General features: G+C 34.9%; 6 protein-coding genes across 9 annotated transcripts; 5 read left to right on the top strand and 1 right to left on the bottom strand.

Annotated features, from left to right (window-relative positions):
* Positions 1-3878: 3878 nt before the first annotated feature.
* On the bottom strand, positions 3879-17071 carry LOC120332600 (cytosolic phospholipase A2-like). 4 transcript variants are annotated; one of them, XM_039399882.2, is made up of 21 exons: positions 16598-16752; positions 15756-15840; positions 15351-15532; positions 14638-14745; positions 14118-14158; positions 13064-13199; positions 12705-12841; positions 12408-12548; positions 12001-12094; positions 11463-11577; positions 11086-11313; positions 10634-10692; positions 10277-10472; positions 9480-9578; positions 8915-9026; positions 8008-8138; positions 7828-7884; positions 7446-7558; positions 7041-7260; positions 6441-6586; positions 3879-6356 (listed from the first exon to the last, which is right to left on the bottom strand). In XM_039399882.2, exons 1-21 carry the CDS (start codon positions 16628-16630, stop codon positions 6297-6299), a joined length of 2493 nt encoding a protein of 830 aa, XP_039255816.2. In that variant the 5' UTR covers positions 16631-16752; the 3' UTR covers positions 3879-6296. The 4 variants fall into 4 exon arrangements, with proteins under 4 accessions (XP_039255816.2, XP_039255822.2, XP_039255847.2 ...); XM_039399888.2 differs by lacking the exon at positions 16598-16752 and adding an exon at positions 16302-16463; XM_039399913.2 differs by lacking the exons at positions 15756-15840; positions 16598-16752 and adding an exon at positions 16763-17071.
* A 4849-nt stretch (positions 17072-21920) lies between these two features.
* Positions 21921-25094, top strand: LOC120332575 (Fanconi anemia core complex-associated protein 24-like). Its single transcript, XM_039399853.2, has one exon. The coding sequence runs from the start codon at positions 22466-22468 to the stop codon at positions 23111-23113; it is 648 nt and encodes a 215-aa protein (XP_039255787.1). The 5' UTR covers positions 21921-22465; the 3' UTR covers positions 23114-25094.
* LOC120332567 (uncharacterized) lies at positions 23578-25094 on the top strand. Its single transcript, XM_039399839.2, has 2 exons — positions 23578-24046; positions 24588-25094. Exons 1-2 carry the CDS (start codon positions 23578-23580, stop codon positions 24803-24805), a joined length of 687 nt encoding a protein of 228 aa, XP_039255773.2. The 3' UTR covers positions 24806-25094.
* Positions 25067-31164, top strand: LOC120332579 (low molecular weight phosphotyrosine protein phosphatase-like). The gene is made up of 6 exons (XM_039399860.2): positions 25067-25203; positions 25665-25738; positions 26295-26417; positions 26764-26825; positions 27123-27231; positions 30787-31164. Exons 1-6 carry the CDS (start codon positions 25164-25166, stop codon positions 30862-30864), a joined length of 486 nt encoding a protein of 161 aa, XP_039255794.1. The 5' UTR covers positions 25067-25163; the 3' UTR covers positions 30865-31164.
* Positions 31165-51993: 20829 nt separating this feature from the next.
* On the top strand, positions 51994-59779 carry LOC120345965 (uncharacterized). The gene is made up of 4 exons (XM_039415586.2): positions 51994-57912; positions 57987-58094; positions 59044-59318; positions 59530-59779. The coding sequence occupies exons 1-4, from the start codon at positions 54805-54807 to the stop codon at positions 59612-59614; spliced, it is 3576 nt and encodes a 1191-aa protein (XP_039271520.2). The 5' UTR covers positions 51994-54804; the 3' UTR covers positions 59615-59779.
* A 2548-nt stretch (positions 59780-62327) lies between these two features.
* Positions 62328-64554, top strand: LOC120332557 (uncharacterized). Its single transcript, XM_039399827.2, has 2 exons — positions 62328-62598; positions 62770-64554. The coding sequence occupies exons 1-2, from the start codon at positions 62434-62436 to the stop codon at positions 64372-64374; spliced, it is 1770 nt and encodes a 589-aa protein (XP_039255761.2). The 5' UTR covers positions 62328-62433; the 3' UTR covers positions 64375-64554.
* Positions 64555-66432: the final 1878 nt, after the last annotated feature.

Genomic DNA, 66432 nt, shown 5'->3' on the forward strand with positions numbered 1-66432 from the left:
ACACCATGCCTTAACATAAAACGCATGCATACATAAATGATATAAAAACCACATCCAATTACAATGACCCACAGCAAATTAAAATCTGAAGGGGAGAATCCAACATAGCTCTACTGCTCGCCTAGTTGCAATAATTAGTAACCTTGCAGGAACAATATTGTACTATCTACAACCCTTATACCACCACTCAGACATAGGACCAAGCGTGTATGATAAGGACATCACAGCTAGAAAAAGATAAAAACACGAGCGTGAAGTGATAGAATGTGTGCAGTTATTTAAAGAAAATATCATCCGGGTACGTTAGCTACCTATATATTTAAATATATATATATATATACTCATGCATGTCACAATACCATTTCTTTGGTGCTGGACTAGTTCTGGCCAAGTCGTGGCAAGATATAATAATATTATTACAGCTGTTCAACATTTTCATTAAAACAATAATGTGCAAGTGTGGAGTGTCCCAAGTTTTTGTCATCGAATACCACCAGTAGTAATTTTTAATATTTAATATTTGGAAACTAAATGAGACTTGACTTGTTTTTGAAAAGATTTTTTGGACTTTAACGTCTTCAAATTTAAGGGAAGAGAATTCCAAAGTTTGGGTCCAGTAAAAGACAAGGAATGCTGACTCACGGATTTACTCATGAAAGGTACGAATAAATCAGAACTACTTCTTCGGTTGGAGGTATTTTTGACAAGTATGTCATTAAAGCAATTGGGCAGCGCATTATTATGGAAGTCGTGAGCTAGAGATAATATTTCAAATTTCATCATATCTTCAACCTTAAGTATATTTAGTGATTTGAGGTAAGATTCTACACTTTCACGTTTTCTTTTACCAAAAACTATTCTTAAAAAATTATTACAAATACTCTGCAGTTTTGAGACAAGTGTTTTATTACCATGAAGCCAGACTGAACAACAATATCGAATATGGCTAAGTGGTAATGATTGAAACATTGCTAGTAGAGCTGATTGATCAACACACTGGGATACTTTGGCAGAAACTGCTAGGTTTCTTTTTGTTTTACCAATAACATGCATTATTTGTGATTTCCATGACAGATTTTCATCAAAGATAACTCCTAGAAATTTCATTTCTTTCACTCTTTCAATTTCATTGCCATTGAGCAGTAGTTTTTTTGAACAACTCACACTTTTATGCTTGCTTGGATGGAATAATACAAATTTAGTTTTGTTAGCATTCAGAGATAATTTATTAACTAACATCCAGCTATGAATGTTGGTTAGTTCTTGGTTTGCAACTGTGAATAGATCTTCAAGGTTTTCCCCATGAAGAATCAAGTTAGTGTCATCAGCAAACATGATCGACTCAGAGGATTTCAGACACCTGGACATGTCATTAATGTAAGCTAGAAAAAATAATGGGCCAAGTAAAGATCCTTGTGGAACTCCGTGCTTCATGACACAAATATTTGTAGAGAATGAGTTGTCATATTGCACAATTTGCTTCCTGTCTTGAAGGTAGCTCTTGATCCAATTGAATGGAACGCCTCTAATTCCATAGTGATAGAGCTTACTTAAGAGGATGGAATGGTCAATGGTGTCAAAAGCTTTTGAGATATCAAGAAATATTCCAATTGCATGTTGTTTGCCTTCAAACGCATTGGTCAATTTGTGTACCAAAACATTAGCAGCCATAGCAGTGGAGTGATGCTTGCGGAAGCCAAATTGATGCGAGTGGAAAACATTGTTAGTTTCAAAGTAGTTTGACATTCTACTATACATTATTTTTTCAAGAATCTTAGAAAATGATGGTAAAAGACTAATAGGTCTATAGTTTCCAGGATCTGAAACACTACCCTTTATAAAGAGAAGAAGAACTTTGGATGTCTTGAAGCTTTCAATGAATAATCCACTAGATAGTGAAAGATTAAATATATATGTCAGGATATCAATAATATGTTCTGGAACATATTTCAATATTTTAAATGGAATACCATCGATTCCAAAACTTGACTTGGGCTTCATATCGCGTATAATATTTTTTATTTCTAATGATGTAGCTGGCCTTAAGAACATGGATGAGGATTCTTGCTTCCCAAGATATGAAATGTAATTTTTGTCACAGCCAGCTGGTTGTGGCATACAGTCAAGCAGGCTTTGTGCCACTTGGGAAAAGTGTTCATTAAACTTATTTGCAGTTTGTGTATTACTGCAATCAAGTCCAATCAAAGGACAAGAATTTGTTTTATTTTTACCAATAAGTTCATTAATTGTTTTCCACACTGCCTTGATGTTGCCTTTGTGAGAAGCAAATTTAGATTTGTAATAATTTGATTTCTTTTTGTGGAGCAATCGAGTATAAAGGTTCCTGCATTCATTGAACTGTAATTTGTGCTTGTCATTTATGTTTTTATTGTTTATTAATTTCTTATAAAGTTTTTGTTTGACTTTGTTGAGTTTGCGTAATTCAGTATCATACCAAGGTTTGTTTGATCTGTTTGTCTGTTTTTTGTAAGGAAAAGATTGAGAGTAAGCAGTGGAGAATTTTTCAAAAAAATTTTCAAAGCAAGTGTTGGGATCCTGGATGCTGCTGAAATCATCAATATCAATAGAATTCAGTTCATTCATAAAAGTATTCAAGGTCGACGAAGTAAACTGGCGATAAAGCGTTTCAATTCTGGTCTGAATTTGCTTTTCTAGAAGAGAGCATTGTACAATCGGCAGATGATCAGAAACACATTCTGCTAAAACAGCACTGTTAATTTTTTTATCATATACGTTTGTCCAGATGTGGTCTATACAGGTAGCAGAACTTGGAGTTATCCTGGTGGGGCAGTTTATCAGAAAATAATAGGCCAGGTTGTGCATAATATCAACAAATAGGCTGGTATTGATATTGGACTCATCAATAAGATTATAGTTGAAGTCACCCATTATATAATTATAATTCAACCTGTTCATCTTTGAGAGAACTTGGGACAAGAGATTCCGAGAGTTAGCATTGTTCAATTCATCAGTTAGTGGTGATCTATAAATAGTACCGCAGGTTATTGTTTTATTTTCCAATGATATGTCAATGAATATAGATTCAAAAACCTTTTCGCACATTATAGTAATATCTTTGCGGACAATGTATTTCAAATCATTTCGAATGAAGAGACCAACACCACCACCTCGGTGATGAGATCTACTATTAGAGATAAAAACATAGCCATCCAGTGCATTAAAATGGCCATTTGTACCAGATACAATCCATGTTTCATTTACAGCAATTACATGAGGCTTACAATTCAGTGAATTAACTAGTGCTTCAAATTTTGTGAAGTTTTTGAAAGAGGCTAAAGATCTGATATTGATGGAGAGAGTCATGAAACCACATGAAACACTTCACATGTCATGTGAAGCATGCACACGCGTAGTATCACAATGTCCCAAATTATTGATAAACCAAAATTTTTAGATCCAATAGCGGCTCCGAATCTGAGATAGCTCGTCATAAACAGTATCTGGGAATCAAAAAATAATTGTAACAATATGGTATTCGCGCTTCTACATCTCCTAACAGACAAGCATAGACTTTTCCTGTGGATGGTTCAAATGAGGGAATGTTTTCGGATACCAGATCCAGGAATTAGATATATCTAGGTCTGGATTTAACATTAAGCAAAACGTGCTTAGGGCACCAAGGACATTTTCCTATGCAAAATGTCAATGATGCCCCATGTTTATTGAACTTATTTGAGTTGGTCAGACGACACAGATCTAAATATTGACCCAGCAGAAATAAATTCTTGCTCATTTTAAACCCCCGTATGAAAATTTGTAGAAATATCAACTATGCCTCCTCCCCCACCACGCAAAAATCGTGCAAATTAGGCGTTTCCTTCATGACATTTGTTTGCAACCAAAATTGGCCATCAATTAGCAATAAATAATGAAACTTACTTATTCATTTCCAGATAACATGGCACACAACTTCCAATATTATTATGTTGTAGATATGGCGCAGCAAAGTCTTAGCTTTGAGCATCTAAAGGGCATGATCTGGCCCTGACCATATAAGTAAGGTACCAACTATGGGTTGAAGTTTCTTTTTTTGTGGATAAGGGATGAAAATGTACCGGTAATTTTTTGATATAAATAATGCCGCTCGGAAAACAAAATTTTATAAACTCAAATACTGCAGAAATAAATATGGAACAGATTGGTAGTCAATGAACTGCAATAGCTCTGTGTTGGTAGTGACTTCGATGAGATTTAAAGACGATGGAAAAATATATTGCTCACGGGGGGAATTTGTTCTCAGCTTTTTCCGAGATTTGCTGTCGCGTTATAATTGTTTTTCAGCAATTTATATGCATTTGGGACCCTGTTTTGAGCATTTATTCCATGAAATGGAGCTCTATAAATTCTCTTAGTACTGATATAAATGCTTTATGTGTGAAGCATAAACTAAATAAACAATACTAACCAAGAGCTAAGACTTGCAAAAAAGGTGCAACAGCAAATTTATCATTGATGCAGACATCGATCAAATATGTGATCCACATTTTTTTTGGCTTAAAATGCATTTTAAAAGATTCGCCATCCCTGGTTTGTAGCCCACTGCATGCGGAACGCTTCTAATTCATGTAGGCATGCGACATAGTTTTGACCAAAGTGATTTAGTTTTGACAGAGCCGTTTGACGGACAGTCATCACGAGAGAGAGAGAGAGATTTATTATTTTTCAACCAAAAAAAACTTAAATAGGATGATAATAATAACAAGAACAACAACATAATATTGAAACGATCGTTATGTCCACTGACATGTCCAATAAATATAAAGCAGTAGGAATAAAGTTTCTTCGGTATAGACTGGTTGGAGCGATACGACCAATGCGTCATCAGAGTCAACTCCCACAATGTTTGCATCAATTGAAATAAGTCCACAGTAAAATATTTCTTATTATAAAGCGGTTATAAACTCTAGAATTCTTCTTCTAGAAAAAAGGAAATATCGAACGAGAACGAGTTTAGCCTGTTCTTTAAATAAGAAATGTTCATTTGGAATTCGGGTACAATAGTTGACAATATTTGCCCACATTTAATAGATTTAATACAAAAGCAAATTATGATTTAAAAATATTTGGTCCTATCAGAAGATTATATTTAATCCCATGTATTATGAGGTGAAAACTACGCATCTTTATCAGATAATTGTATTTTCAGGGCATCCCTCAATGCCACATTTGTTTGGACTAAAGTTTGCATAGTCAAGTGACACTAGCAATAAACTATAAAACAGTGATTATGAGAATGACTGCTATGAATGATGATTTCAGTTACATAAACAAAATAAAAAATGCATTTTAATACAAACAATTGAACGATTATCATTAATAACAGTAGCCGAACACCCAAGTTTTCGGTTTTCTTAGTTGTGAGACAATAGCAGAACGAAATAATTGTTTGTTTCCCCACTCTAAAAATATCGACGCTGCCAGTTTTATAACTTTCAAATATGGTAACGTCAATAAGTGGATTGAGAATGTGAAAATTCGAAGTTCAGTTTAATTTTCCAGTAAAATGCATACAGACAAAACATACGACATGAATAATGAAAAAAATTAAAATAATTAATAGAACATGTATAATTTGATACTAAACAATTGAGAGAGCGTGCGCTTATTGGACAAAAGTGTACATATGGATCGTCCTGTGTACCGATGCAAAGCTATCGAAACAAACAGACGTTTAATCTATTGACAAAAATAATCGAGAAACAGTATATATATCGTAATATTGATAATATTAAAAGACAGTAATAAAAAGCAAAATGTCAATTGAGGGGAAAATTAAACTACAGTATAAAATACAAAAATGTGACTAATCACAGTCAATACTGCGATTTGCGACATAAAATAAAAAAATTCATCACGTAAGGCTCTATTCATGGGGAAATGCGGTAGTAGATAAAATTCATAGATTAATTTATTTTCTTTTGCACGCTCACATTTATATATATATATATTTATTTATTATCGTACACTCGGACGTGAATGTGGTGGTTGTTTAATATGGGAAAAAGGATGGCCGCCTTTGAGTGTATTGCTTTTTGTTAAATTTTAGTGATTTATCCGAGACTCTTTTAATTTTGGACTTCAAACTGGCCGGCCATGTAGTGGTATGACTAAATTATTTTAACAATCCCAAATTTGAAGGAATGACAATTGTTTAAGCCCGTCGAATAAAATAAATGCATCACAAACTTGCATTATATGTAAAATATGCGCAAATATGATATACAAACACACGATACATGTAAATAAAATTGATATTATGCTTCGGATTTTTTCATCTTTTGCAACACTTTTTTTGTAATTTGCTTTTTTATTATCTGTATGAAGAAAACATTATATATGTGATATAATAACAATATTTTAGCCAATTTGAGAATTATATAAAGTATGAAGTAACTAACCTCGATATTACTTGAAATGTTATGCTTCATCATTTCCTTTAATCTATCAAATTGCAGTGGAGTATATCTAGTGTTTAATGTTGTATAACATGATTTAGGTCCATAAACAGGAAATTCGTTGAATTTTTCATCCATCGGTACTTTGTCTGCAATAATAAACAAGAATGTTAGCCTGCGTGTAATCTACAATAGCAGTTGGGATAATTGTAACATTTTGCGGTAAATGTTGAACACCAACTGAAACTTGTGGATCGCTCATATTTGTGTAAATCTTAACATTCAAGCGCATAATTGTCCATTATTTGTAATACACACGAGATAATAGGCAGAGCAAATTGAAAAATTGTGATTATCGTTTACGAATATTACATTTACAAAAGCGTCATCTGTGTGGTGGGGTCTCAATTTTAGCTCCAAGAGTAACATAATAGCATGGTTTTTTCACAAGATTTAGTCGCACTTCCATTGGTGCTTGCTCCCAGTTATAATTATTCGCGTCAGTAAAGTATAAAATAGTATTATTGATGTTCAACACGAAGAGAGGAAATGTAGTAAAAAAATTTTGAACCAGTTGTTAATATTCTCAGTTTATTCACTAACATGCTTCATCCAACCATCTTCTTGGAGGTTTTCGAACATTTTTGAGTGATTTATATTTTTTGTTGGAAAGGGTGAACCATATTACTATGGGACAATCTGGGTCATCTTCATCTTCAAATACATGGATGACGCCGCGTGGGTTATCTTTCAACTTTGTTGGATTGATTTTTGGAAATTTGATTCCTTGTTGCCTTGCTAATCTTTCAGCAATAAACAGTTCCTAAAAGTAAAAAATAATATATGCATAAAAGAATAATAAATTTACGTTTGTATCAAGACCCTAATTCTTGGCGAATTTGCTATTTATGATTGTTAGGGTAAAAGATAACAGCAACTCTGCAAATAAATATTACTGATCCAGAAATGAAAATTTTTTCTTAGCATAGAACACTGATTGAACATTACCAAATAATCAATATCGGTGTCCGATTTATATTCTGTTGCATCGCACACTATCAATATATCCGTGTTTCTTTGTGGTCTCAACAAACAACTGGTAGGAGTGTTACATATCACAGCTGAAAAATATAAATAGACATTCATTTCTGATATTGAACTGAAATGTAAATTGATATATATGGATCAATTTTTCAAATTATGAAATCAACAGTTTTATGTTGGGACATATATCTTCTAGACTTTGAATTTTACTTGCAAGCAAAGCCTTCTCTTCACAATGGTATATTAAATTCTGCCAATTACTGCCAAAATGCTATATTAATTCGTGCATTTACTGATTGTTTCATAACTCATATATTAAGCTGGAAGATACAAATGTAGGTCATACCTGGATCTATGAATGTTACGACATCATCATCTTTTGAAAGACGCATTGAGTTAGCATCTAAAAATAATCACACAATGGAATTACTATATGTATACTACTATTTGATAACAGCAAGTTAAACTAAAATGTATATATAATATATAGATAGATATTGTTATATTAACAAAATGAGAATTTAACCGTTTATTGAAAAGCCTCTGAACTCTGGATTCAGTGGATAGTGTCGAATACTAGAAAGTCCTCGACCGAAGTTCAACACTTTTGCTGTCCGGTCAATCACAGCTTCCCTATCTGTGAAGAGCGGATGTTGACTGAAAAACAGAGTTTACAACATAACGTTTAGATTTACAAAAAGCGCAGTGTCGAGAAAAATGATAAAAACTTGATATAGTATATGTAATTTTAATATATGTACTACAAATGTAGAATGACCTCCCCAAAACAGATTTGCTTGATTACTTATATATATGAAAATGAAGTAAATCATTTGATTTCCTTTAAACTCGAACTTATGTTTGTGTTCGACCGTACATAAGTTTCAGAAATCTAGGACATTTTGCACTAAAGTTATGTCCTCTCTACAATATGTTCTAAAATTATCTCTTGGCGTTGGAGACAGACTTGCATCCATTGCGCAAAATTGTCAATCACTCGCACGCACTCCTCTATAGGGATTTTTCTGATTGTCGCTGCAATTGAGTTTACTACTTGTTTGAGGATTGTTCTGATACACATTGTCACTTCCCCAGCACTATACCAGATAACGTTCCGTATTTGCTGTTTAATCTTTTCAATTTTCGTCTCTAAACCAATACGGACCGATTACGCCATGTTTGGAAATGCCTACACATGACCTGCTTCTTTGTTTGGCAACTGTTTCTGTAAGACATCCTTCGGTAGTGTTGTGCCCCAGTCACATTCTTTTGGCTATTGACATGTCCTGATAGCAAAAAGTTACAGCTCCAGCAGAAAACCTGGATTTCTGAAACTTTTTGGTATAATCATACATAATCAGAAGTTACTACTACTAAATTACGTCTAGAATTTTTATAGAATTATCAGGATAACATTTTACGGAACGAAATACCTTATTTTTTTGATTATCTTCTTTAAATACGCATGGTGTTTCGGCTGAGACTTGTTTTCGTCTTTTATGCCAACTACTAGCGACAACGTTTCGCGACGTTCTGGTTGTGATTCTAAGAGGATAAAATCAATTATTATATCATTTTGTACACACAATACAGCGTAACTATGATGTGCATGTCAATGAGCGCATAATATTCATAATCGTATTTGAAAATGAAAATATTTCAGTTGATCGTGGGTTCATTTTCCATCGTCCTGATTAATTTTAAAGTTGTGAGCTTGTGACAAAGTTGTGAGTTTGGTCATTTAAAGGTACCGATTCTTAACAACAAGTGGCAACACTATTGATGCAAATTTGACGTATCCCTTGGCGAGATAAAAGTATTCAAGTTTTTTCTGGTGACGATTTTGTCAATACCGCAATAATCTTACATATATATTTTAAGTGAGTTTGTGAAACATTTTTAAAATTCATATTTTATTTTTGAAATTAATTTAGATTCTGCCTTTGAAATTCGATCAGGACATGACTGACAACAAAGCAATGGTCGGCAGAATTATACCTGGTACAGGAAGAAGAGTTCTGTTTTGAATCCTTGTTGAAAATGTTCTTTTGAAAGCGGAATCATCTTCGTCAGCTGTGTGGTATATCTCAGAAGTATCTGTCGTACAAACAAACTATGTTATTTGTGGGATATAAAACTACAATGCAATATGATTAAGCTCCCCAGTCCCCAAAGCCAGTCGTCGGAAGTGTGGATAGGGAGAGGATTTACAGAAAAATGTTTACGGGATATGTCGACGTGCAAATCAGTTGGATTTATTGAGGAAATATTTCCTGAACCATAAACAGACTCTGTCTGTTTTCTGGTACTAAAATCGGTAGTCCTGAAGTATGCGCACCAAGATGTCGCATAACCTGAACCCTAACCCGGTACACAACCTGACTTCAGGTTGTGCGCCATCTTGGTGCGCATACTTCAGGAAGTCCCTAAAATCTTCCTTTTCTTAAAACTGTGGAATGTGGGCGTTGCTAATTCTTTTTTGAGTTTTGAGTTTTCGTTGTTGTTTTTTACATTTGGGAATACGTTAAAATTGATTGTAAATATGAGGATTTCCATACTCACCCCGAAAGAGAGGAAAGGTGATAAGACGGCTTAATCATACATGACCAACCACGGCCGGTTGCCAGACCATGTCGGACTTGGGAATAGTTACTATAGAATATTCCTAACGCTTAGCACGATGTGCCAACCGGCGAATCATGTCCAGATAAGATAAGATGGCATTTCGTCTAAATAGCGGGCGATAGCAACAACAGCTATACTAATGAAATTCTTTAAAATGATAACAAATTTACTCGAAAAAGTTCTTCCCAATTCCAGTCTCATTCCATCAGTGAAGGACATTCTAGCATCATAAAAATCTTCGTCACTAGATTGCGAGAATTCACTACTCTTCCTTGTAATTGATCTTCTCCTTTGTTTGTGTATAGGATCCTGGTTACAGTCTGACGACGAAGATATTTTGTTTCGCTGCCTGCGCCGAGCTATATACTGATTTAACAAGAAACATTATTGATTGATTGAGTAATATAAAAAGTTTCACTAAATACACCACCGAATTTTCCACCGAAATGAAAAAGTAATGTAAACAGGTTCTGGTTTGAGTTACTAGATTAAAGACTGATCCAACAAAAACAACAATCGCAACTTACTTTTTCTTTCGAACTCAATCGAAATATTTTTGTATTGTGTCTTCCAAATTCGTGGCTTCCTGTCATACAATAAGCATACAAGTGGAGAATATAAAATAGCTGATTGAAATAAATAACGCTGCCACGTCCACATTTTCAAAGTCCGGGTTGTTGGACAAGTTGTGAACTACATATAATCTGATTTTAGAGAATCAAAAAAAAATGAATTTAAGCTCCTCTAATGCCCGAATGCCCGTTTCCGTATTCAAACACCGACTGACAGAAGTTTTTTGAATGAACGAAAATTTCGAAAATTCATTTTATTCGACTGAAGGATTTAGTGACCTCTAAACGCACGGTCATTTTTTCGTCAGAGTGGTGCGCACATCTCCCTGTATGTACCAGCCTCATGGAAAAAACTGTTAGAATTGAAATGGTTCAAAATACACAACTAGAAAAAACTAATAACTTACTGATATCTTCTATAAATGATGAATCTGTTTCTGTAGTTTCTCCACCAAGATAATATTTTAATAAAATTCCAAAAGCACTTGATGACATTCCGATAAAAAAATGTATAGGTAATTCTGGACACGGTCTAACCATGCTTCCTTTGTACCATTCGGATCCAAAGGTTTCTGTACTCAGATTCATTGCATAATTCGGCATAGAGACTTCCCATGGTGTAATTTCAAGATTGGCTGCAATTCAATTATATGTTATTCTACTGATCATTCTTACTGTATCATGTTATAATGTTTTCGGCATAATCAAAGTGGTTAAAAACAAAATATGAGTTTTGTAAAACCAAATTTGAATTCTGAACTTGACTTAGAAATACAAACACTACCATGAAATTGTGCAGACGATTCTTTCGCACGAACATGAAGCGCTGAAACAATTGGTATAGGAACTTCTCCACTTCCGACATAATCTCTCAAATCTGAAAGTTTCATACCCATTTTCTGGAAGCATAATTGAACATTGTACAGTATATTAGTCACTTGGATCTGATATAAATACTCGACGTGTAGTTTGAATAATAGGCTATTTTGTGGCCCATTATTAAACCATCGTTGCATGTATCGGATAAATTGATTACTGGGGCAGATATATATGTTGATTTAATAAAATAATTCTTCTAAAATTTTAGTATGTGGAGCATCATAACGCCTCTGATTTAGTCCAAAAGACGTACATATATACGAAAATTCTTGTCTTAGCGAATCCCACGAAGCAAAATCGAGCTCATAATTCTGGTGGCTCATACGAATAGGACCCGTTGCATAACGATTAAACATTTCTTTTTGATGATTTTGCCGCTGGGTGTAACGTTGAAAGTGTCTATCACTGTGGTCTCATAGCATTGTAAAGAAACGTAATCTTACCTCGTATCCTAAAAATGATTTTCCGAGAGTGAAACTATAAAAATCAGCAAATGTAACTGGTTGCCCTTCTGACTCCTTCATTTGCGCAAACTTTCTGTAAAACAAGTTGATGGTTTGTTGAAAAGTGAAATCCAGTAAATTGTAATTCAGATGTTGCTATTTCTCGATTATTAATCAATAATTCGCGACCATGCCAGATGGGATGGGATAAATTGGATGAGTATGGAAATCGAAACCTGTTTTTTTTAGCATTACTTGTTGAGATTACACTTTTGATAAATACCAAAAAGAATGATATCTGGCTATCGGGACGTAATTAGTCCATATCTAAAATACCGGTAGGATAAAACTGGGTATGCCAATATCAAACGATTATGCATATAAGGTTTATACATCAAAGAACAAACCTATATTTTAGAAAATGAGAAAAATCAACTAGTGTGTCAACAACCATGCTTGATTTCACTGAAGCTTTTAGTTCGGAATGAAAATCTTTGAGATCTTCTATGCTGTTCAGAACTTCTTTTGCATATGCAGGTAAAACGTACCTGCGTGAATATAGTACAAGCATATCAAAATTCAACTACCATGAAATCTGTGTTAATATTTTTTTATACAAGAAGATTATTGAATATATCACCAAAAAAACATGATATCAATAACTTTACTGTGAACATCATAAAAATGCGAACCGATTTACGTACCAGGCACCACCAGAAAGGCCACTCATATAAGATATCATATCAAAAACTCCTGTCTCCATTAACGCCTCCAATACGCCGCAAAATTGTATGGTTGAGCGATAACCTCCTCCAGAACATGCTATTGATATTGTAGGCACCTTTTTAAAAACACAGACAAGTTAATTGTGATTTGTGAGGCAATAGATTGAGCCAATGCACCATAAAAACTGCAACAAGTTGAAAAAACCTTCGAAACGTCAAATAAACGGTAGCGATGTGTCATCGACTATGACTGCTTGACTGTTCTATTTAATACAAATCACCTGTTATTAATTAAATATCGCAATCAGGCGTATAAAAACTTAAGTTCAGAATAGTACCTGGTCAATAGTTTTCGGCCTCCCATGCACAGGAAGTAAATGTTGCATGCTCTCAAAGATATTCTTCTTCCTTCTTCTCAAAGTTTCGGTTTCACTCTCGCAAAGATTAAAAGAAAATCGAAAGTCCGGATTTGTCCTTTATTATTTAAATGCATATACAAATTAAAATATTTACATAAGCCGCTCATTGCCAATTTGAAGTTTGAAATGGAGGAGGTGAAGAATCGTCTTAAGATTACTATTCGAAAGTCATAGTGGACGTCACAGGTGTTTTGATAAAGCCACGGCGCTTATTTTGTTTGTCTTATATAATTTCAGTCATTTTCTTCTAATCTAAAACCCATTGCCGAGTTGGTCAGTCCGTCGCACTAATTCCTATATTAGTTTATTATTCATGTTTTGTCTGTGTTTCGTTCGGCGCGTTGTCAGTTACTGACATTGATTCCAGTTTTTATTTATATGAAATTAAGGTACTCCCGTTGTATGTGAACCAAGATGGCGGACACCGGAACGTAGTATAGTATGTGTACCTGGTTAGGGTTAGGCCTTAATTCCAGGTACAAATACTACGGGAGTCACTTGGCTAGTCCCCGAACTCGTAATAGAACTAAAGAAGAGAAAATTTGAATAATACTATGGCCTAACCCTAACTTGGTACTACACACACTATACGTTCCGGTGTCCGCCATCTTGGTTCACATACTACGGGAGTACCAAAAATTATACATACGCCAGAACACGCCACTTGCCGATCAACTAGTAATAACGTTGAGTTCTATTTCGTTGAGGGGCAGGCACAGTTAGACAAGCCAAACCTTTTCTATTTATATTTTTTTCTTATTTTTAGTTCAAATCCTATTTTGTATTTATTTTCATGAATACTTGTTATTGCCCTCCCATTTGATGGAGAACAGTTTACTGACTAGTGTACCAAATTCCAGATAAAAATACATAACGCCGATAAATATCTATGAGTCAAAATTATTATTGCGCCCTAACGCAAACGTTCTGTTCTGCATAATGGAGTTTTCAGGCATTATAAAAAGTTACTTACACTGGTATTTTTTGAATGTCGATGTCAAGTTTGATTACATCCTAAATGTAAATATAATGTTTTCGGTTATAAAACATTTCCCACATTCCATACACCTCAAACTAATTACCACATAATTATTCCCCAAATCTTGTCAGTAACTTTTTTGTTTGTACGGAGCAAAACGCACAGAATTATCAGTTTATTTCCATGACACAAACAAATATTCTAATTGTGACAAAGGAACATATTGAAAACAATTCCAGGTTGTTATATGATCTATATCACAAATTGATGGCAAGAGATGATAAAAATCAATGCAATGAAGGTTATGCAATCAGCCACACGGAATACAGTACAATAAATCAATTTTTGAATGATGAATCAAAACATCCTGGGTTGATATTTGTTTCCTAGAAAACGCTGAATTCGTGAGATTGCAAAATATTTAATTCATAATCTCTGCAACTTTTAAAAGCCTTCCAATGATAATATATTAAACTCGACCAAATTATTTATACAAATGAAAACAGGACATCACCTGATCATTTACAAATTTAATCGTCATCGAGTAAGTTTTTCTTAATTTGTAGTAAGAAGCATCAACGAAATCGCAATAAAACTTTTTGTTACCCTGGTAAACTCTAATCTGTAATTCAAATATATAATAGAAGTACGGATATGTACTGAATCAAACATTGGTCTCAAAGATCGGTTCAAGATATGTTTAGCAATCAATATGCATTATGTTGATTTAAAACCAGCACATCGAATATCACGAAGATAAAGAATCGAAAATATAGCAAGTAGCAACATAAATCTGAACATATATTTTGCAGTCGCTCGACATATTTATGAAATATTTATTTTGTTCTAATAATATTTTAACTATTTTAATAATTTTACACATTTTAATTATATTGTATTTCCAAAAATAGATACAATACAGTATTTCAAATTGAGGAGTACTTCCTAAGCAATTTTTTTATCATCTGGCCGTTTTTAAAACTTGACATAAAATGTTAATTCCTGCTAACTTTAACATTGAGAGGCAAGTGCGACTGGCTGTCTCTATTGCACATGCAGTCGTGTTGTGATCGTTAGTCTGCACAAAAACAAGATTACGTGTCACATCGATTAAATTTGCATATATCAAAAAATTCACCGTAATTTGTAATACAGAAAGTAAATGTGTCGCAAGTCTTATAAGTTTAGGAACCTCTCCTGTAGACTATTACAGTAATATTAACTTACCTTGATTTTTATTGGATCAGATAAATCTTGGTCACATACTGCATATCTATTTGGGAGCACAAATGAGAAAACCTCATCAAGTATAACATCTTTCTGTCTTCTGAATGGCTTTGTGTAAAATTCCGTTGGCCCCTCTGATTCGTCACAGCATAGTTGTATAAAATATTCTTGACATCCCCACACTAAACAAATAGATAAATCGGCACTAATACTTTTGAATGAATTTCAGTATGTTATGTTAAATATATATATGGGGGTCGTTAAAACTGATCGATGTGTTGAGCTTTAGTTTAAAAATCTTTAATTTGTCCAACCAACCAACCATAGGATACATTGGATGTACCAAACAGAGTTGCCTGACTTGTAGTCGCTTATATATTCATTCGGAAATAATAATAAATTTACGTTTTTCCCAAAAACTTGTAGTTATGGTTGATCTGCATTTATGTATTCTGATTTGTAGGAGAAGGTGAGGATCAATGAAAGGTGGCTGCAAAAATAATAACGAGTTTGGCAATGCTTTACGAATAACGAACTAGTTGTATAAAGTTGATACGATGCATTGGACCCTTAAATGCAATATATATATGACACTAAAACGTAAAACAAAATGAACCTTAGTTCAATAGTGATGTACAAAGTATGGCAAGGCAGCGCAACTCGTATTTGAAATCAAATTAGTTTCCATGCGTCGTCATGTTTTTCAGTGGCCATATTACTGCTCTCTTTCTAATGTATACATCTGGAGCAAGCCTGGTTGAAATTATTACAAACACTATAATTCCGAAATTCAAAATCTAAGTGTTTCAGCCGAAGCCAGCGTGGGCGCCTCTAAGGGAGTGGAACTTTAAGGGTTGACACGAAATTAATAACGAAATAAATAATTAATTGCTCGAGAAAATAGGTAGATACTATGTCCTGCTAATAGTAGTTAATACCAATACCACTTACAGAATGCGTGTCCATCTTCGTGGAAATACCTGATCCACGAATTAATGGTATATATATAAGTATTATTACTGCTACACTATTCTGAAAACATCAAATTTACTGAAGTTTATACGCAAGACCGTATAGTTGAACTAAACCTATTTGCCATAGGAAAACCTGGCTTAGATTCCACTCGAGTTAATTAAGCAATAAAACATTTCAATCGCCAACCTTGAATCTCCCAAATCATATTCGTTCGTTACCATCAATATGGTTGCCGGTCTTACACACATGTATTTAGTACTGACAGAACTTACTGCGTTGCTAATTATCTCCATTGATTGTCGCATTTTGAAGAAAGCAAACCAAATTAAAAGAAGTCAGACCAGTGGCTGCAGTTTTTATTGACAGTCAATGAACAGAAATAATGCAAAGCTGCATACAACCCTTTGAAACCGATATATATATTCAGTCACCCATACCTGCTTCTTATAATGTTTTTGTTAAAAACACTACAACTTGTACCATCTTTTGTGAGTCATTTACCGTTGCTCAGCCTTCAAATACGTGACGCAATATCCTCCAGCTGCAGTTCGTCATCGATACACTCATTAAACGATCAATTTTTCGTGAGTTCGACAATGAAATTAATATGTTCAGTACTTTTCCCACATATGTACTTTCCATATACGGTTGGGCTTATCAGATGTTGACAAATATATATCCTGATATTTCTTCGACATCGACGCACCAAAATGGGTCCTGAGCAATTTTGTAATAGTTGTAATGTAAATCACTTGTTACTCACAGTAGTGTTTTTAATAACTTTAATTAATGGTGGTTATTCAAAAAGACACATTTTATTTTCGCTCACTCCAACATTAGACCCGTAAAAATACACATTGATGAGTTTATCTGATTGATTTGAGCTACTACAAAACAAAGATTAACATTAATATAGATGAAATATGATTTTACTACACAGCATCAAAGTCTAGCGAGTCGCATTTAAAACTATTTCATATCTCTTGGTATCTTCCCATGTCATCTAAAATTCAAATTCTAAACTCTAAAGGTCGCAAGGAGCGTTTCTGTATATAATAATATTATTCCTGTGCTGTATCCATTTTTGAGATTTTGCCAGGCGAATTTGCTCAAAGCTATGTAGATTACTCAAAATGGGGCATATATAATAGAGACGTATTAGTATCGGCAATTTTAAAGATATCGGTATCGGCAAAATTATACTTTGCTTGGAAGGGATCACGTAGGCGACATTCACTGAATTGTGAGGCTTTTGACGACTGGCGTTATCAGCGAAATGAGGGATTTCGCCAAATGCATTCTGGTTGATACAGCACTACTATTTACCCATTCGCCCGTGTTTAGTTTTCATGCATTTGACCAACATAGCATCGAACCTCGCTATTAATTTTACCATGTATAATAGAACGCCCATCAAGAGATTTTTAATCGGGCACCAGGATTTCTGGCAGTTGAACCCAACTCAACAATTGCATGATATTCTATATATATTTTATAATTTACTGCGAGCGTTGACCTTGCGTTGCGTAAGTCCATATTATATACCGTATAATAGACTATACGGTGCACATAATGGAGTGACATGCATCTATGTATATGTAAACACAAATATATATTTTCGATTGTCTGTTGAAAGGAGGCTTTGATGTAATTTAGCGTGAACGTGCTGGTGTTATACCTGGACAACACTAAAAGGCTGAAGGAAGAAACGGATGAAGTGGAGGGAAAACGGAAGTTGAAGTGTTCCCAAAGGCGAAAAATTAAAAAACACTAAAAGGCTGAACACTAAAAGTAAGAAGTGGATGAAATTTTTTCCGACGGGTAGTTAGGTGGCTGAAGTCACTAAAAAGCTGAACACTAAAAGGAAAAGGTGGATGAAATTTTTTCCGACGAATAATGAGGTGGTTGAAGTCACTAAAAAGCTGATGGAATTTTTTCCGACGAATAATGAGGTGGTTGAAGTCACTAAAAAGCTGAACACTAAAAGTAAGAAGTGGATGAAATTTCTTCCGACGAATAATGAGGTGGTTGAAGTCACTAAAAAGCTGAACACTAAAAGGAAGAAGTGGATGAACTTTCTTCCGGCGAATAATGAGGTGGTTGAAGTCACTAAAAAGCTGGACACTAAAAGGAAGAAGTGGATGGAATTTCTTCCGGCGAATAATGAGGTGGTTGAAGTCACTAAAAAGCTGAACACTAAAAGGAAGAAGTGGATGAAATTTCTTCCGGCGAATAATGAGGTGGTTGAAGTCACTAAAACGCTGAACACTAAAAGGAAGAAGTGGATGAAATTTCTTCCGGCGAATAATGAGGTGGTTGAAGTCACTAAAACGCTGAACACTAAAAGGAAGAAATGGATGAAATTTCTTCCGGCGAATAATGAGGTGATCGAAGTCACGAAAAAGCTGAACACTAAAAGGAAGAAGTGGATGAAATTTATTCCGACGAATAATGAGGTGGTTGAAGTCACTGAAAAGATGAACACTGAAAGGAAGAAGGGGATGAAATTTTTTCCGACGAATAATGAGATGGTTGAAGTCGCTGAAAAGATGAACACTAAAAGGAAGAAGTAGATGAAATTTCTTCCGACGAATAATGAGGTGATTGAAGTCACTAGAAAGCTGAACACTAAAAGGGAGAAGTGGATAAAAAAATTTCCGACGAATAATGAGGTGTTTGAAGTCACTAAAAACTGTATACTAAAAGGAAGAAGTGAATGAAGTTTCTTCCGACGAATAATGAGGTGTTTGAAGTCACTAAAAAGATGAACAGTAAAAAGATGAAGTGGATGAAATTTCTTCCGACGAATAATGAGGTGTTTGAAGTCACTAAAAAGCTGAACAGTAAAAGGAAGAAGTGGATGAAATTTCTTCCGACGGATAGTGAGGAATACTTGAAAATTTAATATATTAGGAATTGGGTAATTTAATGTTTGTTCTGTTCGTATTTATGAGACAATGTCCTCGTGGATTCGTTTTTTGATTACTTTTTATATGTTATGCTCAGTTCGAGCCTGGCGAATATTGAAGGCCATGACATTCTCGTTATATTCTTTTTAATTTTGATGTAATGTGCAAACAAATTACTATATATATATTCATATCTAGCTGTTCCTGCCGTATAATGGGTATGTTGCGCCACAATGGGTGGGTTACGGCGAGGCATGTTTTGCAAATAGATATCTTGTTTTTCATGACGCGTGAAGCTGATTTTGTTATCAAATCAATTTTTCCAATCAACAAACCTTGTAATTTATAATATGTTTGTGGCCCACCTCAAAATGCCTCTGAGGCTTACCAGTGGCCCATGGCCCATTGGTTGAAAACCAGTGGTCTAACAGGACTTCGATTTGACTAATACATCATTATTCAAAGTCTTCGTGCGTGAACTGCTTGCAAAATTTATAAAAACAGATATTAAGTTCAAGGAATGAAAAACGGAATCAAAAATTAATTATATTCGGGCACAATACCACGGCAATCTATGTACATAGATGTGTGGTCAACTTCGCGATTATTATTAATTTTTGATTCCTATTTTCGTATTTACAAAATACAACGGCGATCCATGGCGGCAACGTTCTGGACCTGCTGCGTATAAAAAATATTCGGTATTGGACTATTCGGTATTTGTTAAGAATATTCGAATTATTTGATTCGAAAAAAATATTCGATTTTGCCCACCCTTTTCTTGGCCGCCATAAGAGTATAAAAACACGAAAAATTGAGAGTCATCGAGAAAGAGTTTGTCTCTCTCAATTAAATTCCAGACAGAATAAAATATTGAAACTTTTCAAAACAGGCCCAGATATTACATTAAAATACCATTTCTGTTCCTAGCTCCGAATCGGAATATGTGTAACGTCTTTTCTTTGACAAGCTATTATTAATTTCGTTAATTTATTTTATTTCGAAATGATCGATGTCAGTTAATTGCATAATATAGTTTATTTCCAAAAATCTCATTTGTTGTTCCGTCACAATTTTAGAATAAAAAAAGTGTTCCGCGATACAAAAAAGGTTGAAAATCACTGGTGTACGAGGTTAGGGATCAGGTTGTGCGACATCTTGGTGCGCGTACTTCAGAGTAGTACCAATATTTCAATTTCAAAGTTTAAATTGAATTTCAATCAAAATTAAATGTTTTCTAGAAGTCGGTATCTGATCGTTTATCAATTCATGTCAAGGCGTATCATTACTTAGTCGCAGAGAAGATGTGCTGTTGCATATTTTTAACAAAATTGCAACGAACTTTCGGGTATACGATCCATTTAAATTTGCGTGTGATAGAAACTTAGATCATTCAGTGGAATACTCAACTGACAGATTGAAGGAAATTAATTACCCACACAGCACGTCAGCATCTCGAGTGATGATCAGGGTGTGTTGCGCGGAACATGAAAATGAATGAAGACAGATCAATAAAAGTAAATAACGAAAAATTTATTTACATTCCCGTCTGGCAATTGGTGTTATTTGGAGCGTTTGTTTTTCTTCGCTAAACGGCTCTCTTTCTTTCGAATCGCGTAAATCAGGTTCGAAAAAAATGCGATTTGAATCGATTTAATTCATAAATCTAAAAGTGGCATGCCTACTCATCAGTCCGCTTTCAGGGTCTTCATCCAATCTCACTTCCGTCGGGATATGTTTTGGCTATTTAACTCTTCTAATGTTCGGTATTTTAGTGATTTCAACCGCCTCAAAATCGATAGGACAAAATATCATCTAACCCTAACGTACTTCTTCCTTATAGTGTTTAGCTTTTTAGTGACCTCAGCCACCTCACCACCCGTCGGAAGGAATTCCATCCACTTCTTTCTGTTAGTGTTCAGCTTTTCAGTGACCTACGCCACCTCATTATTCGTCGGAAAAAATTTCTTCCTTCTAGTGTTCAGCTTTTTAGTGACTTCAACCACCTCATTATTCGTCGGAAGAAATTTCATCCACTTCTTCCTTTTAGTGTTCATCTTTTTAGTGACTTCAACCACCTCATTATTCGTCGGATAAAATTTTATCCACTTCTTCCTTTTGGTGTTCATCTTTTTAGTGACTTCAACCACCTCATTATTCGTCGGAAGAAATTTCATCCACTCCTTCCTTTTAGTGTTCATCTTTTTAGTGACTTCAACCACCTCATTATTCGTCGGAAGAAATTTCATCCACTTCTTCCTTTTAGTGTTCATCTTTTTAGTGACGTCAACCACCTCATTATTCGTCGGAAGAAATTTCATCCACTTCTTCCTTTTAGTGTTCATCTTTTTAGTGACTTCAACCACCTCATTATTCGTCGGAAGAAATTTCATCCACTTCTTCCTTTCAGTGTTCATCTTTTTAGTGACTTCAACCACCTCATTATTCGTCGGAAGAAATTTCAACCATTTCTTCCTTTTAGTGTTCAGCTTTTTAGTGACTTCAACTACCCCATTATCCGTCGGAAAAAATTTCATCAACTTCTTCCTTTTAGTGTTCAGCTTTTTAGTGACTTCAACCACCTCATTATTCGTGGGAATAAATTTCATCCACTTCTTCCTTTTAGTGTTCAGACTTTTAGTGTTTTCAATTTTTCACCATTGGGAACACTTCAACTTCCGTTTTTCCTCCACTTCATCCGTTTCTTCCTTCAGCCTTTTAGTGTTGTCCCTCCATGGACAACACGTACCGACTTCTTCGTATACCATTATACTGGAAGGATGCTGTAGCTGGAATAAACATGACTATTCTATCCAATTAAAGATTCCAGCTGCACGCTAGCACAAATGTATTTCTGTAACGTTTCGTCCAACTTCCTCAAACAAGCAGTACAGCAGTAGTAAGCGTTGTCTATTGATACCGGTATCATGCTTTTATTATTTTTATGCACTACCCGGAGGAAGCTTGTGGTTTACCATTAGATCGTTTCGACCTTTATTCCTCTCCTGGATTTTGAATAAGTATAAAAATATAGGTCTGATGAAGTGAACAGATGAATAACCTGTGCAAACTTTTATGCATTTAGTCAATTGAGATTTGCATATGGCTGTATGGGCATATTTGGCAATGCAGAACTATTTATGTGATAATAATTATCATAGATTTATTTGCATACCAGAATGTTATTTCATTTAAATCTTCAACTCTTGGAATACACTTGAAATTTCAAATATGCAAAAGACACCTGTACAAGCTGGACTTTCAATTCCAGCTGGTCATATCATGGTTAATAACAGATGGAGAAATACTGATTTGCTTAAACTTCTACAAAGCAAAGTTAGTGTGTTATTTATGGACTCTACTGAAAGTGTGATAGACTTTTATCCTTCCAGTCATAGCGGGATTATATATTTGACTGAAAGTGACATATTATCAGTTAGTGATGCTAAACGGCGAGTTGCGAAATTAAGGAAATCAAGACAGATAGCATTTCACAGGGTGCTATTTTCAAAAACTGCCATGACACAACAATATTTTGCACAATTTCAAAAAATGGTTGTTATTGACTGTGGTATGGAAATATTTCCTTTGATGAATCACAGAGAAGCTGGTGATCTTATAATCAGAATGATTCATCAAGATATTCGAACACCTTCAAGAAATCCTTTCAAGTCCAGAGGAATTGTCCAATCTTCGCCAATAGACTCAGCAATTTTGCAATTAGTAATACTTTTTCCAAAAATTGGAGAAACAAAAGCAAAGGCTTTGCTGGAAAAATTCAAAAACATTAATGCGATAACGAAGGCATCAACTGAAGAACTTAGTTCAGTAGTTGGGTCTTCATCTGCCCAACATTTGAGAAAATTTTTTGAAACTTAACAAAGTCGTATTTTTTAAACCTAGAACACTTTTCTGACTCTGAGATGTGGAAGATAAAAGCATTTGTTTATGTCACTCACAAGTATGCAAAATATGCCTCAATGGGATGCGTGTTTACCACTGTTTCAGCATGTGTTCAGACAAGTCCTACCTCAATATATTTGAATAGTGAAGCTCAAGCTTGGTGATCTTCTCCAATTTCGGATTGCCTCAAATAATTTGAGTTTATCAAATGTATATATTTATCTTTGACCTCATTCATTCTCTGAAGAAGTGTCCTACTTATTTCTTTATGAAAGACTAGCTTGAAAATCTTTGAGTTGATACATTTTTTGTCAGATTTTGTCAATTTCTTCATATCTATGTGAAATGGCTGATCTCCTACTGGCCATTTATATAATCATTTTGCATTTTTTTTCTTTCGAATATTTTAATTTTTAGTCAGTAAAAGAATAAAAACAAGTATGAGACATTCTCATGATCTGGAGGATGTCTTTGATTATACTTCAGTAGTTAACAAAAGTAAATCCTATCTACTTAAATCTGCAACATTGTTGAGTAGTGATACTGAGCTATCGAGAGAACTGTCTCATTGTTTACTGGATAGTACTACTGGACTGTCCAATTCTGTTTTCCATAACTGTTGTCGAAAATGTGGGGTAGTACAAACTGCGACAAACAGAACTTTTAGGCTAAAACCAAAGCAGAAATGTGGCAAAAACATTCAAAAAGCATTGAAAAGTCAAAAACGATACATGTCGCAATCTAAAAGGACCAAGAAAACTTTGAGAAAATTTGTTCAATCGAGAGCCAAATTTATTATGAAATGTAAAAACTGTGGATTTTATGACAAAATTACTTCATGCAACAGAAGTGAGATTTGTGCTATAAAAAAGGAACGACAGAAAAATTCAAGATGCAATGCCAAAAAAAGTTAGTCTTATACCATGCTTTTATTAATATAATATGAGCAATTATTTCTGTTCTATATTGAATATTTTTACTGTGATTTTGTGACAGTTATGGGTAATATTGTCTCTTCGTTAAACAAAACATACAATCAATAAACTTTGTATTTTATTAATAAGTAACAATAATTGATACATCCAATATCCCCATCATTTGTGTCTCTTTCTGAAGATGTACACCGTTTTTGAGAAAAGATGAAATGTTTTTAGTAAAATAATTGTTGGCATAATCGATTCAAGATTGCATAAAATATGCAAATGGTATCTGATTCAATCTCATGAAATTTATGCAGTGTTATTTGAGGGTGGTAAAAATTTGTTAGTCATTGTATTAGAGGCATGGAATTGCATATAAATTGATACAACTAGTATCAAAAATGTTTTAATTACAAATACCGGTAGTTATTATCCATTTTTTCACTTCCAACTTATACCTATTATGTCGTCACAGTAGGAAGGTAAAACCTACATTTTTAAATTATTGATTCATGGTTTAAAATTGTTAGATACGGATTCTCCCGCATCACTGAAAAATACACCTACATCCAAACGTTCAAGTATTGAGAGTTTCATCAATACCTCTTTCAACGAAGAAAGAAAATCAAGTCCATTTATGAATCCTAGAAACAAGAAAAAACGTTTATCACAGTTGTCTCAACTTCTTGCCAATGAAGCTTCACAATCTCCGTCATCAAGTCTTTCTGATTTTTTGCAAAGCTTATAGCAGAAATCAAACAATTGCAACTATTCCCATTTGATTTACACCACCCTATTACAATCACTAAGGATGTAAGGCTATCGATCATGATACTATTTTCAATATTGTACCATTTTAGTATAACAATTTTTTGTAGAAATTTATTTCTTGAAATAAATTTTGAAGACAACTTCGGAGCTCATGTTGAGATATCTTCATATTTATGGTCTAGGCAAACAGTGTTACTGTATTTTATTATTTTGCAATTGTTTCATTTATGAAACTATGCTTCAAATTATTCAATATCTTCAGAAAAGTTTTCATAACAGTACATAGGCTACACTTCACCGTTGTGTGCGTTTCCGGATGCTTCCAAATTTGAAGAATGTCTGTCGTGCCAAGATCAGCTTTATTTGTTTGTCTTGGTAAGTTTGAAGAGTGGGAGCCCAATGAATACCGGTCATACTTTTTAATGTGATAAATGAAATGATATTAGGTTTTCAAACTTTGTTTTAAAAATGTAATTTTATTATATTTGCAAAAGATGTAATCTCAGTGATGGCATCTAGCATGAACAAGTTTGCTCAGCTTATCACAATGCTAAACCTTTGTTACAAGTTTGATTGAAATCTCAAATCTTTTCATATATTATATTTGCTTTGCATGATTTTGCCAACAAAATCAGCTATAAGTTATCATGGGCATAGCTCAGGTTCAATTTGCCCAGATATTAGAATTTATGTTTGAGGAGAGCTGTAAAGATTACTTTTCAATATCATTCACTTGCATTCACGTATATAACTTTTCAAACTTATATCAGTGGAATAAGTGGATATTGACTTCTTGCGTTATATTTTGTTAATTCCAATTTTGTTCTGCTCTATAGGAAATATTTGTAGATCTCCTATTGCGGAAGCAACATTCAAACATCTTGTATCTGAAAGAGGTCAAGCTAACGATGTGAGTAGACTCTTTGTTGTAATTACCCTGCCCCCTGTCCTGCATTTATTATAGAAATGACAAAGGTAATAATTATAATGTCCACAGTACTAACCGGCTCAGTTTGATGGAAATTGCGAAGGTTGAATGATATTGACCATCTTGGTGATGTCAAAGCAATGGCAAAGAGTGATCTATGTAGTGAAATTCTACACTGGACTTTCAATGCTTTATTTTTGGTACTCCCAAAGTATGTGAACCAAGGTGGCGAACATGAGAACGTAGTATGTGTACCAGGTTGGGGTTAGGCCATAACTTCAGGTACAAATACTACGGGAGTCACTTGGATAGTCCCAGAACTCGTAATAGAACTAAAATATGGAAAATTGCAATAAAATTATGGCATAACCCTAACCTGGTACACATGCTACGTTCCGGTCTCCGCCATCTTGGTTCACATACTTCGGGAGTACCATATTTTTTATACGCGTTTTCATGTCTTCACCTTATACAAGGTTTTGTACATAATGCCACTGATGCATATACTTGTTTCACCAGTATTAATTGTAACTTTTAGTGGGATGTTGACAGCGCAGCAACATCAAGATATGAAATCGGTAATCCCCCAGATCCAAGAGGTCAAGCATGTATGAAAAGGCATGATATTTTCAAGCATGTTGAAAAGCACAGAGCGAGACAAGTTAGTCATTGTTTGGTATTATTATTAATGTGTCGCTTATGTTTGAGTTCTTGACATAAGTCTCGGTAAAGTTTTCCAATCTTCAACTTTGTAAATACTTTTATTTGTTTCACTAATCTTGCTTTTTGTTCACAGTGTCCCTAGTAGTTCAGAGCCAACTTAATTTCAATATTAGAAGTTGTCAAGACAGATTTGTATAACAGATTGAGAAATTACTCTTAACATTATGCTGATGGGTTAGAAAAATTCTTGTGATGAGTATTGACGATTTAAAACACTGGGAATAGCTACAGATCATCAGTATTATTTTTTCTTTGCAGGTAAACTTGTCTGCATTAATTTTCAGATTACTAAAGATGATTATAACAAATTTGATTATATTTTTGGAATGGATGATAGTAACATGAGGTAAGAAATAAAGGTTACTATGGGATATGTAGTTTTTTGTATTGTCAATATTTTTATTAGTTTTTGGTTGACATCAATGAAACTTTACACAAAAGAGAATACAAAAAATCTTGCAATGTAATTATAGACTTTCATCTTTTTTGGTTTGGTTGATTTGAACGTTAAAATAAAGATCGATTTGATTCTATTGTATTTTCAGTCACTCCGATATGCGTCATGTCCTTTCTCCACATATGATAGATTTTAATTTGTTGGTAATGCATATTGAATATTTTATTGTTTGTTGATGAATTACAGCGATTTAAAGCGAATGGCTCCAAGTGGTGGTCATAAAGCAAAATTGTTTAAACTTGGAGAATTTGATAGTGATAAAAGCTGTGAAAGCACCATAGAGGATCCATATTATGTGAGTATCATTATTTATTTTGGAAGATATCAAACAACATACACAAATGCTGCTGTACATGCATATGTGAGTTTCATATGTATATATCAGGGTGGCCCAAAGTCAAACCCAGGCCTGCAGCTCCATTATCTGTGGCCTGCGTCGCATTCGGAGACTAATCAAGAAAAGTGCATTTGGTGTTGTTTCATCATAAAATAACCAGGAGAATCCATTGACTAGTGTTATAGTGTTAAACATGAGTTTGAAAAGAAAGTTGACAAATTCAAACAGATTTTTGAATGGATGTGGAAGGTAAAACCACAATGCTTGCTTGATATGTCGGCAAGTTGTATCGGTGACAAAAGAATATACCATATTTACCGGCTAATAAGTCGCTTTCCAGACCCAATTATTTCCGCCTGATTTTGGGAAGACCGTCTTATTCGGTAGGTATGTTTATTTTATTTTTCTGTGGTCCGCTTATTTTTCGCAGGAGTCGTCGTCTCAAACATGATTTGTGTTAACCCTATAGTTGGTTTGATATATTCTATCATGTACTCGATGACGCCAAAGGGTCTGCCAATCATGATATTTAATTGAATTTGTACTGGCAGCTGTCATTTGTCATATTATTTTTAAAAACTCCCTCGTAATTATAACTGGCTGGTGTCATGAAGCACTTCCTATTTATGCCCGCCGGTTATCGGTACTTTAAAGAGAAAACAGGGCCACCGATAGTTAGAAGTTTATTCATCATCCAGTCATTAGCCAACAAATCAAACAAAAAACACAAATAACAACATTCAATAAGTAGGATATTCGACTAACAACGGAATTGATGGGAGGTTGGAAGGACCATACGGTCACTAAATCACAACAACTCTCCTGGCATAAAAAAAAAAAGGTTGACAGATTGCATTTTATATTATACCAATAATAAAACATTTTAACTTGTTGTAACTAATAATCATGCAACAAGAGTAATGTGACGCATATGAGACAGATTCGACGGAAAACGACACAGACAGGAAAACACATCTGTTAATTAACAAACCCATGGACATACAGTATACAGTGTAGTATGTATCACTCCGTATTCAATAGTTATTTCAACGTTCGGGTAAATAAGTTGTTCAAAATGATTGCCGCTTTATAACTTAAAATTACCGCGTCATTATTAAAAATAGGTAATTATGTGAGTATGATTCTACCAAATAAACATAATATGGTTCTAACCGTATAAAATAATTAGCGCATATTTAGTGTTTAACTGACCAACAGAGAAGCTGTTTTTATAACCCGTCTCAATATAGGGCGATGTGGAAAAACCCTCTTTTTTAGTGCTAAAAATAGACCTCGCCTATTTTGCGGGAAAGACTTATTAGCCGGGAAATACGGTAATTTGAAATGGCATTTTAGAATCGCGTGAGCAATGAGCATTTTCCAAAGTCAAGATTTTGCTTTGAAAATATTTATCGAAGCTCGAAAGCACTTACATTTGCGGAAGCACTTTTTCCGTTAGGAAGGGTTTGGAATCTTAACACTAAATGTAGATATAGATAGGCTTTTCCCGATTTCGTTTAGTTTTTGGGTGGTTTGTGCATGTTTCAGCTTGATAAATGACAAATAAATGTGTTTGTCAGTGGTGGCGCGTCAATAGGGCCAACCGGGGCAAGTCAAAATTGATAGCTCAAACTTATGACGGCGCGGCAGTCATAAGTGGGTCGAAACATGGTGTTCAAGTTTATATAAAAGAAGATTTTCCTCATGTGCATTTTTTACATTGTTATGCACACCAATTTAACCTCGTTATTAAAAATATGTGTCTTGATACCCCTCTCGTCCGTATATTTTTTGCAAATGTTTCGGGGTTTTCTTCATTTTTTTCCGTTTCGCCGAAGCGCTCTGACCTCCTTCGCCAGATATGTAGCCTCCGTCTCCCAGCTTGTGCATGGCGTGTCCGAAATTAGGTCTGAGCTCATTGAGTGTTTCAATGGCATTCAGAGCTCTGTGAGGGAGGCGGCAGGTCTAAAGCGTCTGCTAGAAGATGGTGAGTTTTCATTTTTTCTCGCTTTTTTCTCCACAATATTCTATCACGTGGATGTATTATACGGCGCATTGCAGCCAAGGCTAATGGATGGAGCGTCTGTGCAGTCGTGTATTTCAGACTTCCGCGATGCTGTATCTCGTATCCGGGAAACAATGAAATACGACGACACATGTAGTGCTTCTTTACGCCGCGGGCAAACCACGCAGCGTTTGATTTTGTCTGCAAAGGAATGCTGTGACATTCTGGTGAATCAAATAGGCGATCGTCTGCGCACTGAACATCTTGCCGCGTTCTCTTTGATGAACCCCAAAAATTTTTCAAAATTTGCACGTCAATTTCCCATCCATTTGTTGGCTACTGTCTCCAAATTTTACCCCATGATAAACGTGGGTAAATTGGAAAATGAATTGCGATGTATATACACCAATCAAACTTTTTTGAACATCACATCAACTTGCGCGCTCTATGGGTTCCTCATAGATAACACTCTAGTGACTACCTTTGCGGCGTCTGCAAAATTTCTGGACATCATTTTGACGACGCCTATTTCTTCCGCCGACGCAGAGCGAACATTCAGCACGCTGAAGCGTATGTATCTCAGAAATGAAGCAAGATAGACTAAATTCCTTGGCTGTTTTATCCATTCACAGAGACGTTATTTCTGGGATGCATGACTTTAATCAGCGCGTTATTGAGCATTTTGCTTCCAAGAAACCGCGGCGTGTTGCATAAATGTTCAAGCAGTAGAAGTCTAGCAGCATATATATCTATGAGTGAGCGACGCATGTCCTTATCTTTGCATTAACTTTCCTTTCCTTATAGTAACGTTTTAAACCTTATTTTAGGTTTTGTCTGCTTTCCCGAAGTTTCTGTTAATATGTCATTGTATTTATCTGGGTAAATATTGCCTTTCCTTTTGAAAAGGTTTCAAAATAAACTATGTCTATATTTATTAATCCCTTGACTTGGACCGGTTTTAAAGACACTTTCTTATCGTTAAAAATTGTCGCTTTTGCCGATTGGTTGTTACCGATGGAATGGTTTTTATACTCATAAAATAATGGGAGAACTTACAGCGCTCATCCTGTCCCCGTAGATAGGGGTGACTTGGTCCCGCAGTAGCTTGCCCCGGTTGTCAAAATGACCACGCGCAGCCACTGGTGTTTGTACAATAAAAGTGTTTGTTTTGTATTGTACTGTTTACCTATTATTGGCACTATTGTGGCCGTGAACAAAGCAAAAATAATTTTGTGGCCCTCTGAGCCGACAACATTGGACCACGCTGGTATATATGTTACTGACGATATAAAATTCATTAAACAAAAACTCAGTGGCCTTGCCACAGCATGAAGGCCATGTTTTGAAAATATGATATAATTTATTCTACAGCATATGCAAACATTTTTGCTACTACTATGTCAATCATCAGGATGAGTAAAAAAATGCTAATCTCAGATTTTATGTTATTTTTGTATATTATTTACATTTACTTTGCAGTTTCAAATTTTATGCAATACTTTCAACAGGCAACTGGCGATAAAGAGTTTGAAGAGGTATATGAACAGGTCAAAAGGTCGTGTTCTGGCTTTTTGGATTCTCTTTGACACTTATTGATCCATATTTTCATGAGTTCAGATCCTATGCCGTTCACAGCTTCTTCCTATCACATTTAATTCTTGTTTCGTTTTTATGAATATGTTGCTAATTGAATTAGTTTCAACTGTGTGTATTTGTGGCCCGAATTTAGTTGGGTTAATGCGCGACTGGAATATATGCATAATTTATTCATAGAATCAAATTGTTTCTTACATGCTAATATGAAAGAGGCCAACAGCTAGAAAATCGATTCATTTCATTCTCATTTACCTATACTAAAAATTCAATATAAACACATTGGGAAAATATGTATTGTGTCGAAGAGTATATCAAATAGTCCAAGAAATCTATGTGACGCAACAAAATAATGGAAGATTTTATAAGGTCGGATTTGCTTTTATGATTACAATCAGGAGACATTTATGATCTAGGACAGTGGTTCTTAAAGTATGGGTCGCGGAAGGTTTAAAAATGGGTCGCGACAAGGTCGTCAATGCAAGTGAAATCTAAGAGAAGGAAGAATTTTCAGCTTTCCCAATGTTTCAATTTAGCTTCTAAACTCTGGTATTTAAAAACAAGAGAGCTACGCACAAATATATGGACACGTTAGACCAGAGCGAATCAGTCCTTACCGGTACCTTTGACGCTACCGTTACCCTCAAAAAAGTTCTGAATTTCCAGTAGCAAGAATTTTGCAGAATCATGACACTGACTAAAATCCATGTTCCCATGGATAAAAAATAGTACAGCAAAATTTTAGACGAAATATCAAATTTCATAGAATTCACGCAAAATTTTGAAATAAATAAAAGTAATAGCCTTCTAGCAAAAAAATTAATCTTTAACCACTGAAAATTTCAAAGCAATTGGTCCAGTATTCGAAGAGAAAAGCGACTTTTTAAAAACGTGTCAAAGAACAACAACAACAACAGAATATTGAAACGATCGTTATGTCCACTACGTGTCCAATAATGAAATATATAATTTCATTCACAGAAAGAACTGTTTTGAGCTAATTGTTACATCACAATTCTGATATGCCAGTCACGTGTATTATTTTTATGGTATCGGTAACCATGCACGTCGCTTGTCGTTGTGTCGACCGCGTGGAATGTCGTCTTAGTGGATTAAAACAAGAGAGCTATGCTCAAATATATGGACACGTAGAGTCACATAATTTTGATGACGTCATAGCGAAAAAAAAAGTAATAGCCTTCTGGAGAAAATTTTTATCTTTAACCACTAAAAATTTCAAAGCAATTGGTCCAGTATTCGAAGAGAAAAGCGACTTTTTAAAAACGTGTCAAGCGGTACTGAGTTAGCAGTCAGGCAGCATCTTACCTGTACACTGTAGGCCATATACGGTAATTGATCACAGAACAGTTGTTCCCTTGCAAATTTTATGTTGTTTACACTTTAGGACAGATAATTGATCCCAGAACAATTCTTCCCTTTCAAATTTTATGTTGTTTCCAGTAGACTCTCATCAAAATAAACAAATATAGTAGGCTACAAGTGCTACAACGTATGCATTACTGCACTGGTAGGACCGTGAAAGAATAAGTTACGGTAATTTCATTGTGGTAAGACACCGGTACCGGCACCAGTACCAGTATCGTACTTACGTACTGAGCTACCAGTACCGGTTAGCAGTCAGCCAGCATCTTACCTGTACACTGTAGGCCATATACGGTAATTGATCACAGAACAGTTGTTCCCTTGCAAATTTTATGTTGTTTACACTTTAGGTCAGATAATTGATCACAGAACAATTCTTCCCTTTCAAATTTTATGTTGTTTCCAGTAGACTCTCATCAAAATAAACAAATATAGTAGGCTACAAGTGCTACAACGCTTGCATTACTGCACTGGTAGGACCGTGAAAGAATAAGTTACGGTAATTTCATTGTGGTAAGACACCGGTACCGGCACCAGTATCGTACTTACGTACTGAGCTACCAGTACCGGTACCGAACCTGTAGGTCTGATATTCCGTTCCGCATACGATAGGCTATAAAACTTGCATTGCAGCATTAGTAATACCGCGGAAGGAATAAGTCAATTTCACTGCGTTACGGTACCTGTAACCACTGTGAAGTGACTCTCACGGTGACCTTTGTGTGCAACCAAGCGAAAAGTTCAAATATCATATCAGAATCGGAGGCGGGACTAAATTTCCATACGCAATTAGGAAGCGAATGAATATAAAAATACAAAAATAAAGTTATATACGTTATTTCTGTAAATTGGAACAATGAGTGCGTGCCAGAAAAATGTAAAGTGCGAATCATCAAACAAAAGCTTATAAATATGAGTTTTAAACAAAAAAAATGCAGCACGAGTAATTACTTTAAAAGTAAATATCGTAAAACATACACTTTTCAAACATTACTCACATGTCTTTCCGCCCAAGAGGGGCGAGATTTTATTGATTGATATAAAAAAGATTCATACACTCTACACAATACAATTTGAGTCGATGGGTACAAAATTTTAAAATTATGTGTAATCCATTGCTGAAAAAAGCCTATTTCGCCTATATCGTCATAGGTGAAAAATCGTAAATTTATGCACTTTTCAAACATTACTCACATGTCTTTCCGCCCAAGAGGGGCGAGATTTTATTGATTGATATAAGAAAGATTCATACACTCTACACAATACAATTTGAGTCGATGGGTACAAAATTTTAAAATTATGTGTAATCCATTGCTGAAAAAAGCCTATTTCGCCTATATCGTCATAGGTGAAAAATCGTAAATTTATGCACTTTTCAAACATTACTCACATGTCTTTCCGCCCAAGAGGGGCGAGATTTTATTGATTGATATAAAAAAGATTCATACACTCTACACAATACAATTTGAGTCGATGGGTACAAAATTTTAAAATTATGTGTAATCCATTGCTGAAAAAAGCCTATTTCGCCTATATCGTCATAGGTGAAAAATCGTAAATTTATGCACTTTTCAAACAATACTCACATGTCTTTCCGCCCAAGAGGGGCGAGATTTTATTGATTGATATAAAAAAGATTCATACACTCTACACAATACAATTTGAGTCGATGGGTACAAAATTTTAAAATTATGTGTAATCCATTGCTGAAAAAAGCCTATTTCGCCTATATCGTCATAGGTGAAAAATCGTAAATTTATGCACTTTTCAAACATTACTCACATGTCTTTCCGCCCAAGAGGGGCGAGATTTTATTGATTGATATAAAAAAGATTTATACACTCTACACAATACAATTTGAGTCGATGGGTACAAAATTTTAAAATTATGTGTAATCCATTGCTGAAAAAAGCCTATTTCGCCTATATCGTCATAGGTGAAAAATCGTAAATTTATGCATTTTTCAAACATTACTCACATGTCTTTCCGCCCAAGAGGGGCGAGATTTTATTGATTGATATAAAAAAGATTCATACACTCTACACAATACAATTTGAGTCGATGGGTACAAAATTTTAAAATTATGTGTAATCCATTGCTGAAAAAAGCCTATTTCGCCTATATCGTCATAGGTGAAAAATCGTAAATTTATGCACTTTTCAAACATTACTCACATGTCTTTCCGCCCAAGAGGGGCGAGATTTTATTGATTGATATAAAAAAGATTCATACACTCTACACAATACAATTTGAGTCGATGGGTACAAAATTTTAAAATTATGTGTAATCCATTGCTGAAAAAAGCCTATTTCGCCTATATCGTCATAGGTGAAAAATCGTAAATTTATGCACTTTTCAAACATTACTCACATGTCTTTCCGCCCAAGAGGGGCGAGATTTTATTGATTGATATAAAAAAGATTCATACACTCTACACAATACAATTTGAGTCGATGGGTACAAAATTTTAAAATTATGTGTAATCCATTGCTGAAAAAAGCCTATTTCGCCTATATCGTCATAGGTGAAAAATCGTAAATTTATGCACTTTTCAAACATTACTCACATCTCTTTCCGCCCAAGAGGGGCGAGATTTTATTGATTGATATAAAAAAGATTCATACACTCTACACAATACAATTTGAGTCGATGGGTACAAAATTTTAAAATTATGTGTAATCCATTGCTGAAAAAAGCCTATTTCGCCTATATCGTCATAGGTGAAAAATCGTAAATTTATGCACTTTTCAAACAATACTCACATGTCTTTCCGCCCAAGAGGGGCGAGATTTTATTGATTGATATAAAAAAGATTCATACACTCTACACAATACAATTTGAGTCGATGGGTACAAAATTTTAAAATTATGTGTAATCCATTGCTGAAAAAAGCCTATTTCGCCTATATCGTCCTAGGTGAAAAATCGTAAATTTATGCACTTTTCAAACATTACTCACATGTCTTTCCGCCCAAGAGGGGCGAGATTTTATTGATTGATATAAAAAAGATTCATACACTCTACACAATACAATTTGAGTCGATGGGTACAAAATTTTAAAATTATGTGTAATCCATTGCTGAAAAAAGCCTATTTCGCCTATATCGTCATAGGTGAAAAATCGTAAATTTATGCACTTTTCAAACCACACTCACATTTCTTTCCGCCCAAGAGGGGCGAGATTTTATTGATTGATATAAAAAAGATTCATACACTCTACACAATACAATTTGAGTCGATGGGTACAAAATTTTAAAATTATGTGTAATCCATTGCTGAAAAAAGCCTATTTCGCCTATATCGTCATAGGTGAAAAATCGTAAATTTATGCACTTTTCAAACATTACTCACATGTCTTTCCGCCCAAGAGGGGCGAGATTTTATTGATTGATATAAAAGAGATTCAAACACTCTACACAATACAATTTGAGTCGATGGGTACAAAATTTTAAAATTATGTGTAATCCATTGCTGAAAAAAGCCTATTTCGCCTATATCGTCATAGGTGAAAAATCGTAAATTTATGCACTTTTCAAACATTACTCACATGTCTTTCCGCCCAAGAGGGGCGAGATTTTATTGATTGATATAAAAAAGATTCATACACTCTACACAATACAATTTGAGTCGATGGGTACAAAATTTTAAAATTATGTGTAATCCATTGCTGAAAAAAGCCTATTTCGCCTATATCGTCATAGGTGAAAAATCGTAAATTTATGCACTTTTTAAACATTACTCACATGTCTTTCCGCCCAAGAGGGGCGAGATTTTATTGATTGATATAAAAAAGATTCATACACTCTACACAATACAATTTGAGTCGATGGGTACAAAATTTTAAAATTATGTGTAATCCATTGCTGAAAAAAGCCTATTTCGCCTATATCGTCATAGGTGAAAAATCGTAAATTTATGCACTTTTCAAACATTACTCACATGTCTTTCCGCCCAAGAGGGGCGAGATTTTATTGATTGATATAAAAAAGATTCATACACTCTACACAATACAATTTGAGTCGATGGGTACAAAATTTTAAAATTATGTGTAATCCATTGCTGAAAAAAGCCTATTTCGCCTATATCGTCATAGGTGAAAAATCGTAAATTTATGCACTTTTCAAACATTACTCACATGTCTTTCCGCCCAAGAGGGGCGAGATTTTATTGATTGATATAAAAAAGATTCATACACTCTACACAATACAATTTGAGTCGATGGGTACAAAATTTTAAAATTATGTGTAATCCATTGCTGAAAAAAGCCTATTTCGCCTATATCGTCATAGGTGAAAAATCGTAAATTTATGCACTTTTCAAACATTACTCACATGTCTTTCCGCCCAAGAGGGGCGAGATTTTATTGATTGATATAAAAAAGATTCATACACTCTACACAATACAATTTGAGTCGATGGGTACAAAATTTTAAAATTATGTGTAATCCATTGCTGAAAAAAGCCTATTTCGCCTATATCGTCATAGGTGAAAAATCGTAAATTTATGCACTTTTCAAACATTACTCACATGTCTTTCCGCCCAAGAGGGGCGAGATTTTATTGATTGATATAAAAAAGATTCATACACTCTACACAATACAATTTGAGTCGATGGGTACAAAATTTTAAAATTATGTGTAATCCATTGCTGAAAAAAGCCTATTTCGCCTATATCGTCATAGGTGAAAAATCGTAAATTTATGCACTTTTCAAACATTACTCACATGTCTTTCCGCCCAAGAGGGGCGAGATTTTATTGATTGATATAAAAAAGATTCATACACTCTACACAATACAATTTGAGTCGATGGGTACAAAATTTTAAAATTATGTGTAATCCATTGCTGAAAAAAGCCTATTTCGCCTATATCGTCATAGGTGAAAAATCGTAAATTTATGCACTTTTCAAACATTACTCACATGTCTTTCCGCCCAAGAGGGGCGAGATTTTATTGATTGATATAAAAAAGATTCATACACTCTACACAATACAATTTGAGTCGATGGGTACAAAATTTTAAAATTATGTGTAATCCATTGCTGAAAAAAGCCTATTTCGCCTATATCGTCATAGGTGAAAAATCGTAAATTTATGCACTTTTCAAACATTACTCACATGTCTTTCCGCCCAAGAGGGGCGAGATTTTATTGATTGATATAAAAAAGATTCATACACTCTACACAATACAATTTGAGTCGATGGGTACAAAATTTTAAAATTATGTGTAATCCATTGCTGAAAAAAGCCTATTTCGCCTATATCGTCATAGGTGAAAAATCGTAAATTTATGCACTTTTCAAACATTACTCACATGTCTTTCCGCCCAAGAGGGGCGAGATTTTATTGATTGATATAAAAAAGATTCATACACTCTACACAATACAATTTGAGTCGATGGGTACAAAATTTTAAAATTATGTGTAATCCATTGCTGAAAAAAGCCTATTTCGCCTATATCGTCATAGGTGAAAAATCGTAAATTTATGCACTTTTCAAACATTACTCACATGTCTTTCCGCCCAAGAGGGGCGAGATTTTATTGATTGATATAAAAAAGATTCATACACTCTACACAATACAATTTGAGTCGATGGGTACAAAATTTTAAAATTATGTGTAATCCATTGCTGAAAAAAGCCTATTTCGCCCATATCGTCATAGGTGAAAAATCGTAAATTTATGCAGTTTTCAAACATTACTCACATGTCTTTCCGCCCAAGAGGGGCGAGATTTTATTGATTGATATAAAAAAGATTTATACACTCTACACAATACAATTTGAGTCGATGGGTACAAAATTTTAAAATTATGTGTAATCCATTGCTGAAAAAAGCCTATTTCGCCTATATCGTCATAGGTGAAAAATCGTAAATTTATGCACTTTTCAAACATTACTCACATGTCTTTCCGCCCAAGAGGGGCGAGATTTTATTGATTGATATAAAAAAGATTCATACACTCTACACAATACAATTTGAGTCGATGGGTACAAAATTTTAAAATTATGTGAAATCCATTGCTGAAAAGTGCCTATGTCTCAAATATCGGCATTGGTCAAAAATCGTAATTATATACACTTTTCAAACGTTAGTCACATCGCTTTCCTCCCAAGTGGGGAGAGATTTTATTATTTGATATTAATAAGGTTCTAAAAGTCTACAAAAAACAACTTGAGTCGATGGGTACAAAATTTTGAAATTATGCGTAATCCATTGCTGAAAAAGCCTGTTTCGCATATATCGGCATGGTTGAAAAATCGTATATCATATATCATTCGATCGACGTACACAAAGGAAACAAAATATTCTTAAAGTTTGAGATTTATTCATATTTATTCAAAGTCCCAATTGCATATTTGATACATAATAAACAGACCTAATATTATACAGACAAAATTTGGAAGCCAAATCGTAGAGAATTAAACTAGAAAAAGCCAGGTTTAATTATTGAATATAAAACATACAAAAATACATACAATATATACATGTTATAAGTCTTTCGAATTCAAAATGTTTTGCCTAAGGTGCAATTAAAATACACATATTTAAGATGCAAAAAATTTAGAAGTCCATGTATCCACGCAAACAGGGTGAGATTTTATCATTTTATACAAATGAGCTATATTTAATTAATAAGCTACATACACTATACATACATCTCAAAAACATACATTGCGTATATATATATGTAATCAGTAACTGATAATTTTATATCTGAGCATGTCGTTTAGCATGTTTAATGGTCTAATAATGAATAAAACACATTTGATGCATTTACACTAATGAAAATCCTAAATGTCCGATTAAAAAAGAAATAGATAAAATTATCTGAACAAAATTTACCTGTTACGCCAGTAAGGGCGGTTTAGGGGGTGCTGTTACTTCTGGGTGAGCCCCCAGACTAGTGGAGCGATGTAGCTGCCTTAAGGCTCCATTCTCTACTGGCACCAACAGGCAACAGTAAGGCCACAAGCCATCATCCATCCTTCGTGTTGACTAAACTTCTGAAAAAAATATGTGATATGCTAACTAATTAATATTTAATATAATTCTACACGGACTCGAGACCAATAAAATGTGGACAGTATGCCCGTGGTTTGAATGTCAGCATGTTCGTGGTTTGCCCGTTATCCCTTTGAAAGATTGGCTGCGCATTTTACTGTTCAGAATTTAAACACTTCTGGTTTAGTATCAATTTTTACCTCTTTTTCTGAAAACATTAATCTTATACGTCAACAAAGCAGTAAATACAAGTTTTACATTGATAATTAGTAAGACATCAGAACAACTTAACACATATACCAGAAATTTAGTTTTCAGGTTTAAAAATCTTTTCCTAACTGAGCAAACTTGACATCTTCAACTTACATCAGTTGAACGTGGTTGGTGGAATAATCTGATAACACTCATCGTTATTGGGGTACGTGAAAAAGCATCAAAAGGAAATTAGGGTTGTATTATGGCACCGTGTCATAGGCCGAAAACAAATATATAGTCAACAAAGTGATAAGGAAAATACCGGTACAGAATATGGTGATACTGCACCTGATCAATTAGAGCCTTTTTTTTCTTGACGAGACACATTTCAATATAGAGTTCAAAACCATTTTAATGCAAAGATTCGAATTATGTCATATTGGATAGAATTGTCCTATTTATTACGGGGAGAGGGAAGGCCGATAGAATGGTTTATTTATACGGCGCGACACGGCCTTAGGACAGGGTTACGAGTCCATAAAAATAGCCAACCAGGTATTTAATTCCGGTGCGCGGACTTGACGTCGGAGGAAGTTGTAATCGACCGGGGATTACATGAACCACTTTCTAGAGACCAGCAGTTCTCTTGCATATGATTATCCCAAAGGATTTGAATCTTTGAACCTGCCCATCGCATTCGGAGATGCGGTGGTAAACTAATTTAAAACGTTTGCACCATGCAAAAACCGAAGCACCAACCGTTTTGTAACAAGACATTGTCCGTTGTTATGGTGTGCGGATGCTATAATGTCATCAATATTCCTATTCTTTCCAAGTTGAAGAGGTGCAGAAAAAGGAATCACATCCGCGGTGAGATGAAAAGTCGTTCATAACTCTTAGTCACCTTACGTCACCCATCATATCCAACCATCCAACGTCAACATCGCACAAAATCCATAATTTCAGCGAGTATGTAAACAAGTTTTTAAAAAAAGGTTTCGAAATTGTGACATGTATTTGAATGTGGTGATCGGATTATATGGTCGAGAAAATTAAAAGAACCAAAACCTATAAGCCGTTTCATAATTTCTCGTGTACTCGTTTGTCATCTTTGACTGATAAAAAAGCCCATGCATCAATAACATCGCGTGAACTAAAAATCTATTTCTTGCAACTTCTGAACGGCGAAAAAGTCATTTTGTATTAAAAACGGTTGCGCTCATGCTACTGAAGAAAGAAGTCAACCTATGATCCCCAACACCAAACCATGAGATATTTGACCTATCTAATTGCTAATCCCATATCTGATATGGAGACCGTATCCCGCTATGCAGTTTTCTGTATCTGCCTCGAGATAAATATGAATATATACTAGCATACAATCCTACGAAATATTCCAAACAACTATTCAAGTATGCCAATATGAGCACAAAAACATCATAAAATGTAGGTCATTAATTATGACAAACAAACCTTTTTTAAAAATTGCATCAACATTTTGTTGCAGGATTACGACGAACGCCTGCAGCCCCATATCGGAAAGATTGACGTCGTCCCCAGCCCAGTTCCCCCAGTATTCACCTAATGCAGGGGTAGGCAAATCCGGATCCGGCCCACCCGAGTGTTTCATCCGGCCCACTTGTGCCGACATCAAGACTATGGTTTTTATGAATATAAATTTCCGTTGAAAGTATCGATGATTTAAAATGACATTTCATTGAAAATATCGATTACTGATCTTCGGCTAAAGTAAATACCGTAATCCCTACGTATGGATGTTTCCCCCTGGTTATATCCGTAACAATGACCAATCAGCAAAAAGTTTACGATGACGTTGCTAACAATTAAAGATATTCGAGCATAGATGTAAACATTGCCTAGTTTTAGCGATTTTGCGTGAATTTGTCGATTTTTAGTTGTGTTTCAATAAATTAGTTGTAAATGAACTGTTTAAATTGTCACTATGTCTTTCGGTGAGATGTAAATCAGTTTGTACGTGTCAACTATCCAAAACACTTGCAAACTTCTTTTTCTATAAACTTTATTCGTGCAGCTGCCGTAATTTGCCATCCTCTGCAATAACGTCCCATTAATAATCGTTATGTCTACGTATTTACAAATAACCGTTTTTGATCATTCTGATTTTGGATCCTCTGGCCCATTAACCAGGTCTATTATCCGAATCCGGCCCACTCAGTAAAGTAATTGCCCACCCCTGACCTAATGCTTCTAAGTTTATAATGCTCTATCTTTTAGTTATTGCCAATCGACAAATAGCATCATTGACCTCTGGCACGCAGTGAGCATGTCGGCCTGGTTGGGGAAGCACCAATACCAAAACAACCTAAAATAAATAAATAAACTTGATCTATTAATGAAATGGAGATGGTATTTGACGCAGCATTTCAAGTTACAATGTGAATATAATAGCTTGGCTTACAGAGTTTGATAATTCTTGTTCCCTATTGTTGTCAAATGTAACGAAAAAGCAGCAAAACTATAAACGAAAAGATGTATCTCCCTTTGTACTCAGATACACGAGCGACACGGCATCCAAAAGTGGGTTCAAGTCTTTCTCGTTTCGCTTTCCATACGTTGAACAAAGGCCATCGATGTCGTTCGTACTGAGCGCAAGGATTATATGTCTACCAGGTGGAACATTTTACCCTCCAATATCTAATAAATGATTTTAAAATTTTGTACCCGTCGACTTAAATTGTATTGTGCAGAGATATTGAATCTTTTCAATATCAATCAATAAAATCTCGCCCCTCTTGGGCGGAAAGGAATGAGAGTAATGTTTGAAAAGTGCCTAATTTTACGATTTTCCACCTATGACGATATAGGCGAAATAAGCTTTTTTCAGCAATGGATTACACATAATTTTAAAATTTTGTACCCATCGACTCAAATTGTATTGTGTAGAGTGTATGAATCTTTTTTTATATCAATCAATAAAATCTCGCCCCTCTTGGGCGGAAAGACATGTGAGTAATGTTTGAAAAGTGCATAAATTTACGATTTTTCACCTATGACGATATAGGCGAAATAGGCTTTTTTCAGCAATGATTTACACATAATTTTAAAATATTGTACCCATCGACTCAAACTGTATTGTGTAGAGTGTATGAATCTTTTTTATATCAATCAATAAAATCTCGCCCCTCTTGGGCGGAAAGACATGTGAGTAATGTTTGAAAAGTGCATAAATTTACGATTTTTCACCTATGGCGATATAGGCGAAATAGGCTTTTTTCAGCAATGGATTACACATAATTTTAAAATTTTGTACCCATCGACTCAAATTGTATTGTGTAGAGTGTATGAATCTTTTTTATATCAATCAATAAAATCTCGCCCCTCTTGGGCGGAAAGACATGTGAGTAATGTTTGAAAAGTGCATAAATTTACGATTTTTCACCTATGACGATATAGGCGAAATAGGCGTTTTTCAGCAATGGATTACACATAATTTTAAAATTTTGTACCCATCGACTCAAATTGTATTGTGTAGAGTGTATGAATTTTTTTTATATCAATCAATAAAATCTCGCCCCTCTTGGGCGGAAAGACATGTGAGTAATGTTTGAAAAGTGCATAAATTTACGATTTTTCACCTATGACGATATAGGCGAAATAGGCGTTTTTCAGCAATGGATTACACATAATTTTAAAATTTTGTACCCATCGACTCAAATTGTATTGTGTAGAGTGTATGAATCTTTTTTATATCAATCAATAAAATCTCGCCCCTCTTGGGCGGAAAGACATGTGAGTAATGTTTGAAAAGTGCATGAATTTTCGATTTTTCACCTATGACGATATAGGCGAAATAGGATTTTTTCAGCAATGGATTACACATAATTTTAAAATTTTGTACCCATCGACTCAAATTGTATTGTGTAGAGTGTATGAATCTTTTTTATATCAATCAATAAAATCTCGCCCCTCTTGTGCGGAAAGACATGTGAGTAATGTTTGAAAAGTGCATAAATTTACGATTTTTCACCTATGACGATATAGGCGAAATAGGCGTTTTTCAGCAATGGATTACACATAATTTTAAAATTTTGTACCCATCGACTCAAATTGTATTGTGTAGAGTGTATGAATCTTTTTTATATCAATCAATAAAATCTCGCCCCTCTTGGGCGGAAAGACATGTGAGTAATGTTTGAAAAGTGCATGAATTTTCGATTTTTCACCTATGACGATATAGGCGAAATAGGATTTTTTCAGCAATGGATTACACATAATTTTAAAATTTTGTACCCATCGACTCAAATTGTATTGTGTAGAGTGTATGAATCTTTTTTATATCAATCAATAAAATCTCGCCCCTCTTGGGCGGAAAGACATGTGAGTAATGTTTGAAAAGTGCATAAATTTACGATTTTTCACCTATGACGATATAGGCGAAATAGGCGTTTTTCAGCAATGGATTACACATAATTTTAAAATTTTGTACCCATCGACTCAAATTGTATTGTGTAGAGTGTATGAATCTTTTTTATATCAATCAATAAAATCTCGCCCCTCTTGGGCGGAAAGATATGTGAGTAATGTTTGAAAAGTGCATAAATTTACGATTTTTCACCTATGACGATATAGGCGAAATAAGCTTTTTTCAGCAATGGATTACACATAATTTTAAAATTTTGTACCCATCGACTCAAACTGTATTGTGTAGAGTGTATGAATCTTTTTTATATCAATCAATAAAATCTCGCCCCTCTTGGGCGGAAAGACATGTGAGTAATGTTTGAAAAGTGCATAAATTTACGATTTTTCACCTATGGCGATATAGGCGAAATAGGCTTTTTTCAGCAATGGATTACACATAATTTTATACCCATCGACTCAAATTGTATTGTGTAGAGTGTATGAATCTTTTTTATATCAATCAATAAAATCTCGCCCCTCTTGGGCGGAAAGACATGTGAGTAATGTTTGAAAAGTGCATAAATTTACGATTTTTCACCTATGACGATATAGGCGAAATAGGCGTTTTTCAGCAATGGATTACACATAATTTTAAAATTTTGTACCCATCGACTCAAATTGTATTGTGTAGAGTGTATGAATCTTTTTTATTTCAATCAATAAAATCTCGCCCCTCTTGGGCGGAAAGACATGTGAGTAATGTTTGAAAAGTGCATAAATTTACGATTTTTCACCTATGACGATATAGGCGAAATAGGCGTTTTTCAGCAATGGATTACACATAATTTTAAAATTTTGTACCCATCGACTCAAATTGTATTGTGTAGAGTGTATGAATCTTTTTTATATCAATCAATAAAATCTCGCCCCTCTTGGGCGGAAAGACATGTGAGTAATGTTTGAAAAGTGCATGAATTTTCGATTTTTCACCTATGACGATATAGGCGAAATAGGATTTTTTCAGCAATGGATTACACATAATTTTAAAATTTTGTACCCATCGACTCAAATTGTATTGTGTAGAGTGTATGAATCTTTTTTATATCAATCAATAAAATCTCGCCCCTCTTGGGCGGAAAGACATGTGAGTAATGTTTGAAAAGTGCATAAATTTACGATTTTTCACCTATGACGATATAGGCGAAATAGGCGTTTTTCAGCAATGGATTACACATAATTTTAAAATTTTGTACCCATCGACTCAAATTGTATTGTGTAGAGTGTATGAATCTTTTTTATATCAATCAATAAAATCTCGCCCCTCTTGGGCGGAAAGACATGTGAGTAATGTTTGAAAAGTGCATGAATTTTCGATTTTTCACCTATGACGATATAGGCGAAATAGGATTTTTTCAGCAATGGATTACACATAATTTTAAAATTTTGTACCCATCGACTCAAATTGTATTGTGTAGAGTGTATGAATCTTTTTTATATCAATCAATAAAATCTCGCCCCTCTTGTGCGGAAAGACATGTGAGTAATGTTTGAAAAGTGCATAAATTTACGATTTTTCACCTATGACGATATAGGCGAAATAGGCGTTTTTCAGCAATGGATTACACATAATTTTAAAATTTTGTACCCATCGACTCAAATTGTATTGTGTAGAGTGTATGAATCTTTTTTATATCAATCAATAAAATCTCGCCCCTCTTGGGCGGAAAGACATGTGAGTAATGTTTGAAAAGTGCATGAATTTTCGATTTTTCACCTATGACGATATAGGCGAAATAGGATTTTTTCAGCAATGGATTACACATAATTTTAAAATTTTGTACCCATCGACTCAAATTGTATTGTGTAGAGTGTATGAATCTTTTTTATATCAATCAATAAAATCTCGCCCCTCTTGGGCGGAAAGACATGTGAGTATTGTTTGAAAAGTGCATAAATTTACGATTTTTCACCTATGACGATATAGGCGAAATAGGCTTTTTTCAGCAATGGATTACACATAATTTTAAAATTTTGTACCCATCGACTCAAATTGTATTGTGTAGAGTGTATGAATCTTTTTTATATCAATCAATAAAATCTCGCCCCTCTTGGGCGGAAAGACATGTGAGTAATGTTTGAAAAGTGCATGAATTTTCGATTTTTCACCTATGACGATATAGGCGAAATAGGATTTTTTCAGCAATGGATTACACATAATTTTAAAATTTTGTACCCATCGACTCAAATTGTATTGTGTAGAGTGTATGAATCTTTTTTATATCAATCAATAAAATCTCGCCCCTCTTGTGCGGAAAGACATGTGAGTAATGTTTGAAAAGTGCATAAATTTACGATTTTTCACCTACGACGATATAGGCGAAATAGGCTTTTTTCAGCAATGGATTACACATAATTTTAAAATTTTGTACCTATCGACTCAAATTGTATTGTGTAGAGTGTATGAATCTTTTTTTATATCAATCAATAAAATCTCGCCCCTCTTGGGCGGAAAGACATGTGAGTAATGTTTGAAAAGTGCATAAATTTACGATTTTTCACCTATGACGATATAGGCGAAATAGGCTTTTTTCAGCAATGGATTACACATAATTTTAAAATTTTGTACCCATCGACTCAAATTGTATTGTGTAGAGTGTATGAATCTTTTTTATATCAATCAATAAAATCTCGCCCCTCTTGGGCGGAAAGACATGTGAGTAATTTTTGAAAAGTGCATAAATTTACGATTTTTCACCTATAACGATATAGGCGAAATAGGCTTTTTTCAGCAATGGATTACACATAATTTTAAAATTTTGTACCCATCGACTCAAATTGTATTGTGTAGAGTGTATGAATCTTTTTTATATCAATCAATAAAATCTCGCCCCTCTTGGGCGGAAAGACATGTGAGTAATTTTTGAAAAGTGCATAAATTTACGATTTTTCACCTATTACGATATAGGCGAAATAGGCTTTTTTCAGCAATGGATTACACATAATTTTAAAATTTTGTACCCATCGACTCAAATTGTATTGTGTAGAGTGTATGAATCTTTCTTATATCAATCAATAAAATCTCGCCCCTCTTGGGCGGAAAGACATGTGAGTAATGTTTGAAAAGTGCATAAATTTACGATTTTTCACCTATGGCGATATAGGCGAAATAGGCTTTTTTCAGCAATGGATTACACATAATTTTAAAATTTTGTACCCATCGACTCAAATTGTATTGTGTAGAGTGTATAAATCTTTTTTATATCAATCAATAAAATCTCGCCCCTCTTGGGCGGAAAGACATGTGAGTAATGTTTGAAAAGTGCATAAATTTACGATTTTTCACCTATGACGATATAGGCGAAATAGGCGTTTTTCAGCAATGGATTACACATAATTTTAAAATTTTGTACCCATCGACTCAAATTGTATTGTGTAGAGTGTATGAATCTTTTTTATATCAATCAATAAAATCTCGCCCCTCTTGGGCGGAAAGACATGTGAGTAATGTTTGAAAAGTGCATAAATTTACGATTTTTCACCTATGACGATATAGGCGAAATAAGCTTTTTTCAGCAATGGATTACACATAATTTTAAAATTTTGTACCCATCGACTCAAACTGTATTGTGTAGAGTGTATGAATCTTTTTTTATATCAATCAATAAAATCTCGCCCCTCTTGGGCGGAAAGACATGTGAGTAATGTTTGAAAAGTGCATAAATTTACGATTTTTCACCTATGGCGATATAGGCGAAATAGGCTTTTTTCAGCAATGGATTACACATAATTTTAAAATTTTGTACCCATCGACTCAAATTGTATTGTGTAGAGTGTATGAATCTTTTTTATATCAATCAATAAAATCTCGCCCCTCTTGGGCGGAAAGACATGTGAGTAATGTTTGAAAAGTGCATAAATTTACGATTTTTCACCTATGACGATATAGGCGAAATAGGCGTTTTTCAGCAATGGATTACACATAATTTTAAAATTTTGTACCCATCGACTCAAATTGTATTGTGTAGAGTGTATGAATCTTTTTTATATCAATCAATAAAATCTCGCCCCTCTTGGGCGGAAAGACATGTGAGTAATGTTTGAAAAGTGCATAAATTTACGATTTTTCACCTATGACGATATAGGCGAAATAAGCTTTTTTCAGCAATGGATTACACATAATTTTAAAATTTTGTACCCATCGACTCAAACTGTATTGTGTAGAGTGTATGAATCTTTTTTATATCAATCAATAAAATCTCGCCCCTCTTGGGCGGAAAGACATGTGAGTAATGTTTGAAAAGTGCATAAATTTACGATTTTTCACCTATGGCGATATAGGCGAAATAGGCTTTTTTCAGCAATGGATTACACATAATTTTAAAATTTTGTACCCATCGACTCAAATTGTATTGTGTAGAGTGTATGAATCTTTTTTATATCAATCAATAAAATCTCGCCCCTCTTGGGCGGAAAGACATGTGAGTAATGTTTGAAAAGTGCATAAATTTACGATTTTTCACCTATGACGATATAGGCGAAATAGGCGTTTTTCAGCAATGGATTCCACATAATTTTAAAATTTTGTACCCATCGACTCAAATTGTATTGTGTAGAGTGTATGAATCTTTTTTATATCAATCAATAAAATCTCGCCCCTCTTGGGCGGAAAGACATGTGAGTAATGTTTGAAAAGTGCATAAATTTACGATTTTTCACCTATGACGATATAGGCGAAATAGGCGTTTTTCAGCAATGGATTACACATAATTTTAAAATTTTGTACCCATCGACTCAAATTGTATTGTGTAGAGTGTATGAATCTTTTTTATATCAATCAATAAAATCTCGCCCCTCTTGGGCGGAAAGACATGTGAGTAATGTTTGAAAAGTGCATGAATTTTCGATTTTTCACCTATGACGATATAGGCGAAATAGGATTTTTTCAGCAATGGATTACACATAATTTTAAAATTTCGTACCCATCGACTCAAATTGTATTGTGTAGAGTGTATGAATCTTTTTTATATCAATCAATAAAATCTCGCCCCTCTTGTGCGGAAAGACATGTGAGTAATGTTTGAAAAGTGCATAAATTTACGATTTTTCACCTATGACGATATAGGCGAAATAGGCTTTTTTCAGCAATGGATTACACATAATTTTAAAATTTTGTACCTATCGACTCAAATTGTATTGTGTAGAGTGTATGAATCTTTTTTATATCAATCAATAAAATCTCGCCCCTCTTGGGCGGAAAGACATGTGAGTAATGTTTGAAAAGTGCATAAATTTACGATTTTTCACCTATGACGATATAGGCTTTTTTCAGCAATGGATTACACATAATTTTAAAATTTTGTACCCATCGACTCAAATTGTATTGTGTAGAGTGTATGAATCTTTTTTATATCAATCAATAAAATCCTCTTTTGACATGTGTCCTTTTTTCTGTTTTATTTCAAGGGTAGAGGTTCTTATTCCGGGCGCTCGGGTTGGGCAATTGAAATGATTGATTTGACAGAAATTATATTAGAATCCTATTGATTGCTAGGCGCATTAGTGGCAACAACAACAGCTAATTATTGCCGCAATAGCCAAAATCAGTTCGTTTATCTAGAAGCAAAATACAACTTAGAAGTGAGATGGAACTTATAGTTTTTAGGACTAAAGAACTCATGTAGCAAATCTTTGCTAATGAAAAGTATGATTGGACCCTGGTCGCTCTGGCATGAATACATTTTGGTTCATTACATTCGTTCTTTGTTATCTTATGATTATGTTTCCCTGTTGTCCTTATTGTGGGGTTAATATGGATGGCAGCCCTGGCTATAGGACTTAGGCCTGTAATTGTCCCGGTTTTAAAACATTTTCAAAGTCGTATATGGATACGTGGTTCTCACGTTATAGTAGAACTGGCATTATTAATGGTATATTCTCTGAGAGTAAACTCCTTTGATTACGAATCTTATTAACTGACTTGCTCAGATCTTATTTTGTTAGTCGGGTGAATACTTTTTCGATAAGATATTGTGAAAATACAGTATATTCCTTGAAATTCTTATCCCTAAGTTACCGTAAAATGTACTTGAATTTACCGCTTATCGCAGTGGTTCTTAAAGTATGGGTCGCGACAAGGTCGTCAATGCAAGGGCAATCTAAGAGGAGAAGGACGAATTTTCAGCTTTCCCAATGATTCAATTTAGCTTCTAAACTCTGGTATTTATAAATAATGAAATATAAAGTTTCATTCACGGAAAGAACTGTCTTGAGCTCATTGTTACATCACAATTCTGATATGCCACTCACGTGTATTATTTTATGGCATCGGTAACCATGCACGTCGCTTGTCGTTGTGTTGACCTCGAGGAATGTCGTCTTAGTGGATTAAAATAACCAAAAATGGGTGTCTTTTTGGTAATGTAAATTGTAATAGACGATGCAATGAAAAATCTCGCTTCTCAACATTAAATTATTCAATATCTAGAGAGAAATGTGACTTCATCTCGAGGCACCATTTACCGCGAACGAATCAGTGTGTGCACATTTGATGAGTAAAAAGTTGTATATTGCGAGAGATACTTAAGTCCAGCTAGAATGTCGTGTTTGCGACAGACAGTGGACGAGGTTTCTGCTACAATTCGCGACAAGGCACCTGTGCGAGCGAGGATATTTGGCACTGAATGATATTAAAACTAAGCTCGCAATCGCCTCGATTCCCATGACAACTTGCGTATTGCGCTCAGTAAAATAAAGCTGTGTATTGAAGATATAATGAAAAGGAAATTTCAGTTTCATCAATCTCACTGAGTCAATGGACTGTTTCTAATAAATAGTTGTCTGTATTTGTACGAACATTAAAAACACATTTTGCGTTATTTAGGATTGGGTCGCGAGTATTCATAAAATTCAGATTTGGGTCGCGCTCGAAAAAGTTTAAGAACCACTGTATCGAGATGTATTTAGTTCATATCCCAAATTCGAGAGAATTTTCTCCGTGTTGAATTTAGGACTCGCCCATGTTTCACACCACCACCCTTCACTGAACACAGACGAGAGATTCATCGCACCACTTCACAGGAATAGAAGAAGGCATGTGAGTCACTTCACAGTGGTGTACCTGTATGGCAACTTACCAGTACCGACCTACAGTAGCTGTAGTACTGAGCAAGACAATCGATCGCGAAACCGCTTGAAATAAGTGTAAAACAGTGTTCCCATGAGTAAAAATAAATACCGCGAAATTTTGTATGAAATATCATATCTCATAGGATTCATATAAAATTTAAGAATAAACAAAAGTAATAGCCTTCTAGCGAAAAAATTAATCTTTAACCACTGAAAATTTCAAAGCAATTGGTCCAGTATTCGAAGAGAAAAGCGACTTTTTAAAAACGTGTCAAAGAACAAGAACAACAAGAACAAGAACAACAACAACATAATATTGAAACGATCGTTATGTCCACTACGTGTCCAATAACCAAAAATGGGTGTCTTTTTGGTGTAATGTAAATTGTAATAGATGACGCAATGAAAAAGCTCGCTTCTCGACATTAGATTATTCAATATCTAGAGAAAATGTGACTTCGTCTCGAGGCACCATTTACCGCGAACGAAGCAGTGTGTGCACATTTGATGAGTAAAAAGTTGTATATTGCGAGAGATACCGATGGCCAGCTAGGATGTCGTGTTTGCGACGGACGGCGGACGCCTTTTCTGCTACAATTCGCGACAAGGCACTTTATGAACCATGCATCAGCACAGTGCCGGTACCGTCCAACTCAGCTTGCAATATGGTGCTCCAGTCACTTAGACGTTACCGTATTTGTGCCGTAGTTGTCATGGTTATCTGCCAGTCGGCGTTCGGAGTCGTTTGCTTAGTGAGTCCGGAAATACCCGGTCTTTTTGAACATATTTCTGCCAATGTTAGTATTTTGGCTTCCGACTCCTCACTTTAGTACTGTATTTAGTTCGATTTTTGTTCTTGTATAACCCAATGTTAGACTATTCATAGGTGTCGTTGCTCGATAACCAATGCTGGTTTATCGCGTCCCCTTTCACCCTGAAATGCATTATTTTCCTCTCTTTTCTTATCTCGTTCTGTATGTACAGTGTGTATTTCTTGGTGATAAAATAAATTACTGATTACTGATTACTGCGAGCGAGGATATTTGGCACTGACGGTTATCAAAACTAAGCTCGCAATCGCCTCGATACCCGTGACAACTTGCGTATTGCGTTAAGTAAAATAGAGCTGTGTATTGAAGATATAATGAAAAGGAAATTTCAGTTTCATCAATCTCACTGAGTCAATGGACTGTTTCTAATAAATAGTTGTCTGTATTTGAGTCAAACTGTACTAACATTAAAAACACATTTTGCGTTATTTAGGATTGGGTCGCGAGTATTCATAAAACTCAGATTTGGGTCGCGCTCGAAAAAGTTTAAGAACCACTGATCTAGGACGACACTCAATAAATTAAATTCGGGGCGCTGCAGAAAAGACTGAAGAAGCTCCTGGTGCTCCTTTAGTTTTGAATAAAAGAAATATCCCGGATATAGTGACGGAGATAAAAGAAAGTTGGACTAAATTAAAACGAGTGTGTAAGTCAAATGTTTATACCGTGAGCCGATATTCTGATTCGTGTGACGTTTCGAGTACAAGGTGTCTCTTTAGTGATTCAACAGGAACCGGTGTCCAAGTATATTATGTATAAGTTTTAATGGTGTCTCATATTTTCAACCCGTTAATTTAGAATTATGTACATACGAACGTTTCACGTTGCCTGCGGGCAGTACGTACCGTATTTAAGCATATTCAAGGATGGTTCACGAAATCGAGGGTCGGTTACGGCTCCCTCGTACAAATCAGTATTTTTCTCTCTCACCATACTGAAAATGCACTTTGTACGAACAATATATTGAAAAAACAAAAAATGCCATGTCCATAATAAGTAAGTCCATGCATCTGATACAGTTAACTTGTTAACACGAAAGGGCGAGAGGCCGTGGTTCGCCCTATGATTAAGCCGTTTTAATGTTGCTCCTCTCCCCCGGAATAAATATGCACCGTTTCAGTTTGAGCGTGACTTGTGTAAATTGTAGCCCCGTCAATTATCTACTTTAAGAAAGTTTTAATTTTGTTCAATCATAAATTTATTTTGTTTGTGAAAGACTGATATTGCGCACCAAAAGCAAATACGGTAACTTTAAAGGCCAGATCTTTTATCACCCCCGAACTCCCAATTAGAGACTCCGTCCACTATCGTAAATTCCGTTTGTTTTCTTCTCGGGCGCTAGATTCGAACAAACTACTTGCAGCTGCAGGTAGGTGGTACATGCGGGGATGGATTTCTGCTGGTACCGTTATATGTCTGCCGAGATAGCAGTATTGGCTGCCATAAAGTATATAACGTGATCCTTATTCTGATAGTCGGCACTTTGGATAATACTGAAAACAAAAAATGTATCTTTAAATAGGGATTAATTAAAAGCTAAGAATGGTTGAAAACTGTAATTTAATGTTTATAATCCTATACTTTTTTTTCGTACGGTAATACTGTAATATCAGATTATTTATTTTGTTTGTATCAACGTAGTTCAGTAGTTTGTCTTGACAAGTAAATAAATGATTGTTTGGATAGTAGAAAAGAATCGCTGCATTGGAAGTGGGAAACGCTAAATCACAGTACTGCAGTAGGGTGGCTTACCCACTTTGCGGCCACGACCTATTTGCGGCCATCAACTTCATCAATCTAATTAATGCCCAAAAAATTAATGAACCGCGACGATATTTCTCACGCGTTATCGTCCCTCATAGCTCTGCGAAATTACACTGAAAAAATGCGGCCTCAAACAAAAAAGCGATGCGGTGCTTTGTATATAATTTGACGAGTTTTGTTCGAAATGACCGTGTTGTGTTCCTAAATATATTACGGTCAGAAATGCAATTAGAAGCCCAATTTTTTCACGCATGGCTACGTATGCTCTAGTCTCGACGCAGCAGAAATGATGTTTGAAGGCTTGAAATACGTGGTCGCACACTGGTCGTTCGGTCGCAAATACGTCTTCCGAGTGTTGTACTTTGGTGGTTTGTATAGCTTTAACCCCTGGTCGTAGAAAGTTAATTCGAGGTTTAGCGTGTAGAATAAATGCCAATGCACCTACGGTGAAAAAATTAACGGGTTAGAAATATTGATTTTTGTTTTATAGCAGTTTGAATGCAATCGTCCGCAGACTGGCTACACCACCCTACAGCGGTATTATAAGATAAAAAAAATGGAATTATTGTTGGCATGCTATTGTATTGTATATTGTATAGGGTATAAAAATGTTAACCAACAAGAGGTGTAAATCCAACTCCTGTCACTTTTTCGCCACAAAAATACTGATTTTGTCACTATATTCTGATATTGCAAATTATTATAAATATGAATAAATCATTCCTATCTTTGTATCTACAATTATCTTGGTGAACTGAACTCAGATTGTTATCGGATTATGCCCAATGGGCAGTGGCATAATAAAAGATCCTAAGCAGAGGTTCATACTTTTGTAATACAGTGAAAATACACTCATCCTCCTTCTTTTCAATCGAAAGAATGCTTCCGCTCCTTTCTCTTCTGCCCGACCAAGGTCTTATCTCCTTGGCGAGGGGCGTAGCCAGGAATTTTCAAAGGGCGGGTTCTGAAATTGCCAAGTTAAACTATTTTCTGAATTTGTATTATGTATTTTCAACCTGGCGAGACATCTACAATTCCAACTATATGAATGTCTAATGCATATCCCATATTGTAGTAGCTTCATTATAACTGTGCAATTTTCTATTGAGAATATAATTTGATACATTTTCCAATTATTGTATTCACTATCTTATATTTTACTAAAATGTACTTTTGTTTTATTCCAGAGGTTATGACTAAATGGCAAACAGTGTATAAATCATCATAGATAGTATATCATAGATAGACTCATTATGACTTCTCAGGCATCTGGACGTACCGCTATTATGCTGCATCCTTCATTACCCACAATAAAAGAAACCACTTTATCATGGTTGGGTTCTGAATTAGAAAGTTCTCTTTTTGCGACCGGTGAAGGAGATGATAGAAATCCTGGTTTATCAAATCCAGTGCTGACAGAAAATGTCCAGAGATATATTGATTTCGATGACCAATGCCTAAGCATGAAAAGTGGTGAAGGCAGCACTAGTGAATTTTCCGGCATTCAACCTTTTCCAGTTGGAAGCGATGATACTCCACCAATGGCTATGAATGAATTCAATAGAAACATGCAAAAGAATTTTAAAATTCTTTTATCAGAGTCTGAAAGTCTTCCGAAACCTTTTATTGAAAGTGACGAAGATGATCAGCTGGAAGAAGGTGAGATTGATACTGAAAATGAGCCTCAATCCCAGCGCACACAAAACGGTGATCTATCTCAAATTGATCCTCTGTTAGGAATACTCAATTCCAAAATAATGGAGGGTGATATAGGAAAACTGATTGGACAAGGAGATGACCAGGCTATAGAAAAAATTCAGCTTATAAAATTATGGCAAATGATGCAGCAAGAGGAATTGCGAAAGAGGCAGGAGGCTGAAATTGCAATGCTGAATGCTCAAAGAGAAAAAATGAAACTTGATAGACAGGAATGTCAAACTATAGCTCTGGAAAAAGTTGTTTCTGATGTTGATTTTGACATTGAAAAAGAAGATGTAGAAACTGGCAGTTTGGAGTATTCCGAGACCATTCAATCAAGCGACCGACTTGGTTCTTGGGACAACTGCTCACAGCCAAAATTTGATGACGTTCAAGTCGAGGGACAAAAAAGGTCATTTGAGCAAATTCTCGAAGATGAGATGAAAAAGGAAGAGGAAAAGCGGGAGAAAAATAATAAAGCTAAAGCCCCTATCAAAAGACCTTTTTTAAAAAAGGGTCAAGGACTATCAAGATTCAAAGGACCTCCGCAACGTAAAGTTCCAAAGCCTATTAATAAGGATAAGAATATGCCTAAACCAGCGTGTCAAAATATTGTTTCGAAATCTGAGAACAAAGCTCAAGAGAGAAAAAGTGGGAAAAATGTATTAACAAAAAAGCCACCAGTCAACGGGGTTGTACCGAAGATACAAAGTCATATTGTAAAACAGACACAAGGTCGTACAAAGCAATCATATCCTTCAGAACGAGAATTGCAAACAAAAGACAGAGATTACCATATTGATGATGTGGATTTAGAAGAGTTTGAGATGCTGGAGCGGTATGCTGAGGATGATGCATCTTTCTTTAATGAACCATCCTTAATTGTGTCTGTTTTACAACAAGAACATGATGTTAATAATGATAGAGAGAAACTGGAGAATCGTCTGTCTTTGAGAGAGAGAGTTCGTGAGCGAAGAAAAATGAGAGAGAAAGCTAGAGCGAAAATTCAAGATGATCCAAAATTTAGTGTGTTGCAGGTTGGGAACATACATGCTCCACCACCTTTGATAACACCAGAACCTGATATTTCATCACAGGAGATCATGGAAAATGCAATTCTTTCACCTACACCTCCAAAATCACTTTATCGATCTCCCGAACGACAAAAAATAAAGTTGATTCAAAGAAAAACGGCCAGCTTGGTAAAACGTGAGAAATTGGTGCATCCTCTCCCACAACCTGCTGTTGTCGCCCCTCCAAATCAATGTAATAATTTTTCTCTTAATAATGCTAATTTTCAACTATGTTCATCTCCGAACACAGCTTTTTCACCTCATAGCCGGAACATGGTTGCACCAGGTTCTAACAATGGAAAATCAGCAACTGAAGATCGTTTGATTCAGAAACAAGATTCTGAACAAGAGAATGAGTTTCAAGATGATCAAACATGGGGCGATCTCAATGATACTGCCCTGAATACAACTTTACCTACTTCTGACCCTGCAGATAATGTTGAAAGATGTGTTGCTAATGCTTTCGATTCACCACGAGCTTATAAAGTTACAGATTACATGGAGCCAGAAAATGAAGATATAGAAAACCCAGTTCGTGATACAGAATCTAAAGTTTCTAATAATTTATTATCTCTGTCACCACCTCCACCTCCAACAAGCTTGATGCAAAAACTGTTTCCTGGTCTTAAAGTTCCAAAATCTTCTTTAGCTAAAATTGATTCCAAATCTGTTCAACATGAACCTGAAAAAGAAGTATCTGATGGAGAGGATGTAACAATGCAAGAGCCTTCACAAGCTTCTGCCTTGAAACAGAAATTACTGGAGTTAGAAAGTGAGATTGCTAAATTTAAAAAAGAAAACGAGTCACTGGAAAATCTCAGGAAAAAACAGGAGGAAAATTTTAGGACATTGGAAAAAGAAATGCTTGAATTTAAGAATCAAAAAGAAGATGAATTAGCCAGACTGGAAGAATATAGAAAAACTGAGACTAAGAAACTGAAAAAAGAGAGAAAATTATTCGAGGAACATGTTCTTGCTACACGGATGATGCCACGAAAAGAAGAGAGAGAAGAAATACAAAAATTACAAGAAGAAATTGAGGTTCTTCGAAACGATAATAAGACGAAAGAACAAAAATGGATTTCTTCAAACAACAGAATGCGCAATCAAGTTGAGAGATTGGAGGCCGAGAATAAACAATTGCAACAACGCATCAATGAAACTGAAGCTCAGCGGTTAAAAGAGTGGAATGCTATGAAGTCGAATCAGCCAAAGAAATCATCAGTGTGGAAAACAGTAAACAAAATTGTAGAATCATCTGATATAGTCACAGAGGCTGGCAATATTGATCAACCCATTTCTAGTAAATCGAATCTCAGTAATTCACATGATAGCGTTTTGTCTAAAAAGCCAACACGTGTGGAATATTCCAGACCAGTCAAAGAAGGAAAATCAAATAAAGGTCTGATAGCAGAGGTTGCATTCTCAAATCTGAAGAATACAATAGAACAGTCAAAGTCTTCGGATATATCCGCAGAAATGATGCACAAAGATGGAAAGGTTGAGAAAACACAGAAAGATGGAAGCAAAATTGTCATTTTTCCGAATGGGACTCAAAAAGAAGTTTCTGGAGATGGACAAACTGTGAAGGTTAGTATCACTCTTTCTCACATTTTACACATGATTTACCGAGTATGAAGATTTGTTCTTTTTGTGCTTTCAAGGTACGCTTTGCGAATGGAGATATCAAGCAAATATATGGAGATGGTTCAATAGTTTATTTTTATGAAGAAAATGGTACTACACATACAACTCATCGTGATGGTCTTCAGGTAGTATTGCTTGTATTATTTCATGTAAAGAAAACATTTTTTATCGAAAGACAGGAATTCAATATTTAATATTGCATACCCCAGCAGTTCTTCCACATAAGGATCTGAAAATAGATAAAAAGAAGCTAACCAGCTGAGAGGTGGCTGTATAAGACCAGTGATAACATGAAGCAAAGATGGTAGCAGCCCCAGCATGTTGGTTCATAAAAACAACAACTGATCACTGTTGCTACAAACCAGCTTATTATTGTTACTTTTCGAGCATGGTTCATATGTGGGAAAATAAAAGGACATGTCCATGCTTGTCTTTAAATAAACACATTTAATTGTTGTAAATTGGAAGTGAATACCTGCTTTGTTGATAATCTAGTTAACACAATTAGTAAACCATGCTTTGTCGACACACTAAAACAAAGTAACATGATCTCCTTGAATGTTCTGTTGACAGATCAGATGTTTTAACAGTTAGGAGCCAGAATGTTCAAAACAAAACATATTTTGAACATTTAAAAATAATTTTTTATATTATGCACCCTAAATGTAATAATCTTTGTTTAAATGCTTTATATGAAGTTAATTCCAATGAAACTAAATGAAAAATGGGTGCTCTCGTAGTCTGTGTACCAGGTAAGGGCGGTCCATAATTTTATTCAGATTTTCCTTATTTTAGTTTTATTATAAGTTCAGGGACTGTCTGTGTTAGCCAAGTGAATATACCCCCTGTCCATAAGTTTCAATCCCTCTAAACAACTTGATGTGAAGTAGGCGAACAAAATTAGTTACCGGTACTTCCATATCAGTACACACACTTCTGAAGTGCCGAAAAATGTATATGCATCTTAAATTGTCAATTGTTCCAGCATACCCATTTCACCTAGCTCCAATTTCATACTCGCCACCAAATCCTATCTGAATTATTTTGTAAATCATTCAATTTTGTTTTTCAAAGGTTTTTGAGTTTCCGAACAAGCAAGTTGAGCACCACTTCCCTGATGGAACAAAGCAGATCACGTTTCCTGATCAAACTGTCAAATATCTACACACAGATGGTACTGAACAAACTGTGTTTCCTGATGGTACAGAAATGCATATTTCAACAAACAAAGACAAAACAATTGTATTTGCAAATGGCCAACGTGAAATTCATACAATTGATTTTAAGAAAAGAGAATATCCTGATGGTACAAGCAAAACTGTTTTTAGTGATGGAAGGCAAGAAACGAGGTTAGTAGTTTGCATATATATATTTTTGGGGACTCCTGAGGTATGCGCACCAAGAAATCGCATAACCCGAACCGTAACCTGGTACACAACCAGAGTTCAGGTTGTGCGCCATCTTGGTGCGCATACTTCAGGAGGTCCTATTCTTGATGTCTGTTGTTAACTTTGTGCCGCAATATGTGATGTTAAAATTGATTATTGTATTTTCCCTCAGGTATGCTTCTGGAAGATTGAGGGTTAAAGATGCTCATGGCAATGTTATCATCGATAGGATGACTGTGTCTGATGGAATGCATTGAAATTTGATTACAAGTTTCTTTGGAATAGCGCTAGTGAATTAAACTTGAAGATGTTTGGAGCAAGATGAGCTTGAGAAACCCATTTATGTGTGTAAACAAAATTGTGTTTATTTATTGTGAATGAATTTCATATCTATGTCTTTGAATATATTTTGTACAAAAATCCATGGGTGGGTGATTCATATGCTATAATTAGGTGTTGTCGATATGTTGATTTCATTGATATCTGTGGTCTCTAGACAGTGTAGAGGGATTTCGTTGATACTATAATAGTATTTTAGGGAAGGTTGAGATTGATAGGTTGTTTGTTTTGAAATAATCAAGTAGTCGGACACAACTGTTTTAATGATGATACAGTTAAAACTATGATGAATCAAGGTCGTAAGTATAACTTACAACACGATTTTAATCGTACCATTTAAACGTTTTGAAAAATGATCTGAAGTTGAGTGTAATTGCCATAATGCTAAATGGTGATGACTATTCCAAATTGAGCACATGATTAAACTAAAGCATCACTATACTAAAAATCGCCTTTCTCCGCAACTAATTGGCCAGTTGATTTCAAATCTTGAAGATCGAGGAAGTCGTTGGAAGGCTACTCCTTTTTTCAATTTCCCACCCAGTCCGACGGCGCCTATGGTGCGCTCGACCAAATTTCTAATAATTCTGTCGTACATATCAAAAGATCCGTTGGTTTTGTGGTTTGGAGAGTGTTGGAAAATGTATTGATACCCCACTTGCAATCTGCGCTTCCTACTGAGTTTTTTAATGAAGGCAGATGCTTTAAAAGTCGTTAAAACCTTGTAATGCTGTAAGGCTATTATTTGAAGATGAAAGATGTGATACTGACCATGACCGTAAATCAGCAACTCATTCATTGCTGGCAAGCTGGTAGATGTCCCTCTTTCCTTCGAGAAATGTTTTAATCTCAGGAATAAGGTCATAAAATTCTTTAAGGTATGTCATTCGGTTGACTAATTGCTGTTAACATAACAGCAATGTGGTCAGCATCAACATCAGAATTATCATGGAAAATTATCAATTTTCGCTGGGAGAATAGTTTAGTTTAGGGCCGCGGTTGAAAATCGATGCTGCAGTGAAAACGGTGGGGACGGACTAAAAGTAGGCACTTGAAAATAAGGCACTTTTTAGACTCAAATGCATACACTCGAAATTAACCCCCAGTAGCTAGTATATATGAACGTAAATTAATACTAATGATATGAATAATATTATTTATTTCATCCTGACTTACCGGTAATTGTTGATAAACTTCATTTTCTTATTTTTTCGAAGTGCCCAAATATGTGGCTAACTATAGGCTCAAATGCTTTCACGGGATACTAGGTACCGTAACTAGTATGGCTAATATATTTTTATTTCATGATATTTTTCTGGTGATAATTCTCATTTTCATCGAAGTACCTAAATAAGTGCCTAACTGCCTAACATATATGGTGATCAAGCGCGTGCGACCCGTAATACTCATTGAGGTGTATGGTATTACTACGTTTTAAGCCTCATTATTGAGTTTTTGCTCGCTGCACTTCCCATGTTCAGTATTCAATTAAGCTAAACTAATTCATAGCGGTATCTTTTTAAAAGTTATTACATCCATTTTCTATTATATTTTCCGAGTACCTAATTTTCAAGTGCTCACATTTTTAGTTCGCTCGAACGGTGTAAATTACTGCTGTACTCTGTAGTAGTTGCGACTGTGCAGGATACCAGTATTGTATTATCAGATTGTACAATTTTAACTTTATACTAGTGTCGGCTGACGAGTATTTCCGTACCGTGCCGGGAAGCAGTGTGCGGGACAGCAGGGTAGGATTTAATTCCAAGCCACAGTATACATACAAACATACTTAAGATTTTGGGTCACTATTGATAATTAGTGTTAGTTAGAACAAAGTTAATTTTCATATAGAGAAATAAGAACTTTCTGAATTCGAACTAATTTCATTACCTAATAAGCAGTGCCCGAAATTAGATTTTATGTTTGTTGTTTACTTTTTACAGTTTTAGCTTTGTTTGTTTACAAAAAAGAAGCAGCTTACCATTTGAATGTTATTGTTAGTATTCCTGTATTCACATTTCCGCAGGGGCAGGGTCACATAACTTCTAATTGTTTCTTGTATTCTTGACGAATTTCACGCATTCAAATTTTTTACAACTTCACATGTCCAAAAGTAAGCTTTGCCTGTAAATTTTATTTTCTCGTGTTCATTTACCGGTACGCTGTCCATTAATTTATTCTAGTATGATTGTCGTGATTTCACTTGTTTGAGTGTGGGTGAATGGGCACAAATCTTTATGTAGGTTTGGCCTATTTTTTTCATTTGTTCTGTGTTGTAGACGAAAGATCGAAATAGAATTGTACTGTATATAATATAAACTATCAGTACTGATTTGGCATTTTTGAGATTGCACTACAATATCAGGTGGCCCATGCTTTGCGTGAGTGGTAAATGTCTGTGTTTTTTTGCCCAATTGCTAAGATTGGGTCTATCGAATTACATGTCGTGTAGGAAGTGCTATTTCATTCCTTTAAAAAAAACATGAAAGTTTTGTATTTTTGTTTGGCATTATTATTTATTATTACCCCTAAGATTGTATGTCAAGGTAGCATGACTTAGAAGCATTGACTTTGAGCTGCCCAATCCTTACAGAACAATGAAATCAATCCTGTCTTTTTTTGTAGAGTCACTGATCTTGAAACCTTTTTTTCAGATTTTTATTGTTCAAATGCTCCTGCCATTGTGGTAGGTTTTACATAGATAAATATTTTTTTTATTATTTATGCGCGCATAAGCATGAAAAATTCAGATAGTGAGGCAGAAGGAGAACTTCTTATTGATGAAAGTGAACAGACAACAAAGAAAACCAGACGTCGACGAAAACAAGGACCTGTGGCTAAGATTTCTAATGCTAAAAAGAAGTCTGACCTCAAATTAGTGGTTAAAACTACTCCATCACAGGTATTATGAAAGAATGAAACAATTGACCCAAAGTAGTTGAAATGCAATGTCAGAATATGTTGAATCATCATTCATGGTGTGTGGCATATTTATGAATATTTTCATTCCAAACAATCTTTCAATATACGTGCATAAAAATTATATTCTCACTACGATTGCTTTTTTTGACAGGCAAATTCTGATGAAAGCAAAACTATTACTGATGCTGAAGAATTGAAAATAACTGCTACTAGAACATCAACAAGAATTAGAAATAGAGTTCGAAGACATTCGCCTTCACCCATATCTGTAAAAAAAGAGCCCCCCAAAAAAAGGCTTAGGGTAAAGATAAAAAATGTACGCAAATCAAAAAAACTGCCCAAGATAACATCTTCTGGTGATGTCGAAATCAAACAAGAGAAACTTGAAACAGGTGAGAATGTGGATATTGTAAACATCAGTGATGAAGAATTATCAGATACCCAGTATCCTTCCATTCCTGAAATAAAATTGCGAGATACACCCAAAAAATATACAAAACAGGCCAGCAAAACAGGAATTAAGTTAAAGTTATCACTTGGCAAAGTATTAAGCTCTAAAGTGGCCGAATGCATTGTTGAAGAGGCTGTAATGAAAACCATTCCGCATGAGCCCCTGGAATTGAAAGAGAACATTATAAAACCCTTGATAATATCAAAACAACGGGTTTCAGCTGAAGTTGTAGAAAACAGTGACCAGCAAGACACCAATACCTCTGAGCACATGGACACTGTTGATAATAATCATGTTGCACAGTCACAGTATTATTCATCAAGTTCTGAAAATCACAAACCCCTCACATTGAGACTTTCGGTTGGAAAGCAAAAGTCTGTAACCAAAACAAATGAAATTAAAGACTCCGGAGATTCTAACCCTCAAGTATTTCCTAATATTCGTCGAAGTTGGAGCACAGTGGCTTCAAAAGGCAATGATGCGGTTGAAACTAACTCAAATGATTTAAAGCAGCATCCAGTAAAAGAAGATGTGAGCAAAAAGAATGAAATCGAATCATGGATGACTGGAAAACCTTGCAATCCACCTTCAAATTTGCCGAAAAAAACTTTTTTCAGTCTTGGCTTGCAGTCATTGCTTGATGTTGTGTCAGTTGAACTTAATGAACAGAAGAAGTCTAGTCCAGGTGAAGGGCTAACAAGTAAACAATTTAATCCATCTTCAACGTCAAGACAGCATGGGTCACATCCTGCTTCTACTGGAGAGTCCGAAGGGCACTTGCCATCCTTGACCTTTCCAAAACCTGCATTGCATTTTTCGACTAAAAAAAGGCAGAGGTCTAAGTCAGTCGTTCATGTATCGAATCCGCAACTTACAACAGAAGATTTGCCGAAAAATATTTTATCTGAAATCGAGCAACCCCACAAAGAAGAAGCAAATGAGGAAGAGGATTGTGTCTTGACGGAAAAAGAAAGAAGACGGCACGATAAGAAAAAAAACCTTGATGCAGATTTTGTTGACCCTGATGCATTAATGAAAGATGAAGAAGCAGAAATACCAAAAATAGCACGGAAGAAGCATGTTTCACTAGCACCACGTCATATCAATAATACTGGCGGTCTTTCGCTTTTAATGCCACAGATGACTTCAACACATAATGAGTCAGACAAGCCAAAGTTGTTGCAAACGAAAGGTGCTTGTCATCCTCCAGTCAGGAATATTGTTAGAAAGCCTAAAAAAGGTATGGCAACTGCAAAGCAGCGTCTGGCAAACAAGCTGAAGTTGGGCAGAACCCATGCCTTTTGAATGTACAATTTCTGTTGCAATTACTCGTAAAACTTTGGGCGATCTGTTTTTAGCCTCATTACTGATAACCTGCCATGATTGCTAACACACTATATTTGCAGTTTTAAATCTTGTTTTTATGATCTGTAAGCTTGTGTTTTATAACCGTTTTATTCAAAATAAATCCAATATTTTTTGAAAGCATTGTTAATGTTGTTCAATAGTAACAATGATCAGACATGTTTAGCTAGCCAGATTCAGTAAAATGATAATTCTTGATAGAGAATAAGGTTAGAAGTAACCACTACTTCATCTATCTACCCTTGAAACAAAATTTTGTGTGATGCAATAGATCATCAGAAATATGGGTACTCCCGAAGCATGTGAACCAAGATGGCGGACACCGGAACGTAGTATGCGTACCATTTTCCGTCTATTACAAGTTCGGGACTCCCATAGTATTTGTACCTAAAATTATGGCCTAACCTGATACACATACTATGGGAGTACCAAAATATGTACTTTATAGACTGTATGATTCTGATTTTGTACCCAGAATCTAAACATCCCCCTACCAGCATCAGAAGCAATATGGTCTCAGTTTATTCAATTTTACAATAATTCTTGAATTTAAAGTAATTTGCACACACAAATGAAAAATATAATGTTGGAAACTAAATGCCAGCTTCACCCAATCATTCATGAAGAAGAACGTATCTGTTTCATGTTTGACAACAGGAATTACAGCTTTACATTTCATTATATCAAAGACCAACTATGCAAAAGATACAGCAGCATAATGAGAGATGGAAAATTGAGTGAATATTAACATATCTGCGGGTCAAACTTTCAATATGGAAGAGAATAGGACTAGAGTGGTACCAGAATTGGGTAAAACTTGTTGCATGAAACAATGACCAGATAAATGGCAATGACAAGATTTTATAAACATATTACAAGCTTTCTTAAAAAACATTCAAATAAAAGCTATATATCTGATATTAGGTATTGACATGATTATTATCTTGGTTTTTGCATAAACAGTAAATATATTTATTTGCAGGGGTATAAATATATATATTTACTGTTGTCCATTGTAATATCGCTAATTACCTTATTGTAATTGTATTCTTAATTAATTATAAATGATTATTGCAACTCTTTATGAACTTGACTACTATGATAACAACTTTTGACAATTGGCCCACTCATTAGGAAGAAATATGCTTTCCTAACACTCAGATGATTTCTGTTGAAATCTCATCCACCATCAACAGGAGTAGAGCATTGGGCAGCAAATATATATTCAGCCTCGACTGCAACAGGGGTGGTAACTAGTTTTATATCCAAAAGAAAAATTGTATTATATATTTGACAAACAACAAATGAAAACATGTATCACCCACTGCCTATTCATAAGTAAAACCATACATATCATATCGTTCATTAATGACAGTACAAACCATAAGATTGGCTAAGTCCATTCAAACTTTCACACTACCATATGATTAGGGATGGGCAATGTAGAATAATTTACTATTCTAGAATATTCTAGAATAGTTAAATCGAATCCAGAATACCGAATCCTATTCTATTTTCATACTTATTCAAATAGTGGGAATTCCCACAATGCTGGATTTAGATGTTAAAAAATTGTAAATGTATTACTATAAATGTATAATTTATTTGGAAATGTCCTGAACATTGGATTTCATATGATACTAAACAAGCATTTCCCAGGACAATAAAATTTAGGAAAATTACAATATTTTTTGCCTTCAAATGTTCCAATAATCCCTAAATACTGAAATGCTAAATTAAGACACGCTTTATACACTTTAACAGTAAGCGGTTAAATACAAAATTATGAAACGGCGTTAAATAATTTTCAATGTTAGTCTGCCGAGTATACTAAAACATACCCGCTGAGAATAATCAGGTGTAGGACCAGCGTGTGGCCACTGCAATCTATTCGGCCGTTGTAAAATATTAAATTTAACCACTATCAATCAAAATCAACTTTTTATTTCTGTGCGAGCAAGACTTGCAAAACAAAGCTCCCGTAAACGCGATTTCGTA

Source organism: Styela clava, chromosome 8 (assembly GCF_964204865.1).
Source record: "Styela clava chromosome 8, kaStyClav1.hap1.2, whole genome shotgun sequence".
NCBI classification, from domain to species: Eukaryota; Metazoa; Chordata; class Ascidiacea; order Stolidobranchia; family Styelidae; genus Styela; species Styela clava.

Coding starts and splice junctions, on each gene's coding strand:
- LOC120332557 (XM_039399827.2), top strand. CDS start 62,434: ATGAAAAATTCAGATAGTGAGGCAGAAGGAGAACTTCTTATTGATGAA. Junction 62,599..62,769: donor TTAAAACTACTCCATCACAG/GTATTATGAAAG, acceptor TTTTTTTGACAG/GCAAATTCTGATGAAAGCAA.
- LOC120345965 (XM_039415586.2), top strand. CDS start 54,805: ATGACTTCTCAGGCATCTGGACGTACCGCTATTATGCTGCATCCTTCA. Junction 57,913..57,986: donor GAGATGGACAAACTGTGAAG/GTTAGTATCACT, acceptor TGTGCTTTCAAG/GTACGCTTTGCGAATGGAGA. Junction 59,319..59,529: donor GATGGAAGGCAAGAAACGAG/GTTAGTAGTTTG, acceptor ATTTTCCCTCAG/GTATGCTTCTGGAAGATTGA.
- LOC120332575 (XM_039399853.2), top strand. CDS start 22,466: ATGCAAAAGACACCTGTACAAGCTGGACTTTCAATTCCAGCTGGTCAT.
- LOC120332579 (XM_039399860.2), top strand. CDS start 25,164: ATGTCTGTCGTGCCAAGATCAGCTTTATTTGTTTGTCTTG. Junction 26,418..26,763: donor AAAAGCACAGAGCGAGACAA/GTTAGTCATTGT, acceptor ATTAATTTTCAG/ATTACTAAAGATGATTATAA. Junction 27,232..30,786: donor CCATAGAGGATCCATATTAT/GTGAGTATCATT, acceptor TACTTTCAACAG/GCAACTGGCGATAAAGAGTT.
- LOC120332567 (XM_039399839.2), top strand. CDS start 23,578: ATGAGACATTCTCATGATCTGGAGGATGTCTTTGATTATACTTCAGTA. Junction 24,047..24,587: donor AAGATGCAATGCCAAAAAAA/GTTAGTCTTATA, acceptor TAAAATTGTTAG/ATACGGATTCTCCCGCATCA.
- LOC120332600 (XM_039399882.2), bottom strand. CDS start 16,630: ATGCGACAATCAATGGAGATAATTAGCAACGCA. Junction 12,549..12,704: donor GGCCTTTCTGGTGGTGCCTG/GTACGTAAATCG, acceptor ATATTCACGCAG/GTACGTTTTACCTGCATATG. Junction 6,357..6,440: donor ACATTTCAAGTAATATCGAG/GTTAGTTACTTC, acceptor TTCTTCATACAG/ATAATAAAAAAGCAAATTAC.